The following is a 72,089-nucleotide window of genomic DNA, read 5'->3' as shown; positions in this document are numbered from 1 at the left end:
CACGATTGGACATTCCAACAACAAAACTGTGGATTTTTTTCCCGAAGGACGTTGGCTTAAACTTGTCTTGCATAAATACTGTCACACAAATTTTGTCGGAAATTCTCAACGTACAGAACGCGGTGATGTACAACACGTACGACGGGACTATAAAAAGGAAATTCAATAGCCAGTGTGCCACCCTTTGGACTCCTTCTGCTAATCTCGTGTTTATCTCATGTTAGTAGTTTGGTGAGAGACGATTCGCGATTTTCAGCCTCGTGCTTTTCAGTTCATTACTGCTTGCCAGTTTGTGCTTGTGGGTTTGTATCTGTTCTTCAGTGCATGTTGTCAGTTCATTTCTGTCTTTCAGTGCATTCTATTTAACAGTTTGTATCTGTTTTAAAGTGCGTTCTTGTCCACTTGTTTATGATTTTGAGATCGTTCTTCTCAGGTCCCCATGAGAAGGCAAAATCAACACAGTTTTGACATACTAATGTCACATATTGCCTTAAAACCCCTTTTTTAACGCACATGTGAATGTGCACGGAGTGAAATGATTTCTACTGAATAATGTGTGGCTTCTTATTTCAATGGGGGTGAGGAATCTGATAAGTGGACCCTATTATACTTTTGTCTTTAAATACTCCTTAAAATAAATGTTATACTTATGTTGGCCAAGAATGTTTATGTCTAATCTGCTTGCAAGGTTATGTGCAAAAGTACTAAAGTGGGACATTCCCAGGGGCAATAGATGGGAAGCATGTCCACATAGTCCCACCCCCCAACTCGGGGTCATACTATTACAATTATAAGGGGTTTAATAGTATTTTGCTGTTAGCGGTGGTGTCGGTGACATACGAGTTCCTGTATGTGGACGTGGGGAAAAATGGCCGGATGTCGGATGGTAGAATCATCGCCCAGACGGAGTTCTTGAGACGTCTCCAGCTTGGGCTTGCCACCTCTGGAAGACAATGTAGTACGACTCTCGTTTGTCTTCATTGCTGATGAAGCTTTCGGGCTGGGTGACCATCTGATGCTGTCGTTCCCCATGAGGACCCTCACCCCGGACCAGAGGGTTTTTAATTACCGGCTGGCCAGAGCCAGAAGAGTGGTGGAGAATGCCTTTGGAATAATGGCCCGCCGGTTCCGCCTATTTCTCACAGTGATCAACATTGCAGAATATAAAATAAATCTTATTGTCCTTGCATGTTGCATACTCCATAATTTCTTAAGGAAAAATCCATCAAACTATGTGGCCTCAGTTGGGACTGAGGGCAGCTTTCCTGATCCTTCAACCCTGATGGCTCTTGAAGCTGGTCGTCCTGGCTTGCCCCCCCAAAGCGCCCGCGAAGTTCGACAAAAGTATGTAGAGTACTTTGTGGGTAGGGGGTCCATTGATATGCCAGACAATGTCTAAAACATGTTTTAAATAAAAAAATTATAAACTGAACTCATATTTCATTTGATTTACTGCTTGTGTTTCTTTTAGTTGTCTCCTCGGTTATCCAATGTCCTTTTATTTTAGGCCATTTTCTTCAATAGTGCAAATGTAATTTATTTGATACATGAGGTGACAATCTCTTCTTTAGCTAACTATTATGTTGTGGGTCTGCTACACACACACATTTTTTTTGCTGTTAATGTATGTAATGCATTAATGATAAAAATAGTCATCCTTTTCAGCTCCATGAATTCATTGCTCTGAGTCCCTAAAATGGCCTGATTGGGGCAAATTGTAGAGCACTGTGGGGGTTATTTACTAAAGGAAAATCCACTTTGCACTAAAAGTGCACTGCAAGTGCACTTGAAAGTGCCCTGAAACTGCACTGAAAGTGCACTTGTAGTGCAAAGTGGATTTGCCTTTAGTAAATACCCCCATTGTCACTGTAACTACACCAACTTACTCCAAAAACTGGTATTGAGCATTGAAATAAGAAGCCACACATTGTTCAGTATAAATCATTTTACTCCGTGCACATTCACATGTGCGTTAAAAAAAGGTTTTTTAACAAACCAACATCTTTGGTGTATAACATGTATGTGTGACACTATATAGCCTTTTTTGGTTAAACAGGCATGTTTAAAACCATAAAACATCCACATCCACAACTCAGGAACTTACAAAGTTCAACTTTGATAAATTTAAGGCAATATGTGACATTAGTATGTCAAAACTGTGTTGATTTTGCCTTCATCAGATGGGGTGATCTTACCCCTGTAAAAGCCAAATTTTGAAGATGCACACAAATTGGGAGTGAAAATGTGGATTTCCCTCCTGATCCCATGCCTAATGTCAACATGTGCTAGCTCACATCATGGGAGATCAATGGACGTGTTTCGGGGGTGCAACCCCTTCCTCTAATCTACTTTAGTTGCGAGGAAGGGGTTGTACCCACAAAACACGTACATTGATATGCCATGATGGGAGATAGCACATGTTGACACATGGGTGCATCTTTGGCTTTTAAATTACTTTGAAACTTTAGTAAAAATAAAAAATACAATGACAAACTGTTCAATTTTTGGGTGTTTTAGATTCTACCTAAAACATCAATGATGTTCTTCATTTTTTGTTGTACATCATTGATGTTTTCCTTGACCTTCTCTAAATCCCGATTGCACACCATTATCTCCCCGATGAGGATCTATGCACTTGCACTGTTGAAATGAGTTTCTTCTTCCACAACATCCACATCACCTAAAAGTAAAAAAACACACCATGTATTATAAATATGCAGGCATACATCTATTACCTGAAGCTGTGGTCTCAGACACTGACCTGTTGTGGTCACTATTTCGCCCACATCATGAACCTCTCCTCCCTCCACATCTTCTTTAGGGTGTGTGGGGATTTACCCTTCTTCTGAAGCAGTGGGGTTCCTGGTGTCCTCAGATGTCCTGAATTTTTTCTCCCCTATGTGAATAATAAAAAAGGTATACTTAGCCACTTAAGGACCAGCCTTGTTTTGGATTTTAGGTGTTTACATGTTTAAAACAGTTTTTTTTGCTAGAAAATTACTTAGAACCCCCAAAGATTATATATTGTTTTTTTTCTAACACCCTAGAGAATAAAATGGCGGTCATTGCAATACTTTTTTTTGCACCGTATTTGCGCAGCGGTCTTATAAGTGCACTTTTTTTGGAAAAAATTCACTTTTTTTAATAAAAAAATAAGACAACGGTAAAGTTATCCCAATTTTTTTAATATTGTGAAATATAATGTTACGCCAAGTAAATTGATACCCAACATGTCGTGCTTCAAAATTGCGCCCGCTCCTGGAATGGCATCAAACTTTTACCCTTAAAAATCTCCATAGGCGATGTTTAAAAAATTCTACAGATTGAATGTTTTGCATTACAGAGGAGGTCTAGGGCTAGAATTATTGCTCTAACTCTACCGGTCGTGGCGACACCTCACATGTGTGGTTTGACCACCGTCTTCATATGCGGGCGCTACTCGCGTATGCGTTCGCTTCTGAGCGCGAGCTCGTCGGGACAGGTTGCTTTAAAACATTTTTTTATTATTATTTATTTTACTTTATTTTATTTATTTTTTCACTGTTTTAAAAAAAAAAAAATTGGATCACTTTTATTCCTATTACAAGGAATGTAAACATCCCTTGTAATAGAAAAAAGCATGATAGGTCCTCTTAAATATGAGATCTGGGGTCAAAAAGTTCTCAGATCTCATATTTAGACTTTAATGCAAAAAAAAAAAAAAAAAAGTCGTTTAAAAAAATGACACAAAAAAATGTGCCTTTAAGAGAAGTGGGCGGAGCTGACGTAATGACGTTGCTCCGGCCGTCCTATGGTATAGAGACGAATGGGCGCCATCTTAGCCTCACGCGTCTCTATACTGAGGAAGAAAAAGGACCCGATCGCCTCCGCCGCTACCAACAGCTCCGGTAAGCGGCGGAGGGCACGGGAGAGCAGCGGGGGGGTTGTGGCACCTCTCCCGCCGCCGATAACGGTGATCTCGCGGCGAACCCGCCGCAGAGATCACCATTATCGTGTACAGAAACGCCGGCCCTAAAGATGGATACCTGGATACCTGCTGCCGTTACCGAGATATCCATCTTTAAAGTAATGACGTATATATACAGTGGCCGGTCATTAAGTGGTTAGCACACAGATATTTGAAATAGGAATAAGAAACACTGCATGGAAGTGTCGTACAATTGTCTGTTTTGGCAGAGTTCCAAGCTGAAGACAACATTTTTTCCCTTTCTTAAAGCTGGAATACTTACCTTTTTTGGTAAAGTATCACACATAGAGAGACCCCTAGTATCCACTGGAGCACCTGCGTAAGACTCCCTAAAAAGGGTGTTCTGGTGTCTCACACTAGTGCTCCTGCATCCAGATGTGTAAACAGCTGCTGAGTGTCCTCTCCTTACACTGAATCAAGTTTGCATTTCATTCTAGTTACAAACCCACCTAGACAACATTGTACGAAACTTCTTTTAATACAAATAGGCATGAACAAATGTGGTTAACCTGCATCAGCCAAAAAACATCGTATTAGTGAGCGAACGAACGATGTTTACTACGAATGATTGCTGTGCCCACGAACCTGAAACTTGCCATTTTAAACTGCACAACAGTAAAAAAAAGCACATGGAGCAGTACAAAAGTAATAATAATAATGGGAACACACGACAAATACTTACTTTTTTGCAGCACTCTCTTGATCCTTCTGTACTGATCCTGCTCCCTCAATTTAAGGTTTGACCAGCGTTTCCTCAATTGCATCTTGGATCGTAGTGTGCAGACTTCTCACAACTTTAGTCATGATCTTGGCCTTTCTCACATTTGGGTTTCTGTACAGTCCATACTTCCCATCATAGTCGGCCCTCTTCAAGATGTCCACCATCTCCACCATCTCTACAAAGGACATTTTTGAGGCCTTAAATCTCCTCCTGGATCGGGACGTTTCTGGCTCCAGGCTTTCGTCGTCATTGCTGCTATTCTCACACACCTGTTGTCTCTCTGCCATGTGCTCTCCCACTGCACCGAAAGGGAAGGGGCGGGGAATACACTAGAAAGCAGGTCAGGGGCGGAGATTTACGCATGCACAGTGTATATAATGCATAACACGCACGTGTTGTACGTATGATCTGTGAGCGGAGGACGGAGTAGCGTAAGTGCCGATCGTGCAGACGAAGGTACAATTTTAACTTGGTGCATCAGTGGTTAGTGGCCTATATTGCTTATAGATTGAGGCCTTTATTGGGACAAGATTAGGAGAGTTTAGCCTGACATTAGGGTTTGTCTTTTGTTGTGTCTTGCAGAGAAAATGGATACATTTAATGACCATGACTTCCTCCCAAACTTTATTGATAAGTACAGAGAGCTGACCTGTCTGCGGCAAGCAAAACACCAATATTATGACAACAAACTAAAGAGGAAGGCAGCGCTGGATCAACTGTTAGAATTAGTGAAGCCTGTGATTCCCATAGCAGACACTATTTGAAGGCCAAAATTGATGGCCTGAGGAGCACATATAATAGGGAGCGCAAAAAGGTCCAGGGTTCCATGACATCAGGAGCAGCCGCAGATAACATTTATGTCCCCAGGCTGTGGTACTACGACAGACTGCATTTTTTGAACCCAGGCCATCGCTCTCAACCCTTCCTTCCACACTTCTTTCCACTCTTCCTTCCACATCAGATGAGGCTTCCGACATACAACCTGGGCCTTCCACCCAGGAAGAAGATGTGGAGGAGCCCACCTTGAGCCGGGTCTAGCATTGTTCAACATATTTCTTGTCAAAAAATGAATGATGTTAACTAGATGTTATTATTGATCACTAATTTCTGATTTAACAAAGTGGTTTACATATCAATAGACAGTAGTAGCCAAAAATGATTGGGACAAGACAAGAATGAAAAATGCTGGGGTCAGAAGGATAGTCTTTTCTATTTGGTAACATTCAATTTGCAACAGTCATGAGCTCAAAATTGTGTGTGATTGATGACCAAAAAACTAAAACTATGTCCCATTTTCATACACCTCAGTCAGGAGGAGGCCGTGGAAAGTGGCAGCCAGGAGGTGGCCGTGCCCAGTAGCCTGACCGAATACCAGGTTCCTCTCCTCTGCCTTTAAACAAAAAGGACCAGGAAGGCGAAGAACCTGGAGGAGTCAGCGACTTCTTTGATTCTGCAGGCTACTGCGGTCCTCACAACCAACCATAGTGTCCAGGAGGCCTTTGCATGTATGTCGGCCAGTAAAATGCAATGGAGGAGGGCCAACGCCTCATCTGTGAGGAGGTAATAGTTCAGGCCCTAAATAAGGGAGTGAGATGCCAACTCACCAATAAAAGCCACATCTGTGAGTTGGACCATACTCCTTCACCACTAGGGATGAGCTTCGAGTTCGAGTCGAACTCATGTTCGACTCGAACATTGGCTGTTCGCAAGTTCACCGAACAGCAAACAATTTGGGGTGTTCGCGGCAAATTCGAATGCCGCGGAACACCCTTTAAAAGTCTATGGGAGAAATCAAAAGTGCTAATTTTAAAGGCTAATATGCAAGTTATTGTCATATAAAGTGTTTGGGGACCTGGGTCCTGCCCCAGGGGACATGGATCAATGCAAAAAAAAGTTTTAAAAACGGCCGTTTTTTCAGGAGCAGTGATTTTAATAATGCTTAAAGTCAATCAATAAAAGTGTAATATCCCTTTAAATTTCGTACCTGGGGGGTGTCTATAGTGTGCCTGTAAAGGGGCGCATGTTTCCTGTGTTTAGAACAGTCTGACAGCAAAATGACATTTTGAAGGAAAAAACTCATTTAAAACTACCCGCGGCTATTGCATTGCCGACAATACACATAGAAGTTCATTGATAAAAACGGCATGGGAATTCCCCAAAGGGGAACCCCGAACCAAAATTAAAAAAAAAAAATGACGTGGGAGTCCCCCTAAATTCCATACCAGGCCCTTCAGGTCTGGTATGGATATTAAGGGGAACCCCGGCCAAAATTTAAAAAAAAAAATGACGTGGGGTTCCCCCTAAATTCCATACCAGACCCTTCAGGTCTGGTATGGATTTTAAGGGGAACCCCGCGCCAAAAAAAAAAAAAAAAACGGCGTGGGGTCCCCCCAAAAATCCATACCAGACCCTTATCCGAGCACGCAACCTGGCAGGCCGCAGGAAAAGAGGGGGGGACGAGAGTGCGGCCCCCCCTCCCTCCTGAACCGTACCAGGCCACATGCCCTCAACATTGGGAGGGTGCTTTGGGGTAGCCCCCCAAAACACCTTGTCCCCAGGTTGATGAGGACAAGGGCCTCATCCCCACAACCCTGGCCGGTGGTTGTGGGGGTCTGCGGGCGGGGGGCTTATCGGAATCTGGAAGCCCCCTTTAACAAGGTGACCCCCAGATCCCGGCCCCCCCCTGTGTGAAATGGTAAGGGGGTACATAAGTACCCCTACCATTTCACGAAAAAAGTGTCAAAAATGTTAAAAATGACAAGAGACAGTTTTTGACAATTCCTTTATTTAAATGCTTCTTCTTTCTTCTATCTTCCTTCATCTTCTGGTTCTTCTGGTTCTTCTGGCTCTTCTGGTTCTTCCTCCGGCGTTCTCGTCCAGCATCTCCTCCGCGGCGTCTTCTATCTTCTTCTCCTCGGGCCGCTCCGCACCCATGGCATGGGGGGAGGCTCCCGCTCTTCTCTTCTTCTTTTCTTCTCTTCTTCTCTTCTTCATTTTCTTCTCCGGGCCGCTCCGCAATCTATGCTGGCATGGAGGGAGGCTCCCGCTGTGTGACGGCGCTCCTCGTCTGACAGTTCTTAAATAACGGGGGGGCGGGGTCAGTTCTTAAATAACGGGGGGGCGTCCCCCTCTGACGCACGGTGACTTGACGGGACTTCCCTGTGACGTCACGGGGAATGCCACAGGGAAGTCCCGTCAAGTCACCGTGCGTCAGAGGGGGACGGGGTCACCGGGTGGCCCCGCCCCCCCGTTATTTAAGAACTGTCAGACGAGGAGCGCCGTCACACAGCGGGAGCCTCCCTCCATGCCAGCATGGATTGCGGAGCGGCCGGAGAAGAAAATGAAGAAGAGAAGAAGAGAAGAGAAGAGCGGGAGCCTCCCCCCCATGCCATGGGTGTGGAGCGGCCCGAGGAGAAGAAGACAGAAGACGCCGCGGAGGAGATGCTGGACGAGAACGCCGGAGGAAGAACCAGAAGAGCCAGAAGAACCAGAAGATGAAGGAAGATAGAAGAAAGAAGAAGCATTTAAATAAAGGAATTGTCAAAAACTGTCTCTTGTCATTTTTAACATTTTTGACACTTTTTTCGTGAAATGGTAGGGGTACTTACCATTTCACACAGGGGGGGGCCGGGATCTGGGGGTCACCTTGTTAAAGGGGGCTTCCAGATTCCGATAAGCCCCCCGCCCGCAGACCCCCACAACCACCGGCCAGGGTTGTGGGGATGAGGCCCTTGTCCTCATCAACATGGGGACAAGGTGTTTTGGGGGGCTACCCCAAAGCACCCTCCCAATATTGAGGGCATGTGGCCTGGTACGGTTCAGGAGGGAGGGGGGGCCGCACTCTCGTCCCCCCCTCTTTTCCTGCGGCCTGCCAGGTTGCGTGCTCGGATAAGGGTCTGGTATGGATTTTTGGGGGGACCCCACGCCGTTTTTTTTTTTTTTTTGGCGCGGGGTTCCCCTTAAAATCCATACCAGACCTGAAGGGTCTGGTATGAAATTTAGGGGGAACCCCACGTCATTTTTTTTTTTTAATTTTGGCCGGGGTTCCCCTTAATATCCATACCAGACCTGAAGGGCCTGGTATGGAATTTAGGAGGACTCCCACGTCATTTTTTTTTTTTAATTTTGGTTCGGGGTTCCCCTTTGGGGAATTCCCATGCCGTTTTTATCAATGAACTTCTATGTGTATTGTCGGCAATGCAATAGCCGCGAGTAGTTTTAAATGAGTTTTTTCCTTCAAAATGTCATTTTGCTGTCAGACTGTTCTAAACACAGGAAACATGCGCCCCTTTACAGGCATACTATAGACACCCCCCAGGTACGAAATTTAAAGGGATATTACACTTTTATTGTTTGACTTTAAGCATTATTAAAATCACTGCTCCTGAAAAAACGGCCGTTTTTAAAACTTTTTTTTGCATTGATCCATGTCCCCTGGGGCAGGACCCAGGTCCCCAAACACTTTTTATGACAATAACTTGCATATAAGCCTTTAAAATTAGCACTTTTGATTATTCATCTTCGTGTCCCATAGACTTTAACGGTGTTTGCGTGTTCGAACGAACATTTTTCCTGTTCGCATGTTCTGGTGCGAACCGAACAGGGGGGTGTTCGGCTCATCCCTATCCACCACCTCCAGCATCACCTCCAACACCACAGCCACAGTCTGGAAGGAAGCATGCAAGGAAGTCTTGAGAGTGATGGCCTGGGTTTGGTCTGGTCTGGCAAAAAACACATGCTGTAAGACCACAGCCTCCGGACAAAGATGTCATCTGCTGCTGATGCTGATCTCTCAGAGTCCTGGACTGTATTGTGCTCCCTATTAAATGGACTCCTCAGGCTACCAATTTGGTCTGTCAAATAATTGATGTCTGCCCTGGGGTACAAAGGCTTCACCAATTCCAACTGTTTCTCTAGCGTTGACTTCCTCTTTACTTTGATAGGACCCCTAATAAATTTTTAATTTTGTTTTGATAAATACTTGGCTATGTGTTATACTTCAAAAAGGACAGTTTGTTTGTGAGTAGGCAGGTACATTTCAAAAATACAATGTCAGATTAACAAGGGACACCAACAACAACCAACCTCTTTGAGGTTAAAAAATACAAGATAATAATGGTGTTGTGGTAACTTGACACACAAAACGACAAAAATTATCATGGAGATCACTATAAAAAAAAAATTCTGGAGATCTTGAGAAAAAAAAGTAGATCACTATGAAAAAACAAACAAAAACAAAGATTATTCGGGATATCACGAGAAATAATAAGAAATCCGTTTGTCAGAACGGTGTGTGAATATCAGCAGCAAAGCAACTTCATTATTTTAGCATTATAAAGAGAATGCGCTGCATTGAAAGATTTAAAAATTTGCAGCGTGACGAATGTGCTAGCTCCATTACGAAGTTTTACAAGTCCGAGTGCTTCCGCCTTGTACTTGATTCTGAGCATGCGTAGAATTTTGTGCGTCGGACTTATATACACACGCTCGGAATTTCCGACAACAAAGTTTGTTGTTGGAAAATTTGAGAACCTGCTCTCAAACATTTGTTGGCGGAAATTCTGACAGCAAATGTCCGATGGAGCATACACATGGTCAGACTTTCCGTCAACAAGCTCACATCGAACATTTCCCATCGAAAAATCTGATCGTGTGTACGCGGCATTACTGTCAGCCTTACAATTCCTCATGGGACTTGTAGTTTTGCAACAGCTGGAGGGCTGCCATTTTGAGACCCCTGTTCTACAGATCCCAAATATCTCAATCCATCTCCATACTCATCCATCCAAAGGAAGAATGCCACTGTGCACTCAAAAATAATAAATAATCATAACGCTCTGTGCATTCCCACCTTTATTTTATTAAAGTCATTTAAAATTCACTCATTTAAAACAGTACAGTGAAGAAGTACTACATAGCCTAATGATGGCCATAGTCGTAACAATAAATGTTTGATCTATTATACCTTTGATCTTTTCATATGATCTTTTAATTGAAAACAATTGTTCGACTAAAAATTGTATTTGATTGAATGCTAACAAGGATGATCGCTTAATTTTTTAAGCCATGAGATTCACGCAACGTTATCAGGCTATTGATAGTGTTATCACATACTGTATTTGTTAGAGAAGTACTGTATGTGGAACAGATTATAATAGGAAAGCATAATACTGCTTGCAATATATATGTATGAAGCACTGCTTGTATAAGAGAGAGAGAGATATATACTGTGTGTAAAAGAAGGAAATGATATAGTACACTGCATGTGATAAAGAGGTATGGGGTAATGCTATGGGGGTGCATAAAGGAGACATGTTAGAAACTATGTGTAGCAGAGGGTTATGAGTTACTGTATGCAATTGTGAGGTAGGGGCGGACTGACAAAACTCATGGCCCCTGGACCAAATAAAGCAAGGGCTCCCTGTCAGGCCCCGACCATGACCCACCCCTGACCCCGCCCATGGTCCTAACCCCACCCATGGTCCGCCCTGCATTTTGCAAGTACAACTTCTGCCTTTTTTTATGGAACCTGGAGGGGAGGAGGGCATCCCCTCCAGGTCCCATTAGAGTCTACAACAGAGTCTAATGGGACCTGGTGAGGGGGTGTCTCTCTCTGACAGTGTCCATTAGAGATTCTAGAGATTCTCTGTTAGAGAAAGACCCCCCTCCAGGACCCATTAGAGACTACAAAGGAGTCTAATGGGACCTAGAGGGGGGTCTCTCTAACAGAGGCCCTTTAAGTGTCCATTATAGAGTCTGTTAGAAAGAGTCCCCCACAGGTCCCATTAGAGACTACAAAGGGGTATAATGGGACCTGAAGGGGGGCATCTTTCTAACAGAGTGTACAGTAAACACCTTCAATCACTCTGGTCCTCAAGGGACCCCCTCCTTGTGCCTTGACTTTCAACCCTGCCCCAACCTCTCACAAAGTAGGAATAAATTTGGCACTGTGTAGCCCTCCTCTTACCTTAACTATGAGTACTGATAGGCATTGCAGGGCTTCTTCTATGTGGGGGTGGTGTATTGGTCTGCGATGGTCCTTCGGTTCAAGGTCCGGTAATCGATGCACATTTCTGAAGGGGCCCATTCTTTTTCCTTATGATCACAATCAGAGAAGCATAAGGGCTCCTGGACTCCTTAATGACCCCTGACCTTTTTAACTCAGCCAATTGCTCTCCAAGGTCCTCCAGGTCACACAAAGGGACTCGCCTTGCTCTCTCTTGGAATGGATTATCTTCAGTCAGCCGAATACGATGTTGAGTGATCTTGGAACACCCCACATCAACAAGTCATTCTTGGAGAACATCTTCTCCCATCGAGATATCTGAGCTTCAATTCTCTCTTCCCAGGAAGGGGGAAGATTTGAGCTTTTATTATTTTGTATTTGGGTTTTTGTATGTTATTTGGAACTTGGATGGGAGAAGGGATGAGTGGGATACTCCAACTGGAACTATTCACGATAGATAAGGACAACTCTCATTTGACCTCACCGGATTATCTGTGGAAGCAGACACACTGCTTTAACCATATGGTCACATGTATGGAAGGGTTAAGTCTTCTTGCTCTCACTAGCAGCATACTTGATGAACTAAATTATGTTGTTCAGGACACTCTCTAGCATCCCCTTTACTGACACTAGAGATGAGCTCGAACATTGGGTGTTTGCCTGTTCGCCGAATAGCGAACAATTTGGGGTGTTTGCGGCAAATTCGAAAGCCGCGGAACACCCTTTAAAAGTCTATGGCAGAAATCAAAAGTGATAATTTTAAAGGCTTATATGCATGGTATTGTCATAAAAAGTGTTTGGGGACCTGGGTCCTGCCCCAGGGAACATGTATCAATGCAAAAAAAGTTTTAAAAACATCAGTTTTTTCGTGAGCAGTGATTTTAATAATGCTTAAAGTGAAACAATAAAAGTGAAATATTCCTTTAAATTTCCTACCTGGGGGGCGTCTATAGTATGCCTGTAAAGTGGCGCATGTTTCCCATGTTTAGAACAGTCCGAGAGCAAAATGACATTTCTAAAGGAAAAAAAGGAAAACTACTCGCGGCTATAATGAATTGTCGGTCCCGAAAATACGGATAAAAGAAGTCATTGAAAAAAACGGCATGGGATCCCCCCAGTCCATTACCAGTTCCTTTGGGTGTGGTATGAATATTAAGGGGAACCCCGCGCCAAAATTTAAAAAAAAAAATGGCGTGGGGGTCCCCCCTCAAAATTCATACCAGAAGTGTGGTATGGATTTTAAGGGGAACCCAGTGCCAAAGTTAAAAAAAAATGGTGTGGGGGTCCCCCCAAAAATCCATACCAGACCCTTATCTAAGCACGCAACCTGGCAGGCCGCAGGAAAAGAGGGGGGATGAGAGAGCGCCCTCCCCTCCTGAACCATACCAGGCCACATGCCCTCAACATGGGGAGGGTGCTTTGGGGTAGCCCCCAAATCACCTTGTCCCCATGTTGATGGGGACAAGGGTCTCGTCCCCACAACCCTTGCTCAGTGATTGTGGATGTCTGCGGGTGGGAACTCATCAGAATCTGGAAGCCCCCTTTAACAAGGGGACCCCCAGGTCCCGGCCTCCCCCCTGTGTGAAATGGTAATGGGGTACAAATGTACCCCTACCATTTCACCAAAAAAGTGTCAAAATGGTAAAAATGACAAGACACGGCTTGAGACAAGTCCTTTATTAAAAAATAAAAATGTCCCACGAAGTCTTCTTCTTCTTCTCTTGCTCCACCGACGTACCGAAAAAGAAAAAAAAATGCGACCGACCCGCCTCCATGGGAGGCTCCCGCCATATGACGCGGCTTCACTTTGACAGTTCTTTTATATCTGACGGCGGGGCCACACTGTGACATTCCCGGGTGACCCCGCATTGAGTGCAAGAGACATGGATAAGGCACCATGTGCAAAAGAGCATGATAAGGTATTTGATTATAAAAAAGGGGTATGAGGTCCCATCTGTAATAGAAAGGCACAAGGCACCATGGGTAAAAGAGACGTAGCCATGGACTGCAAGAGACACAATGACACAGAAAAGGAGAACAGAGCTAGCAAATTACACAAGTGTGCTAGTTGACTGATCACAGTTCCAAACACTTGGTGGAGCACAGGGAAAAATGAGAGTAAATATAGGGTTTGTTGTTGAGAACAAGTAATTTTCCTAATTCCAATAAATACTAAAATAAATAAACACTTCCTCCTATAGTAGGGGGAAGTGATAGCACATAAACATCACTTCCCTGAAAAAGGATAAGATTGCTTTATGTAGGGTGTGGGGGATAGGGTTTCACATTAAAGTGTTTCTAAACCCAGGACCCTGCATTCATTATATCTGGTCTCCCACAGTACGCAGAACATGGAAATGCAATTATTTTAGTAAATATAAACTGCTAAATGCCTTTTCTCATCAGCAGTATATAGCAGTCTTGTGACTTCTATCAGTGCCTGGTTAAAGTTTGTAGGAGAAGTTTTCACTCTCCTTTGACTGTCCTATGAGACTGCAGGACCCCTGACCCTCTGTCTGGATATTGGCTCTGTGTTGATCACATTCCCCCTCCCACAGAAAAAAAATCTCTCTTGCGATACACTCACCAAACTGATCATATGCAGAGTGACTTCAAATGCTCTATTCTATCAGCAGATGGATTGGGGACAGTGGAAGAAGGGGAGGATCAGAGAAGACTGGATCAAACAGCCTTTTTACACAATGCGGAGGATTAACCCCTTAGGTTTTACAATGAGAATAACAACCATGCTTTACTGCATACACAGACACAGATTTTACTGTTGTGGGTTTAGGAACACTTTAAGACAAGTCGAATTAGCTTTAAAGAAACACTGTCATACTATTAAACATTTATCTAAATATGTACAGATTTACAAAATATATTTGTAACACTCACTATTGTTAGCTTTTCAGTTAAATCTAGTCTTTGCTTTCTTGCAGATTTAGAGGAGCCTCTAAAATATTGACAATCTGACACTTGCAGATGTGTTGGATGCCTGCAGGGACACACTAATGATGTAGTAACATGGCGAGAGGAGCCACGGCAGACATCAGGAAACACAGGCATCTGATACACCCAGAAGTGTTGACCTGTCAAAATTCTCCTGGAGAAGTTAATGGTAGCATCCACAGCAGTGTTTAATTAAAGAAGTATTAAACTCTCAGTGTTTTTTAGCTTAACCCTTTTACCTCTGGAAGATTTACCCACCTTCCTGACCAGGCCATTTTTTGCAATATGGCACTGCGTTACTTTAACTTACAATTGCGCGGTTTTGCGACACTGTACCCAAATAAAAGGTATGTTCTTCTTTTCCAACAAATAAAGCTTTATTTTGGTGGTATTTGGTCACCTCTGCGGTTTTTATTTTTTGTGCTATAAAGAAAAAAGACTTTCAGTATAGTGGCGGAGGTGCTTTTACTAGTGGAAGGCATGGATCGGTATTGCTGCTTTACAGAAACACAGATCAATGTCTTCTGTACTAACAGAAGACACAACGGCAATCTGCCTTGTGTACATACAATCAATGGGTGCCAGCTGACATCGGGACTGCGAGACCCACTGATCAGCCACCGCTGTGTAAAATACCCAGAAGGGCAGGATCGCATACATATATATATATATATATATATATATATATATATATATATATATATATATATATATATATATGTGATCCTGTGCAGGGTGGCTGCCCTGTAGCAGTAAATGTGCTTTGGGGTGGTCGGCAAGTGGTTAAAGTGGTTGTAAACCCTCACATATACCTAGTGAAGAAGTGAATAGCCTCAGATGCATGGCCGGAGCCACCATAAGGCAGCTCAGACTCAGTGTGACATGTTGGGTATCAATTTACTCAGTGTAACATCATCTTTCAAAATAAAAAAAAAAAAAATGGGCTAACTTTACTGTTGTCTTATTTTTTAATTAAAAAAAGTGTATTTTTTTCAAAAAAATGCGCTTGTAAGACTGCTGCGTAAATACGGTATTCCTGTACAATTTACATGCGATTCAGTGCAGTGCCATTTGAGCCCATTAATTTTGAATGAGGTGCGGGAAACGTGCAAGGATTGCGAGTTTCCTGCACCACCTTCTAGTGTGAGCTGGCATCTCTTTACATCTGTTCAGATCTATCTAAACGGAAAAAGACGCAGCCTTATTCCATTTTGAGAAACCTGACCCAAATGGACATGGATGTAAAGGGATGCAAAGGGATGATCATCCATTTACATATGCCCACCCATTGACAAATATTGTGGTTCAGTCTGGATCTCTCTGAAAGATTGACAGATGGATCTAGACCAGGGGTGGGCAACCTTTGAGAGATGGAGATCTACCTCAGTGATTCTCAAACTGCATGCCGTGGCACACTAGTGTGCTGCGTGAGATTGGCAGGTGTGCCGTGGAAGTTTTGAAAAATATTTAATATTGCTAGCGTTTTGAAACCTTGAACATATCGAAAAAATAAATGGTAAATCATAGGCAAGGAATAAAACCTTAAAGAAGCTGCATACTCAGTAAGTGAATAAATCAGCTGCTGTAAGTGCCTACAACTGAGAATTCAATACTGTTTTAATAGAACTGACATTTCTCTTTAAAGTATTAATGTAAGTATCTATCTATCTATCTATCTATCTCGGGAGAACTCGATCGCTCCAATTATATTATAATACTAGAGACTGTTTCAGTCCAACTTTGATGCTTACAAATAAAATTTGTTCATTGTTTACCGATCGAGAAATACTTAATCAAGTCTGGAACTCAGAAAGAGAAACTGTTAAATGAAAAGCAAGGAAGCAAGCAAAAGTACAAAGAAGATTACAATTGCTTCAATCTGATTTGCTCTCTTAAAGCAGTGTTCCAGCCAATTTTTTTATTTTTTTAAAGTCAGCAGCTGCAAACACTGTAGCTGCTGACTTTTAATAAGGACACTTACCTGTGATGCTCCTCCCCCCCCCACCCCCGGGGCCGATCCGTCCGTCGGATCGGGTGCAGGCACCACCATTCCAACTAAGGGAGACCGGCAGTGGAGCCTTGTGGCTTTGCTGCCGGTTTCCGACTGCGCATGCGCGAGTTGCGTGGCACTTTGTGAATGGCCAGGTTGTCTTCTGGGACACACACATGTCCCAGAAGACAACGGTGAGCTCGCCGCAGAAGAGGATGTGACTTCCGCTGCCGCGGCCTGGCTGGTTCGGAAATACTCTTAGTACTTCCAAAAAAGGTAAATTAGAAAGTTAAAAAAAAATGTAACTATCCAAAAACGAGGGGTGGAGAGGTGGTCTTTCGTTTAAGACCACCTCTCAAAATTGGGTGGAACTCAGCTTTAATTTAAAATTAAATAAATATGTAAAAATACATATGTTCTTCACCACGGGTTACTGGCCTGTGTGTTTCTGTTGATGCACACAGTGTAGGCTCCATAATATTTTGCCAGCTCAAAAGAGGAAACTTGGGGCAGCAGTCATGGCACCAGCCTAAACAGGATCATAGGCAAGGAATAAAACCTTAAAGAAGCTGCATACTCAGTAAGTGAATAAATCAGATGCTGTAAGTGCCTATAACTGAGAATTCAATACTGTTTTAATATAACTGACATTTCTCTTTAAAGTAATAATGTAAGGATCTATCTATCTATCTATCTATCTATCTATCTATCTATCTATCTATCTATCTATCTATCTATCTATCTATCTATCTATCTATTTATCCACCAATACAGACCTTTTTTTTGTTTACAAGCAAGACCATCATGGTTAACTAAACATCTCTCATTTTCCAATACAAGGTGAGAAAACCAAAAAGCATGCCCACACTGGTGTGACCAAAAATCAGCTACTGTACTTTTCTTTCCATAGAATAAATGGATTGCAAAGTAGCAGTTTTTTTTTTTCCGTGGCTTATAAATTGAAATGTTTCTTCTAACATGATTCTATAAAAGCACAGCACATCTGGCCAATCTGTCAATGAGTGGTGTTAAATGTACCATCCTTGTTGAGTCTGCACTGTGAGCAATAGCTGTCACTCCGGCAAATATTATGCAATTCAAATAACTCTATGCATCTTGTCTCCAGATATTCCGAAACTGGATTTGTTGTTTCAGACAGGATTTTCTGTCCCTGCTTCTCTAAAAAGAAATCCCACAGGAAAGCACAGACCTCGCTCTCACACTTATTACATTTGCTCTTGCAGGCAGTATAATGTATTTCCCTCACCTTATACTACACTGCCATCTGCTGCCTGTAATTCCATTTCCAGACTCAATATATTAACCTGAAAACAAACAAACATCAAGATGAGAAAATGTAGTATACGAGGATTGGTTCCATCACTGGTTTTTATTGATTGTTAAGAATACATGGAGCCCTCAAATATTGCTAATATTGCATTCTGGAAATGTGTTCATTTTTTACATCATTTACACAATTTTGCCTACTGAAAAATGGACATTTCTAAAACTGGTTCCCACACATTTTAATCTTGCTTTTATCCTGTAAAAGTCTTCAACCTGCCATTCATTTATACAAGCCTACAGTATGATGAGAAAAAAAAATGTAGGAAATGGGAACTGCCTTCTAAAAAATACTGCATCCATAAAAATTAACAAATGAGGGTGCACCAACCTAGTGCATTATCCCTCCCAAAAAAGTTTTGCCTTTAGTTATGCTTTAAATATAGGCATGCCTGTATAGGATTTGTGTCTCTGTACTGAAGTCAGTCCAAACTGAACAAAAAGGGGAATTGAACATGTTAATTGATTTCACATTGGATGAGCCTGTTAAGGATTAGGTACAGCTGGTAGATCTAGAGAGTAAAGATATTTGTAACTGTTCTGCCAGATAATTATCAAATAATCTACATTATATTTTTGTGTTTTCCTAACACTGGTATTTTTGCAATTAGCCCAATTTTTTCTACACTTATGCAAAGTGACCCAATTCAACCACACCTTGCTATTTTTGGGTTTAAAGGTACCATCTATTTAAAACTGGAAACTCTGACATGCATACTGAGGACAGGTCTTTAAGTCATCCTATTGTCCAAAGTGAACCCGTGGCCAGGCTATAGACTTCTATTTTTTTACGTATGATAACAAGAAGTAAATAAGCTTTACAACAAGCCCTCTCTATAGTTGCCAGCACTGTGGAGCAATATATCCTCAATGTTTACAGCACAAGCACTGAGGTTCTCCAAGTCATTCTCACAGCAACTCAGTTCCCCCTCCCACAGAGACTCTTTCCTACTTCTAATCTCTGGTGTTAGGGAGCAGGGTGAGCTCCAAAGAAGAGGGGTTGCCACTTGAAACGCGGCAGTTCTTTTTGGACTTTCATCCCACCCCAGTTTACTGGCCAGCAGATCCTGCTGGATGATACATATGATGGACTTTTTATCATTTGCTTGATTTTATCACTCATTTGTGAGTATGTTATTTTACCTATAAATAAATCTTAGTGTTGCAAAGGTAATGCGCCAGGCTTGTGTGCCCACTGTTTTTGTTTTCTTGTAGAGGGAGCAGGGTGAGCCTGAGCTGCTGAGAGATCATTTTATAGTGTTGCATGACCATGCAATTGCCAGTTAAAGTAGCACAGTGTGGAATAGCAAAAAATGACTTGGTCATGAAGGGGTAAACCCTCCGGAGCTGAAGTGGTTAAGCAGTAATTACAATTAGTTATCTGCAACCCAAACAACCAGAAAGCACTGCCATTGTGCTGAAGTCAGGAACTCCACTCAGTTTATCCCTATCTAACTTTATGGTATACCTTTATTGAAAAAAAAAAAGTTTACTAAGCTTCTCTATGTTTACACACAGAGATCCCGGTTCTCACCATGTTATGAGCAATCGCGGCAGCGCGGAGGTCATCGAGACAGCTGGGCACTCGCATTGGCTCCGGGTGCTGCGTGTGCCCCTAGCGGCTGCCTTAAGGAGCGGCGTAACATGATGGCGATTTGCCTGCCCGTGCCATTCTGCTGCAGTATAACTGCGGCGGCTGGTCGGCAAGCGGTTAAAAGGCTTTGTAAAGTAAGAAATTGCCTATATACTACATTAGCACATAACCCATAAACAAAGAATTAATCCTAAAATGGTCATAGAGATGTCCTTGTTGAGACAATGATATACAGGCTTTATTAAAATAAAAAGACAGCAATAATATTATCGCTGTCTTTTCATTTTAATAGAATATATGCCTAAAACTCCTGAAGAAGCGTCCACATGCATAACATGTAGAGCTGAGCCACTGCACATTTTTAAACTACTCGTGCCAAGCCTGAATATCATTGTCTCAACATGAACATTTTTATGACCATTTCAGGATTAATTCTTGGTTTATGAGTTATGTGCTAATATAGTATTTAGGCAATTTTTTTACTTTGCAAAGCTTTTTAAAATTTACTGTTGGCCTGGTTTTTCTTTCTAATCAATTTGTAATAAAATGTATACTTTTTTAAAAACATTTTGTATCTCAGTGCCTATAAAACCCAGTACCAATTTTTCCAATATTTCCAAGGAACACTTTGCACAAATTTTTTTCAGCCTTAGGCTTAGAGCATTATGAATAAAAAATGTTCATGCTTGCATGGCGTAAATATGTAAAATAAGAAATGTATAACGCTGGGTTACAATTTGAGTACCATCCAGTACCACCCAGGTCTTTTCATCATTTTAATTCACTGGCAACAAAGTAATGTATTTTATGCTTTTTATTAACTTCTTAGTATTGCTAAAGTCTTATGTTGAGAACAAGCAAAAGGGTTTTAGAAAGAAAAGCTTAACTTCTGTAAGATTTAAGTTGGAACAAGATTCCATCTACTATGAGAATTAGCTAACATTCAAGTTTAATGCCTAGTTCCAGGAAATCTGTACTTTGAGCAGTGTATTTTTAATTCAATATTTTGAACCCTGCTGCTTTAAGAGCCCTGTAAAATGTTTACAGTATTTTCCTGTGGACACAGCATGCGTTCACATTGCAAAGACAAATATGGTACACTGAGATAAAAGGAAGGAAGGCTTATGATAACACACCCTGCTATGTAACAAGAGAATATTAGAGGGACATGGGGTTTTATATATAACTTGCATCATTTTTCTCCATGGGGGTACAATATTCGATTTGCTAGGTATGTTATAGTTTATTGAAAAGTTCACGTTTCATCACTTAACTTAATACATTCTGTACACTTACTTTTTTGATAATTGCACTTTTTTAAAAATCAGATGTGGAAAAGTGTTTTTCAAATAAATATCAATAGTGAACAAGTGTCCATATAAACTTATTCAAAATATATGCCAGTTTCCTTTTCCAAAACAACATTAGGTCCACCACTCCCAGTGACAAATGAAGATAAATCTGTGCTCCACCAGTGTAACAAATGAATGTGCTTCTTACCAGATCCTCATGATCTCCAAATTATAAGAGGTAATGGTAAGCCTGAGATAAGAAGATATCCTGTGTGTAGCCCCGTCCGGTTAACACACCAACACTTTTGGAAGATGGATCATAAGCCCAATGATTAGCGTCCCAGAATCCACACATGTATACCAAGGCTTCCTATACACCTCACAGGTTCGTGATATAAGTGTAGAAAAAAGGAAGGCTCACCACGCAATATGCTCAGGAATTTATTGAACTTAAAAACATTGCACTTACAATAAAATTGAGACGATCAAGCAGTAGAGAGAGGAAGATCTGATCACGGGATCACCAGAAGGTCAAGACAATAGTGATGCCACAGCTCCTGTCTCCTTCCTATGCTCTTCCCCGTAAAAGGCTACGTCTTTTTTGGGGGGGGGGGGTTTAGCATAAGGTATAATATATATATATATTTTTTATGTGAAATTTACTTGAAAACAAAGCCCTCCATCGGTGTGCTGTCACCACTGAAGGCACTCCCATCTTCATCCGGCCTTCCTTCCAGGTTTGCAGACTCCAGCTTTGCGAGTGGCTGGAGCCGTGATGACGTCACAAGGCGCATGTGCACAGGAGCCGCCTTTTCGGCTCAGGACTCTGAAGGAACGGCCCGGGTGGCCATTTCTTCAGCCCACATGTAGTGATGTCACCGGCTGCATCTACAGTAAATATCTCCTAAACGGAGCATGTTTAGGAGATACTGTATTTATTGGCGTATAACACTCATTTTTTCACCATGAAAATCGGGTGCAAATAGCGTGTGCGTGTTATACGCCAATATTTCAATTTCAGCTGCCTTGGAGGGGACGGGGAGGGGGGCGGATGAGTGCCGTTAGATTACATACAGTGAGAATCTCCTGTTTACTTGGCGGTTTCTGTAATAGGAAGTTCCATCTCCTGGGCCGCTATTGGACCACTGTTCTGTCTATCATAGGAGATTCTCACTATATGTAATCTGTAGGCGCTCGTCCTGCTCCCCTCCCTGTCCCCTCTAGCCTGCAGTTGGGCATCGATCAGGCTGCCACTGATGGCAATGGTGAGGCTGCTGCATTGATGGCAATGGTGAGGCTGCTGCATTGATGGCAATGGTGAGGCTGCTGCATTGATGGCAATGGTGAGGCTGTACTGATGGCACTTGTGAGGCTGCAGATGGGCATTGATTGGGCTGCATTGATGGCAATAGTGAGGCTGCAGATGGGCACTGACCCTTTTTTTGCTTCAAAGTTCCTTATTTAAAATTTAAGTTTTTTTCCCTAAATTTCCCCCTTAAAATGAATGTGCATGTTATACACCTGTGCGTGTTATATGCCGATAAATACGGTATTTACAGTACCTATAGGTAAGCCTTATTATAGGATTACCTAGGTAAAATTCATGCATGGGACTTTACTCCCACTTTACATGAACCTGCCTATTGAGTTAGTCCTGTCCTGGCTTTAAAGGGGGCATGCTCTGCATGGCCATTAGGTAGAAAGGTCTCCTAGATTGTAAGCTCTAATGAGCAGGACCTTCTAATTCCTCCTGTATTGAATTGTATTGTAATTGTACTGTCTGTCCTCATGTTCTGAAGCACTGCGCAAACTGTTGGCGCTAAATAAATCCTGTATAATAATAACAATAATAATATTAAAGAAAATGAGAGCCTTCCAGCTTAAGAAGGTGGAAGTTACACTCGTTTTGGCACCAGTGTATATTGATTACTTCACATATTGCAAATGGATATTAGAAGATGCAGTCTATGAAGTGTAGAGGAGATTTACGAAAACTGGTGCAACAGAATCTGGTGCGGCTGTGTATAGTAACCAATCAGCATCCAGGTTTCATTGTCACAACTTAATTGAACAAGCTGGAGTTAGAAGCCGATTGGTTACCATGCACAGCTGCACCAGTTTCTGTGTGCACCAGTTTTAGTAAATCTCCCCCACTGTCATTTTTTTGTAATATATTACCTTCAAGTTTGTAATTGTCTATGATAACATTTAATGATTTGTAATTGTGTTTTAATTTTTATACTAATGTGATACATAATGTGTTGTTTTATTTAATGTATGTGGTAACCTTTGTTATGTATTATTGCAATTGGTTTTTCCTTCCTCTGGATAAATGTCAGGTTAAGATAATTTTTTTTTTCAATCTGAAAACTATGTAGTATGTGAATGATAATTGACGTATATCTGAAATGACAGATATGTGATTACACACTCTGGTATGCAGGTTATACGAGACAGATAAAGAGGTGTCATTTGGATTTGAAATTGGCTCCTTCCTCTGGATCAACCTGATTTTTTAAACCTGTAAGTATTAGCTGGTATATCTGAATTAGAAGGAAAAATAGATGACGAGATAAGGGCCTACTGCATTGAATACCATTTACTTTAGAATTGATTCTGACTTAATAGAAAAGTGGAATAGTGTTTTAAAATAAGTAGCTGTTGGTGATCACAAAATACAACTAACAAATAACTGCAATTGATGAACAGTGTATCTATGATCAAAATGTAAAATCATATATTCAGGTGCTGAGAGGAGAAGTTTCAAGAGGCAAAGTCAGTACAGGAATCATCACTTTCAGACAGCAAAGTACCATGGGATAGGTAGTCCTTAGAGATTGAAAGTAATCAGCAGAGGATGCAGGGAATCCAGTTAGTTGTGGAAAGAAAAGGCCAGCAGACAGGCAGAGCACATAACATGAAAGGAGATTTTTCAACTAAGCTTATATTGGATTGTCAAAAAAAATCATAGAATTATTTTATAGTGACCCTATCTCCAGCTGAAAGATGTTTGAGCAGTGTCAACACTGCATGCTGTGGTTCCTTCCACTGACCCCTACATTTTGACAGCACACAGTATAGATGTAATGGTCAGTGGGACGGACTACAGTGTGCAGCAGGAGTTGGACTATCTGATACACCCGAGAGGCTTAAATAGCAGTGGTGCCTGCAGTTCATGAAAAAAGCAAATAATTATCTTGCTGCCCACTGGAAAAGTGAAGTATTCTTCTTCATTCACAGGATTATTCAGCTACAGCATCTTCCAGCTGGTGACAAAGTCAAGAAAACAGATCCTTTAATGAACACTGTAAGCTCTAGAAATGGTAAGCAGTGTCAGAGTTCCTGGGAAGTCAGAATAACAGAACTGCAATGCTAGAGGAAGGATAAGTGCTGACTGTCTTTAAAAATTATGGTGTTAACTAGTAGTGGGCAATTTGTAGTTGTAGCACCTGCAGGGGTTCAATGTTTGACCTGTGTAAAGGGCTTCAGGCCCAAAACAACAGTAAAGGCCTGTACACACGATCGGACTTTTTGACAACAAACATGTTTTGGAGCAACATCCGACCGTGTGTACGCTCCAACGGACAAACTTTTTCTGTTTCCATCGGACTTTTGTTGGCTGTGCGCACGGACAAACTTTCCGGCAACAAAAGTCTGATGGAGCAAAGTCCAATTGTGTGTACACAAAAGCATCGGACTTTTGTACAAACTACAGTACGTGGCTGCAAGAATGTTTCCAGCGCGAACCCATTGCGCTGGTTCTCGGCGACAGGGTATTGTACATCTCGCGCTGGCTGCAATAGGAAAAACACATTTTCCTATTGCGGTGAGCGTGAGAGGGAATTGCCCTCTGGGGGCATAAGAGGCCCTTAGGTCTGGTATGGATTTTAAGGGGAACTGCTATGCTGAAAAAACAGCGTGGGGGTCCCCCCCAGTCCATACTAGACTCTTATCCGAGCACACAGCCCGGCCGGTCAGGAAAGGGGGTGGGTACGAGCGAACGCCCCCCCCCGAGCTGTACCAGGCCGCATGCCCTCAACATGGGGGGTGGGTGCTTTGGGGGAGGGGGGGCGCCCTGCGGGCCCCCCCACCCCAAAGCACCTTGTCCCCATGTTGATGAGGACAAGGGCCTCTTCCTGAAGTCGTAAGAAGACCCCCAGAGCTGCCTAATAAGTTACTATTAAAACCTGTGCGGTGTGTTTTTTTTTATTGACACTTTTTTCCCTAGGTGAATAGGTAGGGGTACGATGTACCCCATACATGTACCCCATACTCATTCACATAGGGTGGGGGGCCGGATTCCGATAAGCCCTCTGCCCGCAGACCCCGACAACCAATGGCCAGGGTTGTCGGGAAGAGGCCCTTGTCCTCATCAACATGGGGACAAGGTGCTTTGGGGTGGGTGGGCCCGCAGGGCGCCCCCCCTCCCCCAAAGCACCCACCCCCCCCCATGTTGAGGACATGCGGCCTGGTACGGCTCAGGAGGGGGGGGCACTCACTCATCCTCACCCCCTTTCCTGACCGGCCGGGCTGTGTGCTCAGATAAGGGTCTGGTATGGATTTGGGGGGGACCCCCACGCTGTTTTTTTCGGTGTAGCGGTTCCCCTTAAAATCCATACCAGACCTAAGGGCCTGGTATGCCCCTGGAGGGGAACCCATGCCGTTTTTTATTTAAAATTTGGCATGGAGTTCCCCCTCAAGATTCATACCAAACACAGTGCCTGGCATTGGTCGAAATCCAAATCGGATACCCGCACCAGTGTGAACCCGGCTCGCAAGGTGTTAATCTCGCCGATAAAAGTGGTGAGATTGACACAATATCAGACAACAATACAGAAATTAACCAAAGGGTGGTGGTAAAGAGCTGAAAAACCACGTGATTTGGTGAAAGTTGGCTGGAAGAGTCCTGCCGTCTGTATGCAATACAAACTTATGGCCAACGCCCTTTGTACAAAAATCCAAGGGAAAGTTTGTACAAAGTCCTATCATGTGTAGGGGGTTTTAGACATCCTTGGCCTTATCAAACCACCCTAAAAACTAGGAAGTAATGCTGTTTTTTTAATCCCTCTCACCTTTTCATCACAAATTTCATCACACACTAGAAGCACATGTATTATAATGGACAGGCAGAGGGCAGGTGAGCCTGGAAGGAGCCCATCCCTCCTTAAAGGCACAAGAGGGCACCGGACACCTTTGCTGCCATTGTGCTTTATACTGGGTGTTTAGTGCACCCCTGTGTCTTTTGAGGGATGGGCTCCTTCCAGACTCACCTGCCCTCTGCCTATCCATTATAATACATGTGCTTCTAGTATGGAGGCTCTCAAAAATGTATAGCGTTAGGACTGTGGATAATAATGAGGTGCCTTGTCGTGGTCTCTGCAGCTTACGTATGTATTTGCAAATGTATACAAACTAAACCCCTGTTTTTAACGTAAACTGTTAGACAGGATAATTCGGTTGGTTGCAGGTTGGCTGCCAAGTTGAACTGGGAATTTTCTTTGGTTTTGTTTTACATGGGTTGCTCTTCCATGTGCTCCTTGCTGTGAAGGCCAGTTATAGGTGGGGACAGTGGCCCTTTGTTTATACTATATAAGGTAGACAGCATTTACGTTGGCCATATAATTTTACATATACAATTAGTACTACTGCTTTTATTATAAACACTGGATATATTTCTGTTCTTGTTCTTTGCATGTAAACATGACACAGGACTGCTTCAGATCTTCTGTATGCTGTGTATAATTCTCAATGTCTGTCCTTATTTCTTTTGTTCTGTGTGCTGGGTGTTATTCTCAATATCTATTCCTATTCTGGATGTATGAATATTGCAGTGACTGTTGATATTGGTTCTTATTTTCCAAGTGCACTTCACAACTTCTTATGTCTGTTTGACATCTCATTTTTACTTTGTACATTGTAGATCCTCTTTTAAGCTACAGACAGCAAAGCAAACAGACAGCTACCTTAACTACTCCCAGTCCAGGCCAATTCTGACATTCCTCTCCTTCATGTAAAAATCATCATTTTGTAGGAAAACTACTTAGAACCTCCAAACATTATATATATATATATATATATATATATATATATATATATATATATATATATATATATATATATTAAGCAGAGGCTTCAGAGAATAGAATGGTGGTTGTTGCATATTTTTATGTCACACAATATTTAAACAACAGTTTTTTAACACACTTTTTTTTGGAAGAAATGTGGTTTAATGAGTTGTAATGCACAAAAAAAAACAAGCAATATAATACCCAATTGTTTGATAAAATATAAAAGATATTACATCGAATAGATAGATATCAAACTTGCCACACTTTAAAATTTTGTATGCCCATAAAAGGATGTCAAACTACTGTACCTGAAAATCTTTATAAGCCACACGTTAAAAGACTTTACAGGTTACCAGTACACAGGAGCTATGGTGCTAGAATTATTGCTCTTGCTCTGACCTAAGCAGGAATAGCTCACATGTGCGATATGATCGTCATTAACATATGCGTGAGGGAACGACATGCATTTGCCTTTGCTCATGAGCATTTCGGGGTTAGGGGTGCTTTCCTTTTTTTTTAATTCTATTGGGTTTTTTTAATACATTTTTTTTAACACTGTACTTTGATTTTTTTTTTTGATCAACTATTGTTGCTATCACAAGTGATAGACAACAACCCTTGTGATAGCATGGGCCATGACAGATCCTCTTTATTGAGAGATCTGAGGTCTATTAAACCCTAGATGTCACCTCTGGCCTATAAAGCACCAGATCAAACTGAGATAAGTTTTATCTGATGAATTTACTAGAAAGAGAATTGCTGGGGCTAAAAACTTATACTGGGATCATGACTATAGCTGCGGTCATGATCCCAGTAATACCACGTTATTCTTAGGCTGTGTATAAACAGCCTAAGGATGGGAAGTGGTTAACAATGTTTAGCCATACCCCATTTTTGCCACCTACCCCTTCTTTATCACCCTGTAAACTTTATCCCAGGTTGAGACCTCTGCACTTAAAAAAAAATCCAAGATTTCTAAATGCTTTCTTGCCATGAGTAGGTGGAACAGTGTGTTTGCAGCAATAGTATTTCATGGGCCTGTGATGAGATGATATGGTGCAGTATTAGGTGCAGAATGGTGTCAGTGTATACTCACACTTTGTGGTGTATTTATAAAAAAAATACTAAAAAATTGCAGAACTATTAGTCCTGTGAAATTGCATACACAGTGTTTATTTCCTATGATCATCAGCTCCATCTGGTAGCTATAATGCTGTATTTTCCTGATTCACTCTATACTGTGTAAATGAAAACAAATTTGAGCTGGACAGATTTTGCCCTTATTGACACAGAACTAATAGACAAGTAGTTTTACAGGATGAATAGCGCTGCACATTTTTTTTTCAAACACACCCCTTTTAACCACATGCCAACCAGCCACTGCAGTTGTACTGTGGAAGAATGGCACGGCTTGGCTAAATGACATTATGTAACGTCGCTTCGCCCTGTGGCCACTAGGGGGCGCACGTGCACCCCCCAAGCTGATTCGAATGCCCGACGGTCTCGATCACCGCCGGGCTCCCGCGATAGCTGCTGAGACACGGAGAACCTGGAACTGTGTGTGTAAACACACAGTTTCTGGTTCTTTAAGGGGAGAAGTGACAGATCGTCTGTTCATACAGAGTATGAACAGCGATCTGTTATCTTCCCTGCACAGTCCCCATCACCCTTCAGTTAGAACACTTCCTAAGACACGCTGATCGCTGTATTAATGCCAATGGTCCCAAAAATGTGTCAAAATTGTCTGATGTGTCCGCCATAATGTCTCAGTCATGATAAAAAAGATTGCCGCCATTACTGGTAACAAAAAAATTAATAATAAAAATGTTAAATTGTGAATAAATCTATCCCCTATTTTGTAGACTCTATAACTTTTGCGCAAACCAATCAATATACGCTTATTGTGATTTTTTTTTTTTTTTTACCAGAAAATATGTAGAAGAATACATATTGGCCTAGACTTAGGAAAAAAATTGTTTTTTTTATATATTTTTGGGGGATATTTATTATAGGAAAAAGTAAAAAATATTGCATTTTTTTTTCAAAATTGTCGCTCTTTTTTTGTTTATAGCGCAAAAAATAAAAACCACAGAGGTGATCAAATACCACCAAAAGAAACTCTATTTGTTGGGAAAAAAAAGGACATCAATTTTGTTTGGATGCACCGTTGCATTACCGCGCAATTGTCAGTTAAATCGACGCAGTGCCAAATCGCAAAAAGTGCTCTGGTCAGGAAGGGGGTAAAATCTTCCGGGGCTGAAGCGGTTAAACACACCCACACACATCAACTTCCAGGTTTTTTTTTTGTCAAAGGTTAATTGAACAAGCTGAAGTTAGAAGCTGATTAACTGCCATGCACAGCTGCACCAGATTTTGCACTCTCCCATTTTAGTAAATCTCCCCATATATACTAATCACTTCAGCCCCAGAAGATTTTCCCCCTTAATGACCAGGCTATTTTTTGCGATACGGTACTGCGCCAATTTAACTGACAATTTGCTCGTTCGTGCAACGCTGTATCCAAACAAAATTGACGTCCTTTTTTTCTCACAGATTTTTTTTTGGTGGTATTTGATCACCTCTGCGGTTTTTATTTATAAACAAAAAAATTATAATTTATAAACAAAAAAAGAGCGACAATTTTGAAAAGAAATCAATATTTTTTACTATTTGCTTTAATAAATATCCAAAAAAAAGTTAAAAAAAAAAACAAATTTTTTCATCAGTTTAGGCCAATATGTATTCTTCTACATATTTTTGGAAAAAAAATTGCAATAAGCGTATATTGATTTTTGGCATTTTTATTATTACTTTTTTTACTAGTAATGGCGGTGATCAGTGATTTTTAGTGGGACTGTGACATTGCGGCAGACAGATCGGACACCTAACTGACATTTTTTTTGGGAACCAGTGACATTATTACAGTAATCAGTGCTACTTCCTCTGGTGGAGGAAAGAGTTTGTCCGTGATGGAACCCAGAGTGGGGAAAGTGCAGGAACGTTAGCTACGTGTTTGGGAAATGTTTAAGCCAAATTGTTGATGAGAGGATTCCATCTCTAACTTTAAAAGGCCCTGATATTAACACATATTTCTACATTGGTTTCAGCAATGGTTGGCAATCTCCCTAGCAACATACAGTCCATTTGGAGCTGATTGGAGCGTCTATATCCAGGTTTTGAGACACCATTACCTTCATTGACACAGGTATAAGCTGAATTGGGTCAATATGCCTCCTTATATTAGATTTGGTGGCAGATTTCTTCACGATAGTGATTCTTCTTCTCTAGATGAATGATCATTACGCAATTATCATATATGCCTCCACGGACTTATTCACTTTATTTTGGACTTTTTTAGTTTATCAATGACTGTGATATTTAACTTTATAGATATTTAATTCACTGTTTGATTGTACATTGATACATTTTCAGTATTGTATTGTTTGCATATATATATATATATATATATATAAACTACAGGAGAGATGTATGTGGGTGTATAATATTTAGGTGTTGCCAGCAAACTGTGAGCATGAAGTAGAGTTTGCTGTTACAGTGCAATAGACTGTAAGTGATTTTTTTCAGAGAAGTGGCAGTGCTGTAATAAAGGGTTTGTGTTATGTGTACTTCTATATTTTTTGTTTTAACATCATTGGGAAGGTGTAAAGACCATGAACAACCTCATTCTGAAATAGTGAGCTAAAAATGTTTTTTAGTGTTATAGTTGATAAAATCTTTTTTCTATACTGAAAAATCAGCATTTGTAGAATAGGTGCAGGCATTTGTGTGGCATCCAAGTTTTGGTGGCAGCATCAATCTACAAAGGATGGTGGTTGATGTTGCTGTGGATGCCAAAACTTCAAGGGACTATGTGAGTGACATCAATTCAAAAAGAAGAGGTTATGGGATACATATGTGCAGGTTGCAATCACATCATCTTTAAAAAGAGCATTGTGTTTGTGATGTCATCAGTAATTTATCTATGTAGGACATAGGGCTGACCGCTAAAGTTGGGCGAACAGTTTGAGAGGAGCAAAAGTTTGGCCCGAACATGGTCTGTTCGGCAAACACCCAAATTTACAGGGCGCTCAGCGGGATGTTCCCAGCCCAAGGCCCCACAATGCACTGCACAGTGCATTCCAAGCCTTGATTGGGCAAAGCTTTGCCCAATCAGGGCACAGTGAATAGCTGGTTGTTAAGGAGCAGGCTGGGGAGCCGGACGCGGCATCCTTAACAACGGATGAGTCATCCGCTGTCAACGGGTTTCCCTGCTGACAGCTTAATAAAAAAAAATTGCTGGCAATAGAAAGATGTTTGAAAAAATGGTGTGCCCCCCCCCCCCCAATCCAACCCCTCCTTCCCTGCATCCTCTGATAAGGGTCAGGTATGGATTGAGGGGGGGACCACACACTGTTTTTTAAATTTTGTCATTGAGTTCCCTTTAAAATCCATACCAGACCCTTTGGGTCTGGTATGGTTGGGGGGGGCACGCCATTTTTCTTAAACATTTTTCTATTGCTGGCAGTTTAATCACTTCAGCCCCGGAAGGTTTTACCCCCTTCCTGACCAGAGCACTTTTTACAATTTGGCACTGCGTCGCTTTAACTGCTAATTGCGCGGTCATGCAATGTTGTACCCAAACAAAATTTGCGTCCTTTTTTTTCCCATAAATAGAGCTTTCTTTTGATGGTATTTGATCACCTCTGCAGTTTTTATTTTTTGCGATATAAACAGAAAAAGACCGAAAATTTTGAAAAAAAATTTAAAAATGTTCTACATTTTGTTATAAAAAAAATCCTATAAACTCCATTTTAGTCATGCATTTAAGCCAAAATGTATTCAGCCACATGTCTTTGGTAAAAAAAAGTCAATAAGCGTATATTTATTGGTTTGCACAAAAGTTATAGCGTCTACAAACTAGGGTACATTTTCTGGAATTTACACAGCTTTTAGTTTATGGCTGCCTATCTAATTTCTTGAGGTGCTAAAATGCCAGGGCAGTACAACCCCCCCCCCCAAATGACCACATTTTGGAAAGTAGACACCCCACGGAAATTGCTGAGAGGCATGTTGAGCCCATTGAATATTCTATTTTTTTGTCCCAAGTGATTGAATAAAGACAAAAAAAAAAAAATATTTTACAAAAAGTTGTCACTAAATGATATATTGCTCACACATGCCATGGGCATATGTGGAATTGCACCCCAAAATACATTCTGCTGCTTCTCCTGAGTATGGGGATACCACATGTGTGGGACTTTTTGGGAGCCAACCGCGTACGGGGCCCCGAAAACCAAGCACCGCCTTCAGGATTTCTAAGGTCTTGTGTGGAACTTCTTGGGAGCCTAGCTGCGTACGGGGCCCCGAAAACCAAGCACTGCCTTCAGGATTTCTAAGGGCGTAAATTTTTGATTTCACTCCTCACTCCTCATGCAGCTTTTAGTTTATGACTGCCTATCTCATTCCTTGAGGTGCTAAAATGCCAGGGCAGTACAAACCCCCCCAAATGACCCCATTTTGGAAAGTAGACACCCCAAGGAAATTGCTGAGAGGCATGTTGAGCCCATTGAATGTTTTATTTTTTGTCCCAAGTGATTGAATAATGACAAAAAAAAAATATTTTACAAAAAGTTGTGACTAAATGATATATTGCTCACACATGCCATGGGCATATGTGGAATTGCACCCCAAAATACATTCTGCTGCTTCTCCTGAGTACGGGGATGTGTGGGACTTTATGGGAGCCAACCGTGTACGGGGCCCCGAAAACCAAGCACCGCCTTCAGGATTTCTAAAGTCGTAAATTTTTGATTTCACTCCTCATTACCTATCACAGTTTTGAAGGCCATAAAATGCCCAGATGGCACAACCCCCCCAAATGACCCCATTTTGGAAAGTAGACACCCCAAGCTATTTGCTATTTGCTGAGAGGCATGTTGAGTCCATGGAATATTTTATATTTTGCCACAAGTTGCGGGAAAATGACAAACTTTTTTTTTTTGCATAAATTTGTCACTAAATGATATATTGCTCAAACATGCCTTGGTAATATGTGGAATAACACCCCAAAATACATTCTGCTGCTTCTCCTGAGTATGGGGATACCACATGTGTGGGACTTTTTGGGAGCCTAGCTGCGTACAGGACACCAAAAACCAATCACCGCCTTCAGGATTTCTAAGGGCGTAAATTTTTGATTTCACTCCTCACTACCTATCACAGTTTCGAAGGCCACAAAATGCCAAGATGGCACAACCCCCCCCAAATGACCCCATTTTGGAAAGTAGACACCCCAAGCAATTTGCTAAGAGGCATGGTGAGCATTTTGCAGCTCTCATTTGTTTTTGAAAATGAAGAAAGGAAAGAAAAATGTATTTTTTTTTTCTTTTTTCAATTTTCAAAACTTTGTGACAAAAAGCGAGGTCTGCAAAATACTCACCATACCTCTCAGGAAATAGCTTGGGGTGTCTACTTTCCAAAATGGAGTCATTTGGGGGTGTTTGTGCCATCTGGGCATTCCATGGCCTCCGAAACTGTGATAGGCAGTGAGGGGTGAAATCAAAAATATACCCTTAGAAACCTTGAAGGTGGTGCTTGGTTTTCGGGGTCCCGTACGCGGCTAGGCTCCCAAAAGGTCTCACACATGTGGTATCCCTGTACTCAGGAGAAGCAACAGAAAGTATTTTGGGGTGTAATTTCACATATGCCCATGGCATGTTTGAGCAATATATCATTTAGTGACAACTGTGTGCAAAAAAAAAATTGTCTTTTTTCCCGCAACTTGTGTCACAATATAAAATATTCCATGGACTCGACATGCCTCTCAGCAAATAGCTTGTGGTGTCTACTTTCCAAAATGGGTCATTTGGGGGGTTTTGAACTGTCCTGGCATTTTATGCACAACATTTAGAAGCTTATGTCACGCATCACCCACTCTTCTAACCACTTGAAGACAAAGCCCTTTCTGACACTTTTTGTTTACATGAAAAAATATTTTTTTTGCAAGAAAATTACTTTGAACCCCAAAACATTATATATTTTTTTAAAGCAAATGCCCTACAGATTTAAATGGTGGGTGTTTCATTTTTTTTTTCCACATAGTATTTGCGCAGCGATTTTCCGAACGCATTTTTTTGGGAAAAAACACACTTTTTAAAATTTTAATGCACTAAAACACACTATATTGCCAAAATGCTTGATTTTTGAATAAAAAAGATGATCTTAGGCCAAGTACATGAATACCAAACACGACATGCTTTAAAATTGCACACAAACGTGCAGTGGCGACAAACTACATACATTTTTAAAAGCCTTTAAATGCCTTTACAGGTTACCACTTTAGATTTACAGAGGTCTACTGCTAAAATTACTTCCCTCGATCTGACCTTCGCGGTGATACCTCACATGCATGGTGCAATTGCTGTTTACATTTGACACCAGATCGATGCTTGCGTTCGCCTGTGGGGGCAGGGGTGCTTTTTTTTTTTTTTTTTTGTTTAAACATTTTATTTGCTTTTTTATCTTATTTTTAAACTGTTCCTGTCATATCCCGTATGATTGCAATAGGTAGTGACAGGTACTCTTTTTTGAAAAAAATTGGGGTCTATTAGACCCTAGATCTCTCCTCTGACCTCAAAGCATCTGACCACACCAAGATCGGTGTGATAAAATGCTCTCCCAATTTCCCAATGGCGCTGTTTACATCCAGCGAAATCTAAGTCATGAAATGCTTGTAGCTTCCGGTTTCTTAGGCCATAGAGATGATTGGAGCCATTCTGGTCTCTGATCAGCTCTATGGTCAGCTGGTCGAATCACCGGCTGCATTCTCGGGTTCCCTGTCAGGACAGGAGAGCCAGAGAAAACCATGGAAGGCGGTGGGAAGGGGGGACATTCCCTCCCACTGCTTGTAAAAGAAGTCTAGAGGCTAATTAGCCACTAGAATTGCTTTTACATGAAAGCTGACCACTGGCTGAAAAGAATGATACCAAGATGATAACTAAACCTGCAGGCATCATTCTGGTATAACCACTCAAAGTCCAGCAACATACCAGTACGTTGATGGTCCTTGTTGGGCATATATTGTAATTTTTTTTTCATGCAGCCTGTGGGCTGAACGAAAAAAAGAGATTGATCGGTGGGTATGCCCACCATTAGAATACCTCCCTTCATCCAACCACTTCTAATGATGGGCATACATGCACCATTTATATATGCCGAAGCATGGGGGCATCCGCCCCAAAAGTTAGGAGCAAATCGCTCCTCCACCCCTGCTGCCCCCATGCTTCAGCATATATGCTCTTTTTTTAACTGTGGTGGTGAAATCAACCCCTACAGGGTTGGAGTCATGGCTTTATGTATCGTGGGAGCAAACGATGTTGCTGTCAAGATAAATAAATCCGTGCTGCAACTGAATGGCGTACCTGCTAAGCAAATGATGGTTAACAATAAAACAAAGTAACATTACAGTATAACAGTAAGACATACCATACCTGCAAAGCAAATACAAAAAAAAATAAAAAATAAAACATTTTTCAACGCAACCTGTGCCTAAAATATATATATGCCAAAGCATTGGGGCATCCACCCACAAAAGGTAGGAGCAAATTGCTCCTCCGCCCCTGCTGCCCCCATGCATCGGCATATATGCTCTTTTTTTTAACTGTGGTGGTGAAATCACCCCCTACAGCACTGGAGTCACAGCTTTATGTATCGTGGGAGCAAACGCTGTTGCTGTCAAGAAAAATAAATCTGCGCTGCAACTGAATGGCGTACCTGCTAAGCAAATGATGGTTAACAATAAAACAAAGTAACGTTACAGTATAACAGTAAGACTTACCATACCTGCAAAGCAAATGCAAAAAAACATAGTAAAAAATAAAACATTTTTTAACGCAACCTGTGCCTAAAATATATATATGCCGAAGCATGAGGGCATCCACCCGCAAAAGGTAGGAGCAAATCGCTCCTCCGCCCCTGCTGCCCCCATGCTTTGGCATATATGCTCTTTTTTTTAACTGTGGTGGTGAAATCACCCCCTACAGTGCAGGAGTCAAGGCTTTATGTATCGTGGAAGCAAACGCTGTTGTGGTCAAGATAAATAAATCCGCACTGCAGCTGAATGGCATACCTGAAAACAAAAAAATGGTTAACAATAAAACACATTAAACAGTAAAGTATAAAAAAATTACATACCTGAAAAGAAAACATGATAAAACATAATAACAATAAAACATTGCAGACTAGAATACAGTAAAAAAGAGCAGAACAATGGAGAGAGAATAGAGAGAGAGAGAAAACGACAACTATTTTTGTTTTTTTTTTTACACTTTTTTTGTAACTGTAACTTTTATAACTGTAACCGGTTCCAGGTTCGAGTCTCTCAAAATGCGATGGCATCTTGGGAGACCCTGTGAAAGTGTGCCTAGTCTGTGCAATGCTGTACCCTACGCTAAAATTCAACCAGTGTATGGTAACGCTCAAAACATTCACCAATGCAAAGACCAGGATTGTCAGGACAGGAGGGACAATAATAGCGGGTGTCACGACTATATCCGCACTTTCTACAGACACAACATTTTCTTTGGGGGGCTCGTTGGGTAGGGGTACTCGGGAGGACATAAGGAAAATGCCTCTCATGCAGCCGGCTTACTGCATTTGGTTAGGGATGGTGAGGTGGAGCACTGTCTGGAAACAGAAGGGCTCTGACGATCTCTTCTTGGAATTTAAGGAAGGATCCAGTCCATCCTGAAGCTCTGTATATCACATGAGCGTTCAGCAAAGTCAACTGAAATAAGTATGCAGACTATTTTTTATACCAGTGTCTGGCCTTACGGGCAACTAGGTACGGCGCCAACAACTAGTCGTTGAGGTCCACCCCCCCCACCATATTTTGGTTATATTCGTGGACACAGAGGGGTTTCTCCACAACACCAGTCGCTGTAGTAATTTGGACAGTCATGTCTGCATGAAGGGAGGTACGAACGAAAACATTCTTATTATCCCTCTAATTCATAGCGAGCAAGTTATTACACTTCAAGTGGGCTCTCTCCCCAGCCTAAGACGGGAATCTACAAGCCTCTGGGGAAAGCAAGGATCGCACGGTGCCACATGCTCCAATCTGATGATCAAACAAGTGACTAAAAAGTAGCACGCTTGTGTAATAATTGTCCACGTACAAGTGGTACCCCTTTCTGAATAAGGGTGACACCAAGGGTTTCTCCACAACACCAGTCGCTGTAGTAATTTGGACAGTCATGTTTGCATGAAGGGAGGTACGAACGAAAACATTCTTATTATCCCTCTAATTCATAGCGAGCAAGTTATTACACTTCAAGTGGGCTCTCTCCCCAGCCTAAGACGGGAATCTACAAGCCTCTGGGGAAAGCAAGGATCGCACGGTGCCACATGCTCCAATCTGATGATCAAACAACTGACTAAAAAGTAGCACGCTTGTGTAATAATTGTCCACGTACAAGTGGTACCCCTTTACGAATAAGGGTGACACCAAGTCCCACACAATCTTGCCAGCGCTTCCTATGTAGTCAGGGCAGTTTATCAGCTCTACGTGACTTCCTCTTCCCTCGTAAACCATAAAAATAAATGTATAGTCTGTGGCCCATCACAGAGCTTTTACATCTTGACCCCGTATCTGGCACACTTGCTAGGAAGGTACTGTTTGAATGACAAGCGGCCAGAAAACTTAATCAGGGACTCATCAATGCAGACAACTTGATAGGGAGTGAACAAGTCTGCAAAACGTTGGTTGAAGTGGTTTACGAGGGGCCGAATTTGTAGAGCCAATTGTATCCAGGGTCTCCACGAGGACGACAGAGTTCATTGTTGTTGAAATGCATGAACCGCAAAATCTGCTAGTATTGTGCCCTGGCCGTGGAAGCAGAACACGGGCATATGGTGAATTGGGTCAGTGGACCAATATGACCGCAACTCACTCATTTTGGTTATGCCCATGAGGAGGGATAGGCCCAGAAAGATCTTAAATTCGGAAACCGTTATTGGTTTCCAGTCTCTGGCAAGGGAGGACTGAGGAATAGTGGCAATGTGTTGACCAGCGTAGAAATTGCTTTGGTCCACAATAGATCTATAGAGATCTTCGGTGAAAAACAGAGAGTAAAAATCAACTGACATAAAATCAACTGTTTCCACCTGAATGCCGAGTTGGCCAGTGAATGGGGGAAGTACGGGTGCTGCAGAAGTGGTGGGTTCCCAATTAAGATTGGCGAATGCAGCAGGAAGGGCACTATGGGCACGACGGGCCTGAGTTTGTCTTCTTGGTGGCAGTGGGACACTACTTGTGGTTGCCACCTCGCCAGCTTGAACTGCACTTATGGGACTCGCCACATCACCAAGTGTTACTGCAGTGCTGGATGTACGGCCAGGGTGTACTAGGCCGCTGGTGCTTGCCAGTTCACCAGAAGGAATAGCAGTGCTAGTACTTCTCTGCTCCATACGAGAGCCCTGCGGTTCTTGCACCTTAACAGCAGAAGAAGATTGGGGTCTGTCTCGCCTGACCTTGGCAGGGACCACAACTCCGTCGTCAAAGCTATCTGTCATGGAGCCGCTGCTGTCTACAGGTTCGTATTCTGAGCCTGAATCTGACAGATGAGTTACTTCCTCTTCACTATCTGTCATGCTCAGAAATGTGTAGGCCTCTACACTACTGTACCTTCGATTTGCCATTTTGGGCTCTAAATTTAGTGGTACAGTAGTGAGACTCACAGGTAAAAAAGCTCCTGACTGTTAGCAATCAAAACACTACCAAAAAACTGTTAGCGATCGCAGGGATCAGGCCTGACACTGCAGTTATGTGTTTAATGTTTTGTAAGTGACAGTGATCGATCAATACTGCACTTGGGTGGGCTGGGCTGGGCTGGGCGGAGGAGCAAAACGCAGGTGCTAGCAGGTATCTGGGCTGATCCCGCTAACACTGCGTTTTTGGGAACCCTAAACTGCTGGGGACGCAAGTATAGATCTAATCGGATCAGATATTGATCCGTTCAGATACTATACCACTAAGAGAGGTGTATGCTGCGTGTGTGGGTGTTAGCGGTGCTGGCACTAACCTGACGCTGCCTGGGGCGACACAGACCCTATCTGATCCTAATACCTAACTTATATCACCCGCCGGGCGATTAGGGGGTTAAACCTTTATTAGGTAATAAACGGCGGGTGCCCTGACACTATAAAAAACTAACTAACCAGCGTCACCCGTAACAGTTTTATGGTGATCACTGGTGAAAGGGTTAACTAGGGGGCAATCAGGGGGTTAAAACATTTACTAGGTAGTATATGGGGGTACCTGACGCTATGAACACCTGACGGCAAACCTAAATACTTACCTGCCTAACTAGCGTCACCTGTGACACTAATAGAGCAATCAGATAAATGATCACTTAGTGACACTGGCGATGGGGGGTGATCAAGGGGTTAAAACTTTATTAGGGGGGGTTAGGGGGGTACCCTAGACCTAAAGGGGCCTAACACTAACTGCCCTTCCACTTATAACTGTGATAAATTACACCAATGCAATAATCAGTAAAAAAAAAAAAAAAAAAAAAACTGCTATTGGTGTCACTGTGACAGGGGGTGCAGGGGGATGATTGGGGGGTGAAAAGTGTGCTTAGAGTGTTCTACTGTTTGTGTAGTGTTTGGTGCACTTACTTTATGTCTTCTCTCCTCGGAAGCCGGAACGAAAAGGCTTCAGGATGAGCGATGACATCACTTCCTCTGCCGCTGTTTACATTACAGCAGCAGAGGAAGATTGTCATTCGCCAGGAGCAATCGTGAGGGGGTGGCCATGAATCAGTGGCCTCCCCCTCAGCTCGGATCGCTCCTGACACTAATCAAACCACCACAGGCACGGGGGGGTGGCCTATCGGACCCCCCCGCCCACGGGCAGGCAGGGACGTCTAGGTGAGCCCTTATGTCTACCCGTGCCATTGTGCCGACATACATCAGCGAGTGGCAGTTGCCAAAATATTGCCCACCTTTTCAGTAGTGCTACTCCCAAAGTGGCTGAATCAGAGAAAATTTCCATTGCTTCGCTGTGTTTTTCTTTGTGAAATGAATTTTGATTGCTTTACTTTGACTTTGTTTTTCCTTTTTCTAGATCAACAGTAGTGGAGTTTATAACAATGGATTGAATTTGTTTAACTTTTGCCATTAATTACTAGCACTTATTCGTGTTTACCACTTATAACAAAATGCATATTTTTCTTTAACATGCAAGAATTTTTCCTTCTTTGGTAATGGACTCTGGCTGAGTAATGATGTTTTCTCTTCAACGATTCACACATTGCATCTAACATAATTACAACTTCACCGGAAGAGAAGAAATAAGGACTTGATAATTACTACATAGAAACAGGCTTTAATGGTATCAGAAGAAATGCTGGGGAATGAAGACATCAGTGGCTTTTCAATTAGACCATTCACAGCAGGGACACTGCTATACAGTACATAAACCATAAAGTAGCCACATTATTCATTGAAAAACTTTTCTATGTAATGAATTAGGAGTTAAGTACAATAGTTGATAAAATATTGCCTAATATGTAACATTTTTGACTTGAGGTGTACTCCCATAGTCTTGCATCAAAACTAATCTTAATGTGTAGGTATACAAAGGAATGCACTACTGTGTCTTGCTTTTATAAAATTAATATTTTTTTATGTGTAGTGTCATGATATTGTAATCATCTATAATTTGGGAGAACATCATTGGTCATTTGTTGTTCAATCCAGGTTTTAAAAGCTGCAGCAATCTGACCAGTTTTCTATGATTGCATTACACTACAGTGCTGAAGGCCTGATACATCAACTGCATTTTGCTGCTGTATCAACATCACAATTCTAGCAGGCACCACAGCTGGTTTTACCAATGAGAACACGTGAGTCTAAGGCTGGCCATACACTATACAATTTTCTGATTCAATTTCCTTTAGATTTACCTTCAACTATGTAGTGCAAGGGCCTGTCTGATTGCATACAAATTGAAAGGGTTTAGGTTTGACCTCATATTATATGGTTTTGGTAAATCTAAAGGAAAGTTGAACAGGAAAATTGTATAGTGTATGGCCAGCTTTAGGCTCGATTCACACCTATGCATGTTGCTTTTGGGCGTTTTTGGAGGTTTTTTTTTCATGCTTGCACGTTTTTGAGCAGCGTTTTTGTGGCGTTTTTGCCGCGATTTTGCCGCGATTTGCGTTTTGCGTTTTTTTTTTTTTTTTTTTTACAGTCTAAAAAAAAAATTAAAAAAAAAACAAACAAAAAAAAAAAAACGGCAAAAACGCATCAAAAACGCATCAAAAACGCTGCAAAAACGCTGCACTTGCGTTTTTGATGCTTGTCCATTGAATTCTATTACATGCAAAACGCTGCATTTTGCATGAAAAAAAGTCCCTGACCCTTTCCAAAAATGCAGAGAAACAAAAAGGCATTGATGTGAACATGTTCCATAGGAACCCATGTTAAAAAATTCCCGTGCATTTCTGCAAAATGCAAAATGCATCAAAAAACGCGCTAGTGTGAATGGAGCCTTAAAGCAGAAGAAGCACAGAGAAATATTTTTCCCTGTATAGCTGTTGGACACACATTTTGTTCCTATGATCTCCAGAAATACAATCATTTTTATAAGCTTTTTTTTGCTCTACATTGTCATGATATTCCTATGCCTAGTACACGCGATCGGAGAATCAGATGAAAAATACCGCTTTTGAACTAATCGTATAATAATCTGATCGTTAGTACACAGATTTAGTACACTATATTTTCCATAGGCGACACTTCAATAGCCCCCTATAGGTAGAGTTGCCACTTCATCCCTTTAAACCCAAACACATATGAATTACACAGGTTCCGAGGCTAATTTAATGCAGAAAAAGCACCAAGTGAGCTTAATTACCTTAATCAGCCACAGAACCTGTGTAATTAATACTGTATGTGTTTGGTTTTAAAGGGATGAGGTGGCAACCCTACCTATAGGTCACCAATATAGTTTTATGGAGAAGGTCTAGTTCTCAAAGACCCTGGATATCTCCCCTGTGATCCACTGAATGTAATGCAATGCAGACCGCATTGCAATACATTATTTCCCAGCTAAGCTAGACGGGGACGCTGACAGGCAGACCGGGAAGTGATGTCAAACATGTCTTTTTCTGGGTCAGCAACAAGGAAAGGAGGAGAGTGGATATGTGTCCGCTCTGTTCCCTGCCCTCTACCTGGCAGTACCGCTATGTTGGTCCTGGGCTTGCAGATGGGCGGGCAGATCCCGGGATACGTGGTGGGGGCGGGGAGGGTGCTGTTACTTGGAGTGTGTGGAAGCAATTGGGCAATAATGTAGCCACCCGAATGATTCCATCTGACAGGCAGGAATCTGTCAGATTCACACACAATGTGTGTAAACCCCCCGCTGTCAGGTCCTTACAACATATGGACCTGGCAGCAAAAGGGTTAAAATAATGTATATACAGGAAGATTTATATAATATGTATATATACAGTAATTTAGATTTATATAATAAGAACAGCAAAACAGCCAAGAAGGTGTTTCCCGTTAGTAAAACAATGTATTGTTTGGTTAGCTCTAACATTTAGTACAGTATATTTAAAATGACACAACCCAACAGTTGTTGCCGAGAATACAGTGATAAACACTGATTACGCTGCAAACGCATTTGCCATAAAATATTTAGAAACCATAATTTGACACTGACCTTTCTGCTGAGTACTATGATACCAATTGTGGTTGATGATGAGATGAAGGCTTTTATAGGTAGTTTGGAGGCATTGTACTATAGTGAATTCATGTAAAGCAAAGCTAGAACATAAGAGAAGTAATATAGCCAAGATCACTTTTTTTGGGATTCCCTTAATTTGCCAGGATCTCCTCTCACTTATGCCTCGTACACACGATCAGACTTTCCGACAACAAAACCGCTGAATTTTGTCCGAAGGGCATTGGTTCAAACTTGTCTTGCATACATACGGTCACACAAATGTTGGCCAATTACGAACATAGTGACGTACTAGACGTATGATGAGCTTATAAACATGAAGTTCAAGAGTCATTGTGCCACCCTTTGGGCTCCTTCTGCTATTAGTAGAAGTTTGGTGAGTGACAATTCACGCTTTTGAGCCTCATGCTTTTCAGTTTGTTTCTGCTTTTCAGGTTGTGCTTGTCGATTTATATCTGTTTTTCAGTGTGTGCTTGTCAGGTCGTTTCTGTTTTTCAGTGCGTTCTATTTATAGTTTGTTTTTAATTTTCAGTGCGTGCTTGTGGGTCATTTCTGATTTTCAGGTCGTGCTTGTCAGGTCCTTTCTGATCTTCAGTGCGTTCTGTCAGTTCGTTCTGAGCAGCAGTTCGTATACTAGCCATGTGGCTTTCTTGTCAGAGAGATCGTGTTACTATTGTTGGGCTTGGAGTTATTACTTTGACCCAAGTCCGGTCTAGGAACAGGGGGAGGAGGAGTTCTAGGACCAAGAATTGGTTGCTTAATCATGACCAATTCTCTCATATGCCTTTGATGATTTCAGAAATTATCTCCGGATGACGACCCCTGCTTTCACCGTCTATTGGCTTTGCTGTCCCCCTATATTACTAAGCAGGACACATGCATGCGGCAAGCCATCACTCCCGAGCAAAGGCTCGTCGCCACCTTGCGGTACTTGGCGACAGTGAGAAGTCTCCAGGACATCAAGTTCACTACTGGGATCTACCCCCTGGCTCTGGGAATCATTATTCCAGAGACCTGTTCTGCAATCATTCAAGTCCTGCAGAAGGATTATATTCGGGTAAATTTTATCCTTTTACATCACATTCTATGTATTTAACCACTTGCTGCCCGCCCACCGTCATTTGATGGCGGGATGGTGCAGCTGTTATCCTGGGCCGCCGTCATATGACGGCGCTGCCTTCCAGGATCCCTAGGGGGCGCGCGCGCCCGCTGCGTCTCTCAGGTCCTGGTGCGCGGCCGCCGGCCACCCGTGATTGCCCGGTAACTGAGCAGGACCGTGGATCTGTGTATGTAAACACACAGATCCATGTCCTGTCAGATGGGAGGAGACCGATGGTGTGTTCCTTGTACAGAGGAACACCGATCGGTCTCCTCCCCTTGTGAATCCCCTCCCCCCACAGTTAGAATCACTCCTTAGGAACACATTTAACCCTACAGCACCCCCTCCTGGTTAACCCCTTCATTGCCAGTCACATACAGTAATCAATGCATTTTTATAGCACGGATCGCTGTATAAATGTGAATGGTCCCAAAAATGTGTCAAAATTGTCGGATGTGTCCGCCGCAATATCGCAGTCATGATAAAAATCGCAGATCGCCGCCATTACCAGTAAAAAAAAAAATGCTATAAATCCACCCCCTTATTTTGTAGACGCTATAACTTTTGTGCAAACCAATAAATATGCGCTTATTGCGATTTTTTTTTCAAAATAGGTAGAAGAATATGTATCGGCCTAAACTGAGGAAAAAATTTGTTTAAAAAAAAAAAAATTGGATATTTATTATAGCAAAAAGTAAAAAATATTGTGTTTTTTTCAAACTTGTCACTCTTGTTTTGTTTATACCCCCCTGTTCGGTTCGCACCAGAACTTGCGAACAGGCCAAAAATTTGTACGAACACGCGAACACCGTTAAAGTCTATGGGACACGAACATGAATAATCAAAAGTGCTAATTTTAAAGGTTTATATATAAGTTATTGTCATAAAAAGTGTTTTCGGGACCCGGGTCCTGCCCCAGGGGACATGGATCAATGCAAAAAAAGAAGGGGGCAGGGTTACATAACAGGTGACCCTGCCCCCCTCTGACATCACGGGGAATGCCACAGGGAAGGTCCCTGTGTGTCAGAGGCAGGCGGGGGTCACCGGGTGGCCCTGCCCCCCGTTATTTAAGAAGCGTCAGAAGAGGAGAAGTGTCACACAGCAGGAGCCTCCCTCCATGCCATCATGGATGCGGAGCGGCCTGAGGAGAAGGGAAGAAGACACCGACACCGCGGAGGAAGATGCTGGACGAGAACATCGGAGGAAGAACCAGAGGAACCAGAAGAAGAAGAAGATGGAGGAAGAAAACGAAGGAAGATAGAAGAAAGAAGAAGCATTTAAATAAAGGAATTGTCAAAAACTGTCTTTTGTCATTTTTAAAATTTTTGACAGTTTTTTTTGTGAAATGGTAGGGGTACCCCCTTACCATTTCACACAGGGGGGAGGGCTGGGATCTGGGGGTCCCCTTGTTAAAGGAGGCTTCCAGATTCCAATAAGCCCCCCACCCGCAGACCCCCACAACCACCGGGCAAGGGTTGTGGGGATGAGGCCCTTGTCCTCATCAACACGGGGACAAGGTGTTTTGGGGGGCTACCCCAAAGCACCCTCCCAGTGTTGAGAGCATGTGGCCTGGTACGGTTCGGGGGGGCGTGCTCTCGTCCCCCCCTCTTTTCCTGTGGCCTGCCAGGTTGCGTGCTTGGATAAGGGTCTGGTATGGATTTTTGGGGGGACCCCGCGCCATTTTTTTTTATTTTGGCGCGGGGTTCCCCTTAAAATCCATACCAGACCTGAAGGGTCTGGTGTAGATTTTGAGGGGGACCCCCACATCATTTTTTTTTTTTAATTTTGGTTTGGGGTTCCCCTGTGGGGAATTCCCATACTGTTTTTATCAATGAACTTTTATGTGTATTGTCGGATCGGCAATTCATTAATAGCCGCAAGTAATTTTAAATGACTTTTTTTCCTTTGAAATGTCATTTTGCTGTCAGACAGTTCTAAACACGGGAAATACTATAGACACCCCCCAGGTAGGAAATTTAAAGGAATATTACACTTTTATTGTTTCACTTTAAGCATTATTAAAATCACTGCTCCCGAAAAAAAGGGCCATTTTTAAAACTTTTTTTGCATTGATCCTTGTCCCCTGGGGCAGGACCCAGGTCCCCAAACACTTTTTTTGACAATACCGTGAATATAAGCAGAAAAAAACACAATATGAGCCCAGTGCCAATGGTGGGCTACCTGGAGTGTTCTGTATAGAACGTGTGATACGTGACTCATCTGGATCTATCGTGCCAGGTGTCAGACATTATAGACACCATTTATACAGAAAAGTGGAAGGAAGAAAAAATGAAAAAAAACGAAAAAAACGAAAAAAAAAAGAAAAAAAAGAAAAGAAAGAAACGGGACACCCCGTGCCGCTGGACCAACCGTAGCTGGTGGATACAGGTCATAAAAAGCAAAGAACAAATACAGCCCAGCGCTCAGGATGTGTTAAAAGACTAGCTACTACAACAGAACATGAAATATGTATTGATTTATTAAACCAAAATATAATTAAAAGGTGGTAACTATTGAATAATAAAACCACCATGCGTAAAAAAATATGTAGAAAAGCTGTTGTAGAGAGCACCACAGTAACACAGAATTAAAAAACAATAATAATTATGAAACAATAACCAAAAATTAAAAGCAGTGCATTACAATAATAACATAAAAAGCACTAGCAATAATGGACAGACAGCTCTCTAACGACAGGAGACCTGCACAGGAGATATAGTCCAGAAAAAAACTATATGTAAAGCAATGGGTAATATGACACAGTTGAAGTGTAGTACTTAGAGCAGATGGCAATGGGTAGAGTGATAAAAGTAAAAAACGTGGAGAGAAGACACTGACAGCCTACCCGTGGTGGAGGGAGTCTGACCTCATGTGGGGGAGCTCGCCGGCTCCAGTGAGCTGTCGGGTGGCTGTGATGGTCAGGGAGATGGAGGGACTGTAGGCTCATGCAGGGGGGCTCGCTGGTTCCAGTGAGCTGTCGGGTGGCTGTGGAGATCAATGAGCCGACGCTCTGTCATGGGGAGAACAACCCGACTGGAGCTCCGGGGCGACGGCTGATGACGTCAGCACAGGGAGAGCCGCCGGGATGTCAGCAGGTGGAACACTGAACCGCTGCGTCTCTGGAAGGTGTCTCCACGAGGGTAAAACGCTCCTCAGTAAAACTTGGTGTCACTGCTCAACAGCCAACGCTGGACATGATGAAAATGATGCGGGGAAAGTGGAAGAACAGGCAAGCTGATGGAGCTCGCATCAGCCTGGAGGACCTCAGGCTCCCCAAAGAAGTGCAGAGTCAGTGAAAAAAATTGTATGAAATAATATAAAAAGTAAAACAAAATAAAATAAAAATTGTCAAAAAATCATATGCCAGGAGAAGATGCGGAGGAAGAAGTGGCTAGGGTAACCACTGCTAGCTATAGTGAAAGCTACGCAGGCATGATGGATGGATGGACGGGTGAATCAATACCCACTGTGACCAAGTCCTGGCAAGGGCTGCTGTCCTGGGGTTGCCTTGATGACGCGTTTCGCGCACAGCGCTTTGTCATAGTCAAGGAAGTGGGCAACTCACGAAGTTTAAATAAATGTGTATAATTTAGGGGAGGGAACATCAGGGGAGGGAAAAAAAAAAAAAAAGGAGATCTTAACCCATTGTGGGGGAAGGAAACAAAATCTCCAATGTTAACCCCCTGTAGTTCCGGCTACTAAACAATGGAGAAACATACAATGAACCAATACTGATATGTATCTATATATAAAACTCATAAATGAACATATAAATAAAACATATATATATATGAACATGTGAACATATGTGAGTTGATAATCAAGACAAACATTATATTGGGTTGTCACTCAACACTATAGTTTCAAAAGAATTCTCTTGGAGAGGTTACATCAAAACAAATATTCACGAATACAAAAATACTAAAATATAAAAAAAAAACATAATATACAAATACAAAAATACCCAAATGTACAGATGAACCAATATCCAATGACAAAAGATTCTTATTTGGGCATATCTTATTAAATTCAAAAAAAAAAAAAAAATTTTTTTTCAGTGTATTCTCAACCAAATTCACCCTTATCCAACTCTACACAAAGTTACATGTTTCTAGTTCTTCATTCAACCCCCTAGGGGCAAGCGAGTCAAACATGTAGATCCAAAAAACCTTACGTTTACATAGCAAGGAAAATCTCTCGTTATTAGTTAGTGTGCCCTTAGGGATTGTTTCGATCACAAAGACCTCCAGAAGTCTGACGTCCTTGCCATGGAAGCGTAGAAAGTGCCGAGGCACACTGTGTTCGTCATTTCCTTTAGAGATAAGTCGACGATGGTCACCCACTCTGGCCCGTAATGCCCGAATGGTCCGGCCAACGTAGACTAACCCGCATGGACAGCGCAAAACATATATAACAAACTCTGTGGAACAGGTGATGAATTGCCTGATCTCATATTTTTTGCCTGTGATGGTTGTAATAGTTTTGGTGCCATGGGCAATAAACTGGCATGTCAAACAACCCCTCTTTTTGCACTGAAATATGCCCTTTCTATCATGAAAGTAGGATCTGATATCAAGGGGGGATTTGAATGTTTTGTCTATTGTTTTGCTGGGTGCTAGCAGGTTCTTTATAGTACGAGCTTTACGAAACGTTACCTGCGGGAACTCAGGTAGAACTGGAGCGAGACGTTGATCCAGACATAAAATATCAAAATGTTTTCTAATAATTTTAGATATTGACTTGTAGTTGTCATTAAAAGTAGAAATAAATCTCACTGTCTGGTTAGTTCTTGATTCGTCTACTGGACCCTTAGCTCTGAGGGGGAGGTTCATGTGGGACAGGAAGGCGTCATTAATGAGAACATATGGATATCCTTTCTCCTGAAATTTCTTTTTCATCACTGCCCCCTGTTCCACATAGTCCTCCATCCTTGAGCAATTACGTCTAAGTCTATTAAATTGACGGCTTGGAATATTGCGTTTCCATGAGGGATGGTGGCAGCTCCCAAAGTGTAGGTAGGAATTGCCACTAGTTGGCTTGACATGGTTTCTAGTAAAAATCTTATGTTGGTCATGGAATAACACTAAATCTAAGAACACAAGTTCCTGGGGATCTATGACGTGAGTAAATGATAGGCCAAGAGAATTGGAATTACAGTGGACTACAAATGAGGAGAACAACTCTGGACTCCCGCTCCATATGATCACAACGTCATCAATATACCGCCCAAAGAAAACGATGTGCTCAGCGAACGGATTGTTGGTCCAGATGTTTTGTTCTTCCCAATATCCCATGGTGAGATTAGCATAGACCGGAGCAAAGTTCGCTCCCATAGCAGTTCCCCTACGTTGCAAATAGAATTGCTCTCCGAACGTGAAATAATTACGTCTGAGGCAAAAATCGGTGGCCTGAATCAAAAATTGAGATTGTAGCGAATTAAAATCCCCACTTTTAGTCAAAAAGTGTTGTACAGCTCTTAGGCCTATTTCATGGGGTATGGAGGTATAGAGGGACGACACATCCAGAGATGCCCACCAATAACCCTCCTCCCATGAGTAATTCTGAAGGGCTTTTATTACATCATTGGAATCCTTGATATATAAGGGTAATTGACACATGTAAACAGCAGTCAATATACATGGATAATCCATTGGTAAAGCTGTTCGTGCTTGCCACAATAGGTCTACCGGGAGGGTCCACCAAAGATTTGTGGACCTTGGGGAGGTGGTAGAAATAAGGAGTGCTGCATTCAGATGGTAAAAGAAATTGTCTCTTTATTGGTGAGCACTCCATTCTGCCATGCTTCATGTATCAGTGTCCTTAGTTCCAATTGAAACGCCGGAAAAGGGTCAGACTTTAATTTTAAGTACGTATTGGTATCTGCTAATAATCTACTGGCCTCTTTGGTGTAATCTGTGCGGTTTTGTATCACCAAACTGCCACCCTTATCTACCTGCTTTATAATAATACCAGTATTAGACATTAGCTCTTTTAGAGCCGCATTCTCACATCTACTCAAATTGTGGTGTTTTCGCTTCTTTGAATCCTCACATAGTGATAGAAAATCTTTGTAAATGGCTTGATAGTAAGTTTCAATATAAGGGCCCTTTGAATTGGAAAAAAGGTTGATTTTGGTCGGAAGGGAGTGTGTATTACTGGTGGTTCTAGGCTGGCAGTGGGAACGTAACCCTCTGTGTGGCCCTCGGTCCATAGTTCTTCTAGGGCCTGTAGTGCAGCTATATCAAGTTCTGTGGGGGGTCTACATTCTATTTCAGGGACCTGTATAGACATAACCTCTTTCCTATCTTTTTTGTATTGGGCCAATGGGTTGGGGGCATAATGACGTTTTAATGTTAATAGGCGTATAAACCGGTGTAGGTCTTTAAAAAGACCAAACTTATTTGGACCTATAGTAGGAGAGAAGCCCAGACCCTTCTGATTTTTTTTTTTTTTTTATTTGATATTTGTGCCTTCCCCTTACCTCCTCCCCTTTTTTTTTTTTTTTCTACAATGGATACTGATAGAACTCATCGGCTACAGGCCATTTTTGAAAATATGAATAATAGTAGTATTGTTCGACAATCACCCGATGAAGCACCCATGGGTGCTTCCACTCAACTACCACATACGGAAGCCTTTGAAATCTGTATGAGGAAAGCATTCTTACATTTACAAGATGCTAAACAATACGAACAAACCCAATGGTGGGATTTAGCATTCCTTAAAAAATACATAGAATTAGGCATTACCCCTAGAGGACTCCGTATCAAGAAACAATGTAGCTTCTTGGACGAAGATCTCCACAAAGAATGGCGATCCCTAGCAGAGTTCTGCACCATTAAATGGATCAAAATTCTTATTTCACAAAGAGAAAGGAAATTAGCTCTAGCATCACAACAGGTTAAAGATAGAGAGGACTCTGTTCAGGAATTTAGTACTTCCTGCTTATTTCCTAAGTGGCTTCTAGTTCTTGAGAGGAATGTCAAGAAGGATGAAGACTCTTTAGTCCATAAAAAAACTAAAAAGCTAGAACGAGACCTCTTTGATTATGGTAATGGCCAAGTGTTTGACTGGCAACGCCATAACTAAGAGGTGAGTGAGACACCAACACAGTCCATTCATTCAAAACCCATCAGGAAACCCAAACCCAAAAAAAACAAATTCAAAAAACAAAATTCTAATAACCCTAAGAAACCAATTTCCAAAAGAAGTTCACATCCACCAACTAGGGGGGCCTCTAATCCAGCTAGGTTGAAAACCCCGACTTCGAATCCTGAGGCTAGAAAGGGAATCATACCGACCACCACGATTATAGATTTAAATCCCTCCCCCTGTGGGGCCTCTTCCTGTTTGATGGCACCACTTATCCCTTTCATTGTGAGACATGAGACATCTATATTCTCACCGCCTACTACTCAACTCCAAGTGGCGTATAATATACCCATTCAAAATAGTTTTAGTCCTTTGTCTCGGGACTTGGACGACTACATCCTATTGGGTGCTAGACCGAAGTCCCTTGACAATAGAGATGATTGTCACCCTCAGAGTGCAAATGGTCCTATACTATCACCAAAAGGTTCCAACTCTGAAAATTTTCGGTTTTCCCCTCCAAAGGGAGGGGTCAAAGAAAAAAGAAAACTAGAAGAGGACGAAGAGGAGGAACCACTAGGAAGGGTAAACAAAAAAGAGAGGTCGGAACCAACATAAAAAATAGTACAATAAAAATATATAATCTGTCCTCACATACTCTCACTCCGTCTGAAGAGATTTTACTTCAGAAGGGTCTGGGCTTCTCTCCTACTATAGGTCCAAATAAGTTTGGTCTTTTTAAAGACCTACACCGGTTTATACGCCTATTAACATTAAAACGTCATTATGCCCCCAACCCATTGGCCCAATACAAAAAAGATAGGAAAGAGGTTATGTCTATACAGGTCCCTGAAATAGAATGTAGACCCCCCACAGAACTTGATGAAGCTGCACTACAGGCCCTAGAAGAACTATGGACCGAGGGCCACACAGAGGGTTACGTTCCCACTGCCAGCCTAGAACCACCAGTAATACACCAAAAAATATGTAGAAAATGGGATTTTAAAGGTACCCCTGATATAGGAAAAGACATTATCTACTAAAAATATCTCAAATATTTATTAAAGCAGTTTTACAAAAAAATATATACGATAAAATGTGAGAACAGTTTTACATTCACAGTCAAAGGTATACATCCTCAACCTAATATTGACAATGAAAAAAACTGTGGTCACCAAGAGTTCAAAGCATAACCACGTCCACATAATTTCAACATGTTTCGCCCAGAAGGCTTCATCAGGAAAATGGACGAGGCTTTTCAATTATTCAACAACAATATTCACGATAAAAACAACCTTGGATGTTCAAAAGAGAAAGAGAAAAAAAAAGGGTAAATACACAGAAAAAAAAATACATAAAACATTCACATTTATGTAACTTGAAAGCTCTTTAGCTTGTGCAACCATAACTCCACCAAAGCCACCCTCCAAAAACAGGAACAAAAAACATCCCACCCCCCCATCCCACTCCCCCCCCCTTACAAAAAAAAAAAAAAAAAAAAAAAAACAACCCCCATTACACAGGCTCACACCCAACCCTCCCCTAATACTCCCACCCAACACAACCACCGCGTCAACTCCATACCTCTGTAATAGAGTTCTGGGGAAGTCGCAGGATACGAGGCGTCAACTGAGAGAAGAGGGGAGGAGGGGTGCCCCCAGAAGTGACTCCCCCCTGTGTAGTCCAGATGGATGCCTGATCACCCGTAGGGAGGGATGTATATTCTCATGGATGAAAATCATCACAAGCAAAAAGGATGATTACGGTATCTGTAACAGATATCATAGATAATAAAATTTCACACATATTGCGGGTGAAGAGAGAGGTAGACCACAAGACAAACTAGACAGTGGACACCACTCACCAACCCCCCGAAGAGTATTTGTATTGGAAGCTCATGAGGACTGAATGGCACAATATCAATTGTAAAAAAGCTCCTGTGTAGGTGAAGACAAAGCTGCTCCACAGTTTCTGAAAAAGTATATAAAAAAAAAAAAAAAAAAAAATATTGTAGCTATATTAAACTTCAATGCGACGAGGAACATATGTACGCTGCAGTTTTAAATCTTCAAGAGCACCTGCTCACCTTGAAAAGATATCACATCGTTATGTAAGAAAGTACGTCACATTTCTATTGGCGCTGCTGAAGGGGCACCCTAAAGTAGTGGGCCACAAAAAAGTCACTTCCTATGGGAAAAAAAATAGATTTGTTTAAAAGGAAATAGAGCACCAAAAGTGGTGCTTTAATTTACAATTAGACATATCACAGAGTGTTGAACCGATTAACTGTCAATGTTTAGTTTTACCTGGTGCCGGCGTCCATGTTTAGCATGAGCTCCCTGACTGCTAGCAAGTATCTGAATGTGTGGGGTTTAAATATCCCTCCCCATGGCCCCAGAATGCTGTGCGTGTCATCACACTGCACTGGAGCCAAGCGGACGCAAAGGGGAAGTTCCTGGTCCAAGGACTAATGACCCGGAACCGGAAACGACAGACAGGAAGTAAAACTACTTCCTGTGTGCCCAAAACAGCACTAAGACTCCCTTTGGAGACAGTGCTGAGCCAAGAAGGAAAACTTGGACAGTTAGAAAGATGGCTGTGGGATACGGTTTTACCGGTATGCCAAGGACTATAAGGAGACCTCAAGGCGGGCGCATACCGGGTTGGCAACCCCCAGGAAAAAGCCCAAGGGGGATGTGTGTCCAACCTAGTATACACCCTTGGGCGTCCATACGGGGATCAAATGGCACTGAACTAGGAGGGGTAAAAACGAGGGAAAAATAGAGCCTGGGGAGGGGTAAAAAAAAAAAAAATAAAAAAAAAAAAAATAAATAAGGGGAAAGAGGGGTTCCCCAAGGTTTGGGTGTGGTCATGATTGCACATTACAATGATTTGTCTACAACATTGTACCACTAATTTACATCCACATATGAAAAGCTGTATCAATATGCATATCATTGCAGCTGACTCAATATATGTTAGTATCCCTTTTCTAAAAGATGTATTATTTCTAATAGAGGCAATTCTGGCCTAGACAACCAATCCAGAATTAGTCGCGAGAGGAATAGTAAACGTCTGGTGATCCCATGATATTCAAACGCAGTAAATGTTAACAAAACAAGGGAAGGGAGGACACTCAATGGGGCACATGCTCCCAAGGAGACAGAAGTGACCAGATCACAAGAGGGGGGGATATTTATAGAAAAGGCTTATAGCTAATCCCCTCATTGAGGCCGGGGGACCGAGTAGCCTGTAAACAATGGATCCATCTCGTCTCCAATTGGAGAAGTTTATTATCTATATCACCTCCTCGTTCATGTTCTGGTATGTTTTCAAGGCTGAAAAAGCCGATAACTTTTAAATCGAAATTGTGGTATAGCCCCACATGACGGCTAATAGGTGTTTCCATCCTATGTTAATGTTACTTCAGGGATGATGGTACATATATAAAAAACGTTTATAAACACTGATCTCTACCGATATAGTCTATTACAATACCGGGTGGATAATACACCCATGAAAAACCCATTCTTGGGTAGAAGAGATCAGTAATTAGGCTTATTTTTTCTGGTCGAAATTCATGATTATCTTCTTTTTTGTGAATACATGCAGATGATATTTATAGCATTCTTGCATTCTTTCTATGTGCTTCTTCATTGCAATTTTATCTCATTAGCATAATCTTATACTTTTTTCTCCCCTTTTCGATTTATCTAAAGTGGCAAATAGTGGTTATAGACAGCAGTCTGGCACAGTTGTGGCTCATATTCGTCTGAATCCCAACTTCCGCCTTCACATCTGGGAGATTCACGTGAGTGAGTGGTCTACAAAATGACGGACTACTGTGGTCAGGCATGGGATGGGTTTGTTTCAGAGGTACAACAGGCCCGATCCAAAGATGATGTCACTGAAGCTGAGGTAGATATCTATTTCTTGGGGTTACAACGTCTGGTTGAAAGGAAAACTTGTTTATTTTGGCAAAAGGAATATTTTGGAAAATATGTGACAAACCAGATCATACCATGGGGTCTGCGTATCCAAATTTTCCCAAATATAAAAAAGGTTGAACCAAATGTGAAAAAAGCATGGGAAGCAAACCTGCAGGCTTGTTCCCTACAAATGATGCAAATACTTAGTGACCAATATAAAACGGACATGGGTGTATTAGACAAAGAAATTTTGAAATGGCAGGAGGATCATAGCCACTTGTCTTCTCATAATTGTTTTCTTGGCAAAGACAAGATTTTGAAAGAGCATTTAACAAAATATGCTACAAACTTAATCAAAACTAAAGAAAACAAATTTGTGAGAGATAAAAAAGCGTACGATCAGGATCAAGCATACAAATGGCACCAACAGGGCCATCACTCCTGTCGGAGGACCACATATAATCGGGCTCCTCAGACCCATAATGTGGATCTGATCGAATCCGATAGTTCATCCATGTCCTCAGCATCATATGTCCCGATAGCTACACACTATAGGGATTCTAGTGGAGCTTCTAGAAAGAGAAAAAAAGATAGTGAAACTAGCTCACAGGAACGCCCCAAGTCAACTCATGACAAAAGTAATGACAAGAAAACACGTGTACAACGTTCGCGTGGTGGTGTAACTCCCAATACCTCAAGAAATGGTAATATACAAAACCATTCACTTGTGACGTTAACCACCCCAACAGTAAATTTAAATCCGGTCTCAACCCCGGCGGGACCCATGTCCCAACAAATGTTGGAACAACACCCAGCCACAACTGCCTTTCCCATGGATTCTCGAATGGCACCCATTTTTGGTTCCAATACTTTGGACTTTACCCACACCTACTCCCGTACGAACAATGAGTCAACCGTTAAAGTAGAGGGTCCCGGTTCCATCTTGGATGGGAACCGGGACAAATTTGACATTATCAACTTGTCGTCACATCCCTTGACAGAGGATGAGACCACTTTGTTAGAGCTAGGTCTCACTTTCTGTCCGGATGAGGAGGCAAACAAATTTGAACTGATCAAGGATCTGCACCTCTTTGCCAGACGCCTCATGTACAAAGTCCTATATGACAAAAATCCAAATGACGTTGAGATAACGAACTCAGATAATGCCAATTTAGAAGGTGTTACTTTTGAAGACCTACGAGCCCTTCAGGATTTGATGGATTTGTGGGAGGAGAGCAATCCCGAGGAGGCGGGTTGGATATTCAACCCACCTGGATCAGAGACCTCCCAACCTGTAAATCAGGGGGCTGGTCCATCCAACAACCCCCTTTACCCCTATAATCCTTTTTCCATATCTTCTGTTGGAATAACCTTTGAGACACCAAAGACATATAAACCCAAATCCAAGTCCTTCCCTGTCCTACAGGGAAATTCTAACTTGTGGGCCTTTGTGATCCAGGTCATTAAAGAGATTGATGCTACAAACTGGCTAACTAGCCCTCCGGGCAATTTATCTAAACACTTAAAAAAGGCATTACAGAATTTGAGGTCTAATAAAAACATCGTAATAAAACCATCCAACAAAGGTGGCAACCTTGTTCTGATGGATACAAAACAATATGAGCAAATGTGTTTTGATATTATACGTAATACTGACTGGTACAGACCAGTACCCAATTCTCACGTTAATTATTACATGAAACTTTATAAGGACATTCTGGCTCACACTACACACTACACACTACACACTACAGGGGGGTCATTGACTCTAACACTCTAAAATTCTTGGACTCTACCAATCCGGTGACTCCAACATTCTACGCACTGCCTAAAGTGCACAAAAACCTACAGAATCCCCCAGGCCGACCGATTATTTCGGGGTGCGGATCCCTGACAGAAAAGGCCAGCCAACTAGTGGACGAGTATTTATACCCCCACGTAAAGGGACTTTTTTCCTTTGTTAAGGATACCATTGAGCTATTGAAAACATTGGATGGATTACAGCTACCTCAGGGATGTTGGCTAGTTGCGATCGATATAGAGGCCTTGTACAACTCCATACCCCATACCAGAGGTGTGGAGGTTGTGCGAGAATTCTTGAATGAACGAGATCTTGACTCGTGGAAGTATAACGAATTTGTGATTGAAATTCTTAATTTTATACTTACACACAATATTTTTGTGTTTAAGGGTTCCCACTACCTCCAGGTACAGGGCGTGGCAATGGGGGCAAAATGTGCCCCCTCCTACGCAAACCTGTACCTGGGGGGGTGGGAACGAGACCTTTTCTTTGATGAATCCAAAGCAGAGTTTATAGGTAAGATTGTATCATGGCATCGATACATAGATGATGTTTTTATGGTGTGGGCAGGATCAAAAGAACAATTATTAGAGTTCCTGGTGGGTCTACAGGTGAACACATACAATCTTAAGTTTACTTACACGTTCGACCAGTCAAAAATTACTTTCTTAGATGTAGAGATCTTTATAAATGAAACAGGAATGCTCTGTTCCACACTATATCGCAAACCGTCAGCAGGCAACAGCTTACTGCATGCCAGCAGTTCACACCCTGAAAAACTAATCAAAAGCATCCCTTTTAGTCAATTCTTGCGCCTGAAACGCAATTGCACATTGGATACAGACTTCCAAAAGGAGGCAAACCTGCTATGCGATCGCCTCCTAGCTAGAGGATATAGTAAAACATGTCTGAAAAAAAGCATTCAACAGGGTAAAAAACGAGAATAGACAACTGTTGCTATACAAACCCAGACGAGATAAAGTATCAACATCAACAAGAGTGATTACCAAATATAATAGACAACATGCAAAGGTGCGACATATCTATAAAAAGTTCTGGTACCTATTGGCAGCTGATCAAAAAATTTCGAAATTCGTTAAACCCTATCCAGAGATCACCTTCAAACGCTCTCGCTCCTTGAGGGATAGTCTAGTGAGTAGCCACTATCGCAATCAGACTATACTCAAGTCTAAATCACCAGGCACCTACCCTTGTGGCAGATGCAACTATTGTCCCTTCATTTTAGAAGGGAACAATGTTACCCTTCCCAACAATAACGTCTGGACCCCCAAACATAGAACAAACTGTCAATCGGTTGGTTCAGTATACCTAATGAAATGTCATTGCGGGGCATTTTACGTGGGAAAAACTAAGCGCCCACTTTTTTGTAGAATCAGGGACCATGTGTCCCTTATCTCTAAACATAGGATGGGAACACCTATTAGCCGTCATGTGAGGCTATACCACAATTTCGATTTAAAAGTTATCGGCTTTTTCAGCCTTGAACACATACCAGAACATGAACGAGGAGGTGATATAGATAATAAACTTCTCCAATTGGAGACGAGATGGATCTATTGTTTACAGGCTACTCGGTCCCCCGGCCTCAATGAGGGGATTAGCTATAAGCCTTTTCTATAAATATCCCCCCCTCTTGTGATCTGGTCACTTCTGTCTCCTTGGGAGCATGTGCCCCATTGAGTGTCCTCCCTTCCCTTGTTTTGTTAACATTTACTGCGTTTGAATATCATGGGATCACCAGACGTTTACTATTCCTCTCGCGACTAATTCTGGATTGGTTGTCTAGGCCAGAATTGCCTCTATTAGAAATAATACATCTTTTAGAAAAGGGATACTAACATATATTGAGTCAGCTGCAATGATATGCATATTGATACAGCTTTTCATATGTGGATGTAAATTAGTGGTACAATGTTGTAGACAAATCATTGTAATGTGCAATCATGACCACACCCAAACCTTGGGGAACCCCTCTTTCCCCTTTTTTATTTATTTATTTATTTATTTTTTTTACCCCTCCCTAGGCTCTATTTTCCCTCGTTTTTACCCCCCCTAGTTCAGTGCCATTTGATCCCCGTATGGACGCCCAAGGGTGTATACTAGGTTGGACACACATCCCCCTTGGGCTTTTTCCTGGGGGTTGTCAACCCGGTATGCGCCCGCCTTGAGGTCTCCTTATAGTCCTTGGCATACCGGTAAAACCGTATCCCACAGCCATCTTTCCAACTGTCCAAGTTTTCCTTCTTGGCTCAGCACTGTCTCCAAAGGGAGTCTTAGTGCTGTTTTGGGCACACAGGAAGTAGTTTTACTTCCTGTCTGTCGTTTCCGGTTCCGGGTCATTAGTCCTTGGACCAGGAACTTCCCCTTTGCGTCCGCTTGGCTCCAGTGCAGTGTGATGACACGCACAGCATTCTGGGGCCATGGGGAGGGATATTTAAACCCCACACATTCAGATGCTTGCTAGCAGTCAGGGAGCTCATGCTAAACATGGACGCCGGCACCAGGTAAAACTAAACATTGACAGTAAATCGGTTCAACACTCTGTGATATGTCTAATTGTAAACTAAAGCACCACTTTTGGTGCTCTATTTCCTTTTAAACAAATCTATTTTTTTTTTTTCCATAGGAAGTGACTTTTTTGTGGCCCACTACTTTAGGGTGCCCCTTCAGCAGCGCCAATAGAAATGTGACGTACTTTCTTACATAACGATGTGATATCTTTTCAAGGTGAGCAGGTGCTCTTGAAGATTTAAAACTGCAGCGTACATATGTTCCTCGTCGCATTGAAGTTTAATATAGCTACAATATTTTTTTTTTTTTTTTTATATACTTTTTCAGAAACTGTGGAGCAGCTTTGTCTTCACCTACACAGGAGCTTTTTTACAATTGATATTGTGCCATTCAGTCCTCATGAGCTCCCAATACAAATACTCTTCGGGGGGTTGGTGAGTGGTGTCCACTGTCTAGTTTGTCTTGTGGTCTACCTCTCTCTTCACCTGCAATATGTGTGAAATTTTATTATCTATGATATCTGTTACAGATACCGTAATCAGCCTTTTTGCTTGTGATGATTTTCATCCATGAGAATATACATCCCTCCCTACGGGTGATCAGGCATCCATCTGGACTACACAGGGGGGAGTCACTTCTGGGGGCACCCCTCCTCCCCTCTTCTCTCAGTTGACGCCTCGTATCCTGCGACTTCCCCAGAACTCTATTACAGAGGTATGGAGTTGACGCGGTGGTTGTGTTGGGTGGGAGTATTAGGGGAGGGTTGGGTGTGAGCCTGTGTAATGGGGGTTGTTGGGTTTTTTTTTTTTTTTTTTGTAAGGGGGGGGTGGGATGTTTTTTGTTCCTGTTTTTGTTTTTGTTTTTGGAGGGTGGCTTTGGTGGAGTTATGGTTGCACAAGCTAAAGAGCTTTCAAGTTACATAAATGTGAATGTTTTATGTATTTTTTTTCTGTGTATTTACCCTTTTTTTTTCTCTTTCTCTTTTGAACATCCAAGGTTGTTTTTATCGTGAATATTGTTGTTGAATAATTGAAAAGCCTCGTCCATTTTCCTGATGAAGCCTTCTGGGCGAAACATGTTGAAATTATGTGGATGTGGTTATGCTTTGAACTCTTGGTGACCACAGTTTTTTTCATTGTCAATATTAGGTTGAGGATGTATACCTTTGACTGTGAATGTAAAACTGTTCTCACATTTTATCGTATATATTTTTTTGTAAAACTGCTTTAATAAATATTTGAGATATTTTTAGTAGATAATGTCTTTTCCTATATCAGGGGTACCTTTTAAAATCCCATTTTCTACATATTTTTTGGTTTACTACTTCAGGGATGATGGTACATATATAAAAAACGTTTATAAACACTGATCTCTACCCATATAGTCTACACCAGTAATACACACTCCCTTCCGACCAAAATCAACCTTTTTTCCAACCAATTCAAAGGGCCCTTATATTGAAACTTACTATCAAGCCGTTTACAAAGATTTTCTATCACTATGTGAGGATTCAAAGAAGCGAAAACACCACAATTTGAGTAGATGTGAGAATGCGGCTCTAAAAGAGCTAATGTCTAATACTGGTATTATTATAAAGCAGGCAGATAAGGGTGGCAGTTTGGTGATACAAAACCGCACAGATTACACCAAAGAGGCCAGTAGATTATTAGCAGACACCAATACGTACTTAAAATTAAAGTCTGACCCTTTTCCGGCGTTTCAATTGGAACTAAGGACACTGATACATGAAGCATGGCAGAATGGAGTGCTCACCAATAAAGAAAGACAATTTCTTTTACCATCTGAATGCAGCACTCCTTATTTCTACCACCTCCCCAAGGTCCACAAATCTTTGGTGGACCCTCCCGGTAGACCTATTGTGGCAAGCACGAACAGCTTTACCAATGGATTATCCATGTATATTGACTGCTGTTTACATGTGTCAATTACCCTTATATATCAAGGATTCCAATGATGTAATAAAAGCCCTTCAGAATTACTCATGGGAGGAGGGTTATTGGTGGGCATCTCTGGATGTGTCGTCCCTCTATACCTCCATACCCCATGAAATAGGCCTAAGAGCTGTACAACACTTTTTGACTAAAAGTGGGGATTTTAATTCGCTACAATCTCAATTTTTGATTCAGGCCACCGATTTTTGCCTCAGACGTAATTATTTCACGTTCGGAGAGCAATTCTATTTGCAACGTAGGGGAACTGCTATGGGAGCGAACTTTGCTCCGGTCTATGCTAATCTCACCATGGGATATTGGGAAGAACAAAACATCTGGACCAACAATCCGTTCGCTGAGCACATCGTTTTCTTTGGGCGGTATATTGATGACGTTGTGATCATATGGAGCGGGAATCCAGAGTTGTTCTCCTCATTTGTAGTCCACTGTAGTTCCAATTCTCTTGGCCTATCATTTACTCACGTCATAGATCCCCAGGAACTTGTGTTCTTAGATTTAGTGTTATTCCATGACCAACATAAGATTTTTACTAGAAACCATGTCAAGCCAACTAGTGGCAATTCCTACCTACACTTTGGGAGCTGCCACCATCCCTCATGGAAACGCAATATTCCAAGCGGTCAATTTAATAGACTCAGACGTAATTGCTCAAGGAGGGAGGACTATGTGGAACAGGGGGCAGTGATGAAAAAGAAATTTCAGGAGAAAGGATATCCATATGTTCTCATTAATGACGCCTTCCTGTCCCACATGAACCTCCCCCTCAGAGCTAAGGGTCCAGTAGACGAATCAAGAACTAACCAGACAGTGAGATTTATTTCTACTTTTAATGACAACTACAAGTCAATATCTAAAATTATTAGAAAACATTTTGATATTTTATGTCTGGATCAACGTCTCGCTCCAGTTCTACCTGAGTTCCCGCAGGTAACGTTTCGTAAAGCTCGTACTATAAAGAACCTGCTAGCACCCAGCAAAACAATAGACAAAACATTCAAATCCCCCCTTGATATCAGATCCTACTTTCATGATAGAAAGGGCATATTTCAGTGCAAAAAGAGGGGTTGTTTGACATGCCAGTTTATTGCCCATGGCACCAAAACTATTACAACCATCACAGGCAAAAAATATGAGATCAGGCAATTCATCACCTGTTCCACAGAGTTTGTTATATATGTTTTGCGCTGTCCATGCGGGTTAGTCTACGTTGGCCGGACCATTCGGGCATTACGGGCCAGAGTGGGTGACCATCGTCGACTTATCTCTAAAGGAAATGACGAACACAGTGTGCCTCGGCACTTTCTACGCTTCCATGGCAAGGACGTCAGACTTCTGGAGGTCTTTGTGATCGAAACGATCCCTAAGGGCACACTAACTAATAACGAGAGATTTTCCTTGCTATGTAAACGTGAGGTTTTTTGGATCTACATGTTTGACTCGCTTGCCCCTAGGGGGTTGAATGAAGAACTAGAAACATGTAACTTTGTGTAGAGTTGGATAAGGGTGAATTTGGTTGAGAATACACTGAAAAAAAATTTTTTTTTTTTTTTTGAATTTAATAAGATATGCCCAAATAAGAATCTTTTGTCATTGGATATTGGTTCATCTGTACATTTGGGTATTTTTGTATTTGTATATTATGTTTTTTTTTTATATTTTAGTATTTTTGTATTCGTGAATATTTGTTTTGATGTAACCTCTTGCAAGAGAATTCTTTTGAAACTATAGTGTTGAGTGACAACCCAATATAATGTTTGTCTTGATTATCAACTCACATATGTTCACATGTTCATATATATATATATATGTTTTATTTATATGTTCATTTATGAGTTTTATATATAGATACATATCAGTATTGGTTCATTGTATGTTTCTCCATTGTCTAGTAGCCGGAACTACAGGGGGTTAACATTGGAGATTTTGTTTCCTTCCCCCACAATGGGTTAAGATCTCCTTTTCTTTTTTTTTTTTTTCCCTCCCCTGATGTTCCCTCCCCTAAATTATACACATTTATTTAAACTTCGTGAGTTGCCCACTCCCTTGACTATGACAAAGCGCTGTGCGCGAAGCGCGCCGTCAAGGCAACCCCAGGACAGCAGCCCTTGCCAGGACTTGGTCACAGTGGGTATTGATTCACCCGTCCATCCATCCATCATGCCTGCGTAGCTTTCACTATAGCTAGCAGTGGTTACCCTAGCCACTTCTTCCTCCGCATCTTCCCCTGGCATATGATTTTTTGACAATTTTTATTTTATTTTGTTTTACTTTTTATATTATTTCATACAATTTTTTTCACTGACTCTGCACTTCTGTGGGGAGCCTGAGGTCCTCCAGGCTGATGTGAGCTCCATCAGCTTGCCTGTTCTTCCACTTTCCCCGCATCATTTTCATCATGTCCAGCATTGGCTGTTGAGCAGTGACACCAAGTTTTACTGAGGAGCGTTTTACCCTCGTGGAGACACCTTCCGGAGACGCAGCAGTTCAGTGTTCCACCTGCTGACATCCCGGCGGCTCTCCCCATGCTGACGTCATCAGCCGTCGCCCCGGAGCTCCAGTCGGGTTGTTCTCCCCATGACAGAGCGTTGGCTCATTGATCTCCACAGCCACCCGACAGCTCACTGGAACCAGCGAGCCCCCCTGCATGAGCCTACAGTCCCTCCATCTCCCTGACCATCACAGCCACCCAACAGCTCACTGGAGCCGGCGAGCTCCCCCACATGAGGTCAGACTCCCTCCACCACGGGTAGGCTGTCAGGGTCTTCTCTCCACGTTTTTTACTTTTATCACTCTACCCATTGCCATCTGCTCTAAGTACTACACTTCAACTGTGTCATATTACCCATTGCTTTACATATAGTTTTTTTCTGGACTATATCTCCTGTGCTGGTCTCCTGTCATTAGAGAGCTGTCTGTCCATTATTGCTAGTGCTTTTTATATGTTATTATTGTAATGCACTGCTTTTAATTTTTGGTTATTGTTTCATAATTATTATTGTTTTTTAATTCTGTGTTACTGTGGTGCTCTCTACAACAGCTTTTCTACATATTTTTGTACACATGGTGGTTTTATTATTCAATAGTTACCACCTTTTAATTATATCTTGGTTTAATAAATCAATACATATTTCATGTTCTGTTGTAGTAGCTAGTCTTTTAACACATCCTGAGTGCTGGGCTGTATTTGTTCTGTGAATATAAGCCTTTAAGATTAGCACTTTTGATTTCTCCCATAGACTTTTAAAGGGTGTTCCGCGGCTTTCGAATTTGCCGTGAACACCCCAAATTGTTTGCTGTTCGGCGAACTGACGAACAGCCGATGTTCGAGTCGAACTTGAGTTCGACTCGAACTTGAAGCTCATCCCTATTTGCTAATGTATTGTACTAAATCCTTCATTCCATAATTACCATTATTGTAATATGCTGTGAATGTCCACTTTGTCCTCATGCATGCTGTAAGCTTCTAATGCTCCTTTTTTGTACTTCATGCATATTTGCCTTCACTAACCTCCCCAGCATGCTATCCTGTGCCCATACACACCTAGCCTAGTAACCTAGCAATGTATTTTGTCAGCTCCATTTTAGTGCTTACCCTAAACACCCCCTAAAATGTGTACAAATGTTATTTTTGTCCTGCAAGAGGCTATTTTTTTGGGGCCCAAACTCATTTGGAACCCTCCCTCCCCCCAAACCGCTAAGTCAACCGATACAAATACTCTATCTGCTGACTCTGCCAAACCCATACACACTAAACCTCTTTTGTAGTCATATTTATGGATGAATTCAACAAAGAATGTAGTGCAAGGGCCTGCCTGAATACATTCAGATGGTACTGTTGAAAGTTTTGGTCTCCTATTATCTTGGACAGTGTGTATCCATATTTTTGTATTATGACACTTCTTACCTGTCCAGTGGGCTGCCAATAGTGTAAGTAAGGAGGGGCTGGCCAAAGTAACACACATTATTTATGCATTCAGCTCTTAATGAAGTGGAGAGGGTTACCTGTCCAAAACATCTACACATACCCCCCACCCCCACACCATAAATTTTTTCAAATGGGCCATCAGAGGGGATAAGAAATCTGATAAGTTGACCTTATACTTTTGTCTTTAAATACTTATTTCAAGAAATGTTACAGTATACTTATGTTGGCCAAGAATGTTTGTGTCTAATCTGCAATGTTACGTGCAAAAGTACTATTTTTTTTCTTGTTTGCCTCCACAGTTTCCTTCAAACCCAAGGGATGGCAGGCTGTGGCTTTCCAGTTTCACCACCAGTGGGATTTTTTCAATTGTGGTGGTGCTATTGATGGGAAGCGTGTAAGGATTGTACCACCACCCAACTCGGGGTCTTATAACTACAATTACAAGGGGTTTTGTAGTATTGTGATGTTGGCGGTGGCGTCGGACAATTATGAGTTTCTCTACCTGGACGTTGGGAAGAACGGCAGAAACTCTGACAGAGGAGTCATCGCCCAGACAGAGTTCTACAGGTGACTACAAAATGGCACATTGGCGGTTGCCACCTCCGTAAGAGAATGTGGAGGGCCTCAATTTTGTTTTTGCCGCGGATTAGGCCTTTGCTCTGGGGGAACATCTCATGAGGCCATTCCCCATGAGAAACATGACCCCAGAGCAGAGGGTTTTTAATTACCTGCTGTCATGTGCCAGAAGAGTAGGGATGAGCTTCGAGTTCGAGTCGAACTCATGTTCGACTCGAACATTAGCTGTTCGCAAGTTCGCCGAACACCGAACAATTTGGGGTGTTCGCGGCAAATTCGAATGCCGCGGAACACCCTTTAAAAGTCTATGGGAGAAATCAAAAGTGCTAATTTTAAAGGCTTATATGCAAGTTATTGTCATAAAAAGTGTTTGGGGACCCGGGTCCTGCCCCAGGGGACATGTATCAATGCAAAAAAAAGTTTTAAAAACTGACGTTTTTTCAGGAGCAGTGATTTTAATAATGCTTAAAGTCAAACAATAAAAGTGTAATATCCCTTTAAATTTTGTACCTGGGGGGTGTCTATAGTATGCCTGTAAAGGGGCGCATGTTTCCCGTGTTTAGAACAGTCTGACAGCAAAATGACATTTGGAAGGAAAAAACACATTTAAAACTACCCGCGGCTATTGCATTGCCGACAATACACATAGAAGTTCATTGATAAAAACGGCATGGGAATTCCCCCCAGGGAAACCCCGAACCAAAATTAAAAAAAAAAAAAATGACGTGGGGGGTCCCCCTAAATTCCATACCAGGCCCTTCAGGTCTGGTATGGATATTAAGGGGAACCCCGGCCAAAATAAAAAAAAAAAAATGACGTGGGGTTCCCCCTAAATTCCATACCAGACCCTTCAGGTCTGGTATGGATTTTAAGGGGAACCCCGCGCCAAAAAAAAAAAAAAAAAACGGCGTGGGGTTCCCCCAAAAATCCATACCAGACCCTTATCCGAGCACGCAACCTGGCAGGCCGCAGGAAAAGAGGGGGGGATGAGAGTGCGGCCCCCCCCCCTCCTGAACCGTACCAGGCCACATGCCCTCAACATTGGGAGGGTGCTTTGGGGTAGCCCCCCAAAACACCTTGTCCCCATGTTGATGAGGACAAGGGCCTCATCCCCACAACCGTGGCCGGTGGTTGTGGGGGTCTGCGGGCGGGGGGCTTATCGGAATCTGGAAGCCCCCTTTAACAAGGGGACCCCCACATCCTGGCCCCCCCCCTGTGTGAAATGGTAAGGGGGTACTTACCCCTACCATTTCACTAAAAAACTGTCAAAATAGTTAAAAATGACAAGAGACAGTTTTTGACAATTCCTTTATTTAAATGCTTCTTCTATCTTCCTTCATCTTCTTCTGGTTCTTCTGGCTCTTCTGGTTCTTCCTCCGGCGTTCTCGTCCAGCATCTTCTCCGCGGCGTCTTCTATCTTCTTCTCCTCGGGCCGCTCCGCACCCATGGCATGAGGGGAGGGTCCCGCTCTTCTCTTCATCTTCTTCTTCATCCTCTTCTCTTCTTCATCTTCTTCATCTTCATCTTCTCTTCTTTTCTTCTGCGGGCCGCTCCGCATCCATGCATGGAGGGAGGCTCCCGCTGTGTGACGGCGTCTCCTCGTCTGACGGTTCTTAAATAACGGGGGGCGGGGCCACCCGGTGACCCCGCCCCCCTCTGACGAACGGGACATGACGGGACTTCCCTGTGGCATTCCCCGTGACGTCACAGGGAAGTCCCGTCAAGTCACCGTGCGTCAGAGGGGGGCGGGGTCACCGGGTGGCCCCGCCCCCCGTTATTTAAGAACCGTCAGACGAGGAGACGCCGTCACACAGCGGGAGCCTCCCTCCATGCATGGATGCGGAGCGGCCCGCAGAAGAAAAGAAGAGAAGATGAAGATGAAGAAGATGAATAAGAGAAGAGGATGAAGAAGAAGATGAAGAGAAGAGCGGGAGCCTCCCCCCCAATGCCATGGGTGCGGAGCGGCACGAGGAGAAGAAGATAGAAGACGCCGCGGAGAAGATGCTGGACGAGAACGCCGGAGGAAGAACCAGAAGAGTCAGAAGAACCAGAAGAAGAAGAAGATGAATGAAGATAGAAGAAGCATTTAAATAAAGGAATTGTCAAAAACTGTCTCTTGTCATTTTTAACTATTTTGACAGTTTTTTAGTGAAATGGTAGGGGTAAGTACCCCCTTACCATTTCACACAGGGGGGGGGGCCGTGATCTGGGGGTCCCCTTGTTAAAGGGGGCTTCCAGATTCCGATAAGCCCCCCGCCCGCAGACCCCCACAACCACCGGCCACGGTTGTAGGGATGAGGCCCTTGTCCTCATCAACATGGGGACAAGGTGTTTTGGGGGGCTACCCCAAAGCACCCTCCCAATGTTGAGGGCATGTGGCCTGGTACGGTTCAGGAGGGGGGGGCCGCACTCTCGTCCCCCCCTCTTTTCCTGCGGCCTGCCAGGTTGCGTGCTCGGATAAGGGTCTGGTATGGATTTTTGGGGGAACCCCACGCCGTTTTTTTTTGGCGCGGGGTTCCCCTTAAAATCCATACCAGACCTGAAGGGTCTGGTATGGAATTTAGGGGGAACCCCACGTCATTTTTTTTTAAAATTTTGGCCGGGGTTCCCCTTAATATCCATACCAGACCTGAAGGGCCTGGTATGGAATTTAGGGGGACCCCCCCACGTCATTTTTTTTTTTTTTAATTTTGGTTCGGGGTTTCCCTGGGGGGAATTCCCATGCCGTTTTTATCAATGAACTTCTATGTGTATTGTCGGCAATGCAATAGCCGCGGGTAGTTTTAAATGTGTTTTTTCCTTCCAAATGTCATTTTGCTGTCAGACTGTTCTAAACACAGGAAACATGCGCCCCTTTACAGGCATACTATAGACACCCCCCAGGTACGAAATTTAAAGGGATATTACACTTTTATTGTTTGACTTTAAGCATTATTAAAATCACTGCTCCTGAAAAAACGGCCGTTTTTAAAACTTTTTTTTGCATTGATCCATGTCCCCTGGGGCAGGACCCAGGTCCCCAAACACTTTTTATGACAATAACTTGCATATAAGCCTTTAAAATTAGCACTTTTGATTATTCATGTTCGTGTCCCATAGACTTTAACGGTGTTCGCGTGTTCGAGCGAACTTTTTTCCTGTTCGCATGTTCTGGTGCGAACCGAACAGGGGGGTGTTCGGCTCATCCCTACAGAAGAGTGGTGGAGAATGCCTTTGGCATAATAGCAAGCCGGTTTCATATCTTCCTTACGTCCATGAACCTGGCCGAATATAAACTGAACCATGTGGTGTTGAGCTGCTGAATTCTCCACAACTACCTAAGGAAGAATGCAGCCAGCTATCTGGCCTCAGTTTCAACTGAGGCCAACTTTGCATCACAAACGTCATCGATGATAGCTCTCAAAAGTGGCCATGCTGACTAGAGGAGCAATTGCATTACAGCAAAATATGGCAGATGTGCAATAAAAGTTTTTTTTAAAAAAAACTAAACTCATATTTCATTGAATTTCTGTTTGTGTTTATCTGTCTCCTAAGTTGGCAAATGGCCTTTTAATTTTGTCCATTTTCTTCAATAGTGCAAACATAACTTATTTGATACATGAGTTGACAATCTCTTCTTCAGCTAACTATTATGTTGTGCTGTGGGTCTGCTACTGTTAATGTATGTAATGCATTAATTATAAAAATATTCATCCTTTTTAACTCCTTGAATTAATTGCTTGAAGTACCTAAACTGGCCTGATTTTGGCACATTTTACAGCACAATGTCACTGTAACTACAGCATCTTTACAAATACGCTGGTATTAAGCATTGAAATAAGAAGCCACACATTGTTGAGTATAAAACATTTTACTTCAAGCACATTCACATGTGCGTTATTAACGCTTTTTGAACACACCAACATCTTGGTGTATAACATGTATGTTTGACATTAATTTGCCATTTTGGGGGCTAAACATGCATGTTTAAAAACATAACATACACATCCCCAACTCAGGAACTTATAAAGTTCAACTTTTGCTAAAGTGAAGGCCATATGAGACATTAGTATGCCAAAACAGTGTTGATCTTGCCTTCATCAGATGGGGTGATCTCACCCCTCTAAAAGCCAATTTTGAAGATGCACACAAATTGGGACTCCAAATTTGGATTTTCCTCATGATCCCATGCCTAAAATGTGTGTCTTTTCCCTACATCTATTTTGCTATAGCCCCAAAACACAGTGTGTCAACATGTGCTATCTCCCATCATCGGATATCAACATACATGTTTTGTGGGTGCAACCCCCTTTCTCCAAACTAAAGTAGGTGACAGGAAGGGGTTTCACCCCCGAAACATGTCCAACGATCCCTTATGATGGGAGCTAGCACATGTTAAGACACTGGGGCTTATTTCAGAAAGGCCAATCCACTTTGCCCTACAAGTGCACTTGTGTGCACTTGCATTGCACTTGTAGTGCAAAGTGGTTTTGCAATTTTGAAATGAGCCCCAGTGTGTCAACATGTGCTAGCTCCTAACATGGGGATCAATGGACATGTTTCGGGGGTGCAACCCTCTATTACTTGAAGCTGTGGTCTCAGACACTGACCTGTGGTCAACACCATTTCTACCCTTTCACCCAGCACTTCCTGAACATCTGCATCCACATCTTCAAGGTGTGTTGTGAGTTGCCTTTCTCAATTGGATTTAGGTCTGGACTGACTGGGCCATTCTAACACATGTAGTAAAAAAAGGGGAAGGGGAAAAAGGGAAAAATGGGACTTTATATGAGACACATGCACTCATGTATCTCAATCTCTATATCTGAGATAAAAGAAAAAAGAGATTTGGGTCTTTATATGAGGCAAAAGGCAAAAACCAATTAAAAAATAGCTTGACACTTTTTATTAAATATAGACATATATCATATTGTAATAACTATGCATATGTGAAAATAATTTCATATATACAGTATACAGTATACAGGTTGTCACATGTTAAAGTTTATATACATACATAGAACAACATGAACAACATGTTGAAATATTAATATATATACATAGATGGACAGACAATGCGTTACAGTAACCTGTATTCATATATAGATATATAAATGGATCAATAGCTTGTTGCAGTAACCAATGGGCAAAGTGGTAGTACTCCATATACTATGATTGGTAAAAATGATAAAAATATTGATGATATAGTCTAGATGAAAATACAACTTTACATATTAAAAGATGTCAGCATCCTAGTGCTCGACATGTTTCGTGGACAAAACCACTTCTTAAGGAGCAGATGCACCCAAATGTATAGGGCTAGAGTCAAGGAGCATATGGTATTGCAGGATAGAGGCTGCTGGGAATGTCTGTAATGGGAGCTGAGGTAATAGGTACCCAGGTATGGATCGAACATATGTACTGCAGGATGGAGGCTGCTGGGAATGTCTGTAATAGGAGCTGAGGTAATAGGTATGGATCGAACGTATGTGCAGTGTCCCCAAGGAAAAGTCCCCAAGGAAATCTCCATATTGTACTGAATAATACTAGTGTTGGTAATAGAGAACATGATCCACATGTAGGTGCAGCATGCCCGAGTGTACAGCCCAAGGACTAACACATGAATATGCTTTGATCTAAATCATTCCTTGTAGCTCTGGCTGTATGTTTGGGGTCGTAGTCCTGCTGGAAGGTGAACCTCCACCCCAGTCTCAAGTCTTTTACAGACTCTAACAGGTTTTCTTCTAACATTGCCCTGTATTTGGCTCCATCCATCTTCCCATCAACTCTAACCAGCTTCCCTGTCCCTGCTGAAGAAAAGCATCCTCACAACATGATGTTGCTACCACCATGTTTCACGGTGGGGATGGTGTGTTCAGGGTGATGTGCAGTGATAGTTTTCCGCCACACATAGCATTTTGCTTTTAGGCCAAAAAGTTCAATTTTGGTCTCATCTGACCAGAGCACCTTCTTCCACATATTTGCTGTGTCCCCCACATGGCTTCTCACAAACTGAAGATGGGACTTCTTATAGCTTTCTTTCAACAATGGCTTTCTTCTTGCCACTTTTCCATAAAGGCTAGATTTATGGAGTGCACGACTAATAATTGTCCAGTGGACAGATTCTCCCACCGGAGCTGTGGCTCTCTGCAGCTCCACCAGAGTTACCAGAGTATATTCAGGATAACATGCTATAGCCTCCTTTTATAATAATGGTTGACTTACTTTTATGGCTAATAAGAATGTTTCGATCCTTCATGGGAAACCCATGAGCTCTCCATATTCAGATACCAATGGTAGCAGGCAGGTAATCATTTGCTAAATCCAAACCACGCCAAGGACAAGACCAAAGTTTGCTTAGCCTCACCTAACCCCAAACAATTACCTCCAAGGGTACAAAAGTATTGGTACCTGTCATGAACAAGGACTTCACATAAACCTGCACCATCCAGGTGCCACTGATCTGGCAATGTTCTGCCTCCATCTTAAATACTCACCCCG

Source organism: Aquarana catesbeiana, linkage group LG10 (genome assembly GCF_042186555.1).
Source record: "Aquarana catesbeiana isolate 2022-GZ linkage group LG10, ASM4218655v1, whole genome shotgun sequence".
NCBI lineage: Eukaryota > Metazoa > Chordata > Amphibia > Anura > Ranidae > Aquarana > Aquarana catesbeiana.
Note: the sequence above shows the minus strand (reverse complement) of the source record.